This window comes from Lontra canadensis, unplaced genomic scaffold, assembly GCF_010015895.1.
Source record: "Lontra canadensis isolate GAN:19392208 unplaced genomic scaffold, GSC_riverotter_1.0 scaffold144, whole genome shotgun sequence".
In the NCBI taxonomy this organism is placed as follows: domain Eukaryota; kingdom Metazoa; phylum Chordata; class Mammalia; order Carnivora; family Mustelidae; genus Lontra; species Lontra canadensis.
In genome coordinates, this window is record NW_022631138.1 from 3,413,847 (window position 1) to 3,477,126 (window position 63,280).

The 63,280-nt window shown below is 43.6% G+C and overlaps 1 protein-coding gene and 2 gene segments (V, D, J or C); 2 read left to right on the forward strand and 1 right to left on the reverse strand.

Annotated features, from left to right (window-relative positions):
- Positions 1-13,790: 13,790 nt before the first annotated feature.
- LOC116858955 lies at positions 13,791-37,058 on the reverse strand. The gene is made up of 7 exons (XM_032843916.1): positions 36,924-37,058; positions 36,375-36,717; positions 33,033-33,075; positions 28,595-28,690; positions 21,218-21,308; positions 14,323-14,403; positions 13,791-14,117 (listed from the first exon to the last, which is right to left on the reverse strand). The coding sequence occupies exons 1-7, from the start codon at positions 36,970-36,972 to the stop codon at positions 13,795-13,797; spliced, it is 1,026 nt and encodes a 341-aa protein (XP_032699807.1). The 5' UTR covers positions 36,973-37,058; the 3' UTR covers positions 13,791-13,794.
- A 5,645-nt stretch (positions 37,059-42,703) lies between these two features.
- Positions 42,704-43,818, forward strand: LOC116858956 (the record flags this gene model as incomplete). The annotated part of the segment is given in 3 exon segments: positions 42,704-42,719; positions 42,920-43,231; positions 43,771-43,818. Coding segments are annotated over 3 exon segments (376 nt in total), but the record flags the coding sequence as incomplete, so codon positions are not given.
- A 16,151-nt stretch (positions 43,819-59,969) lies between these two features.
- On the forward strand, positions 59,970-60,733 carry LOC116858957 (the record flags this gene model as incomplete). The annotated part of the segment is given in 2 exon segments: positions 59,970-60,031; positions 60,404-60,733. Coding segments are annotated over 2 exon segments (346 nt in total), but the record flags the coding sequence as incomplete, so codon positions are not given.
- Positions 60,734-63,280: the final 2,547 nt, after the last annotated feature.

Below are 63,280 nucleotides of genomic sequence, written 5' to 3' on the forward strand. Positions count from 1 at the left end.
CCACTCTGTAGAGCCACAGGCAGCTGCTCTGGAGGATGAACTGTGGACACGAAGCCACTGAGAGCAGACCCAGAGCCAGGAGGCTGTGCTCCTGAGGAAACTCCATCTTGAAAGTGCTTGGTGTCCTCCACACAGCTGGTCAGGGACCACCACCTGCCAAAGATATTCAGATCAAGCATTTTGTGAACCATGCTTAAAATTGCATATATTCAGGGTTTTTTTTTTTTAATTCTGTGTGATATCTGTTTTAAATTACCTAAGATCTAATGGAACTACAAACTATATTCGTTCAGTTTCTCCAGGGTTTTGATTGCCCGACAGTGACTTGAGTTGTGAGGTAATTTGAGTAGACACAATTCTCACTATCAACTGACTAACACCTACATCAGGCTGACACAGGCAGAATCATCAGGTTATGTCCCAGCTTTAATGAAGGTTGGTTGGTAAACTGATGCCCCATGCAGCTCTGACCCCGCACCCTGTTCCACAGTAACTGTGGTTCACTGAAGACCCCAGAAAATGTCCGTTATAGATATGGGTGACAACAAATTATTGGAATTTTTATCCCAGTCCTTGCTATTCTCACCTACAGAATCTCTATGTGAGAGACACAGCTTCTCACATAGAGCTAACTAACAAGGAACCAGACCCCCTAACAGAAATTGGTTACAAATGATGAGGAAGCCTCTGTGTGGGAAGGGAAGACATTGTTTTCTGGGAAATGGAAATATTATTCATTCCGCCATCCCCTTAGACAATAATGACTTGAGAAATCTCTTTGTTTGATATGCGGTATTTGTGTGTGTGTACCTTATCTAATATGCACCAAATGGTAATGTATGTGTGTATCATCTGTCTGCTTTGCCTACTATTCACCTACCCATCTAATAGTCTCTCTGAGGAGAAAGACAGAAGTATGACAGGATACACACCACATTGTAACAATTGGTTGCCACAAAATTCATACTCACTGTCTGAAGTATACAATCCTGTCTTCTCTCCTATTCTCTTCTGCAGGACTATGAGTTCTCTTGCATAAGAGAGATTCTTTTCTACCTGTCAAGTTCCTCTCACTTCCATCTTCTCAAAGAGTAGATAATTCATGAGGTGCTAGCATGAGTTTAATTGATTTTAAATCATTATTAAATTGTCTAAAACCATTAACCTGGAAACAGCAGATCCCAGAGACTCTAGTTCATCCTGGGATCTGGAGGTCGCCGGAGAATCAGCTAAAGTGGAAGTGGGACCTGTTACCTCCTGGACATTAGCTGACTGGAATCCAAACAGGATGGCCATACACCTGCCAGAAATGGGCTCTGAACACTCACGCCTGTATCATCAGGGTCTCTGGAGTTTTCTCAAAAGGCAGAGCTATGAGCACTGTGTCCTGCCAGAGATCCTGATTATCACAGGGAGATCATGCTTCCTGTGCAGGCAGTAGGGAATTTATCTCTGTTAGGTTTCCTCCAAACACAGAAGACATTTTAAGTTACTGCTCTCCCGGAAGAGAGACCTGCACCCTGCCTTTGGCTCTTACCATTCTGCCACACTCACCACGGGATTTGCATAATGTCCCCTGGAGAGGACCTTGCCTAGGAAGTCTGACATAAAGGTCAGGTCCTAGCTTGTTTACTTACCAGGACTCATCAGCTCAGCTTCTCAAAATGAGGTTCCCTCCTCAGATCCTGGTGCTGCTGATGCTCTGGGTCCCAGGTAAGAGCAGAAGGAGAATGAGATGGGAGATTGGGGTGGGGAGGGTGAGCTGTCTGGGTGCTATTACTCCCTGTGTGTGCTCTGTCCAGTGTTGAGATTGCCCTCCAACAAGTGGTATTAAATACTGAGATCTGTTAAAATTATGAAGATGCTACAGGAACAAAGAACAGTGTTTTAGTGAGATGCTGAAGGAAAAAAATGTGGCCACTCTGTGCCCTGCAATTCCTGGGTTATCCATGGAAATTAGCCGTAGACTAGGAATCCAATCACAAAATATGATTTAGCCTAATATAAATGATATTTAAAATCATAAAAATGGCTTATAATGTGTCTCCATAATCTGTACTTATTTCTCATTATTGTAGGATCCAGTGGGGAGGTTGTGATGACACAGACCCCACTCTCACTGCCTGTCACACCCGGAGAGCCAGCCTCCATCTCCTTCAGGGTCAGTCAGAGCCTTGTACACAGTGATGGAAACACCTATTTGCACTGGTACCTGCAGAAGCCAGGCCAGTCCCCACAGCTCCTGATCTACCATTTCACTGGGGTCCCAGACAGGTTCAGTGGCAGCGGGTCAGGGACAGATTTCACCCTGGCAATCAACAGGGCAGAGGCTGATGATGTGGGAGTTTACTGTCAGCAAAGTATACAGTATCCTTTCACAGTGGTTCAGGCCCGAACACAAACCTCTCTGTTTGGCGGTCCCCACTGGGCACGTGTGATGCCTGAGCAGGGAGCCGGCACAGCAGAGGCTCTGAGCTTGCATCAGAGGCAGGTGCTGGGGAACTCAGGGCAGCAACGTGCAGCTGAGTGCTCTGAACAGAATCCTGACCCCTTGGCGCCAACAGGCTCAGCGGGGCACAACCAGCTCCAGAAGGGACATGATCATCCTGTAGGCTGAGCCGTGAGCTGGCAGGCACAGCCGCCCTGAACCTCACCCTGACCCTCCTGGCTTGTGTGCGTGGGTCAGGGACAATTACTCAGCCTGAGCGTCAGAAACATGAGGCATATTTGTGGCAACACAATTACATACATTTTTGAGCTAAGAAATTCTGTGATATTTTCAGTAGGATAATATTTGAAATCGTTCATAATTTATTATTGCTTATTTTCCCACTCTCTGAATTTCTTCTTTCCCAGTTATACTAACTGTTTTTGTGCTATATTCTCTAAATAACATTCTATACACACTACCCCCACAGGAAATATGGCTGAGAACGATTAGTAAACCTTTTTTTTTCAAGCTCCCCAAAAGACTTGTAAACCCATAGTAGATATAAGCTCCTAATCCTGTAAAGACAATGTCCATATATGCAATGAAATTTTACTCAGCCATAAGAAGAATGAAATCTAGCCATTTGGGACAACATGGATGAACCTGTAGGGTATTATGTAAGGTGAAGTTAAGTCGAGAGAAAGGCAAACATCATATGATTTCATTTATATGTAGAATCTAAAACAGAAAGCAAAACAAACAAAAAAAGCAGAAAGACCCGTGAATACAGAGACCAAACTGGTGCTTGCATGAGGGGAAGGGAACAGGCAGGAGGGGAAGAATGTGTGAAGGAGATTGGGACGAACGGGCTTCCAGTTATGGAATGAGTGGGTCACAGGGATGAAAGGTACAAGGAAGGAATACAGTTTATGATATTGGAACAGTGTTGTGCGGAGAGAGACGGTAGCTACACTTGCAATAAGTAGAGCATAGCATACCGATATGTCAAAAAAGGATTAGGAGAATGCTTCAGGGAATTTAGGATCTCGGTTTTGAAAACTGCTACGGCAACGTAAACTAAGTAGCCACAGTCCTAGAAGTAAATGTTAAATTTAAATATTGTCACATTTGATGAAGAGCACTATTTTATATGAAGTTTCATACTGAACAATCTTTAATAGAACAATTTTAGGATTAGTTGTAATTGAAGAGATAGAGGTGGAATGTAAAAAACAGGTGTTTTGAATTGCATGCAAATTATGGAGCTACTTTCAGTTTCATGTTTTATATCTACATATTGCAAGAAATGTCAGAAGAAACATTAGGATATCATTGTATTCATTTGTATCTAATATTAAATCAGATTTACACAAAACTAATTTGTGTGAAGAGTTGTCATTTTTTTAGAAATGATTCATCATGTCTAGACATATTAAAATTTATACTTCAAATAATTAATTAGAAAGGCATCATAATGTCACCACAGGCTATAAAATATTCCAAACAACTCAGGGTTTTTTTTTTCTTTTACATCAGAAAAAAACTTTTCAAAATTAAAAATTATTGAAAAATATTTCAGGTCTTGTATTTGACAAAAGACAGTGTTATTTGCAATTATATATGGAAAGAGAGTTTGCTAAAAGTACAAATTTTGATGCCATAATAAATGAAATTGCAGGAAAGCAATCCAGAAAGGTCTTATACTCAGTTAAAATATCAAATTAATGAAGTCTTACCATCTATTATACATATTTGTTGTATTATTTAAAATTATAATACACAAATATTATTCTTGCAAGTTCATCTGTCTGGAACTTTATCACAAGCTTATGGTAATAATTGCAAGTTTATTGCCAGTATTATTTGCAATTCTAACACGCAAGTATTATTTCTGCAAATATTGATTTGTCTCTATTTGCTCTAGCCCTGTGGGTCCGAGAACTTCAGCCCTGCTGGCCAACAGAGCCAGGTGGTCAAGGGGTGCTGGGGCACCAGACAAGTGCACAAGCTCTTTCCAGAGAGACACCAGGGACCTGGAGCTGGGCAGAGAGAGAATGCAGAGTGCAAACACAGGTTTCCCCAATTTCGAGGAAGGAATGCAGTCAGCCCATAGATGTGTTCTGAATTGGAAGCCTGTCAGGCAGCAGCCTTTAAGATCTGAAAATAGGCTTCTTTGAGGGAAAGACTGGGAGGTGGGTGGTTCCGTCTGCTCCCTGTTTCTTTGTTTACTGTTGTCTTGGGGGGTCTCCATGCACCACCCCGCTGGCTTCCAGATCGAAGTGTTTTGGGGCCGGTTCCTCAGGTGGAATTTTTGCAAGTTGGGGCACTAGACGTTGGGGCCAAACCCTTTGCTCTTCAGGGAGAAGCTGGGAGTTACAAGATCTCTTCCAATGGTATACTGTTCTGTTGGTGGTGGAGTTCATGGCAAGAATGTGTCCCAGCTTTGTGTACGTGTTTCAATGTGGGTATGACCTCTTTAACCCAATGTGTAGGAGTCCCTCGGCTAGTTTCTGGATGTCTCACAGTGGGAGTTGTCCCATGTGTAGCTGTAGGTTCCACGTGTCCATGGGAGGAGGTGAATTCAGAAGCCTCCTGGAACACCGACCCTGAACAAGAACTTCTTTTTCTTTGGACTCCTATGGAAGATATTTGACAATAGATTTTAAATATTTCCTCTTTTTTTGTTTTAGCATCATTGACACATAGGGCTATCATATTTCAGCTGTACAACATAGTGATTCAACAAGTTTATACATTATTCTATGGCCACATCTGTCACCATACAGTACTATTACAATACCATTGACTCGATTCCTTATGCTGTTAAAATATTAAATAAATAAATAAATAAATAAATATTTCTTCTTTCTGAACTTTCATTTTCTGGAGAGCTGGTAGTCCGACAATGACAATACAATAATGGTGCAATGTAGGCTATCGCTGTTTTGTCATGGTTCCCTTTTTTCTATTTCTACCACTACTTTATTTCTACCAAAAAGATTTTTCATCCCAATGAAGTCCCAATAGTTCATTTTTTGCCTTTGTTTCCCTGGCCTTTGGAGAAACATTCAGCAAGAAGTTGCTGTGGCCGAGGTCACAGAGGTTGCTGCCTGTGTTCTCCTCTAGGATTTTGATGGATTCCTGTCTCACACTGAGGTCTTTCATCCATTTTGAATGTATTTTTGTGTACTGTCTAAGAAACTGGTCCAGTTTCATTCTTCTGCAAGAAGATGTCCAATTTTCCCAACATCTTTCATTAAAGAGATTTTCATTTTTTCCAATGGGTATTCTTTCATGCTTTGTCGAAGATTACTTGACCATAAAGTAAAGGGTCCATTTCTGTTTTCTCTATTCTGTTCCATGGATCTATATGTCTGTTTTTGTGCCAGTAACATATTGTCTTGATGATGACAGCTTTGTAATAGAGCTTAGAGTCTGGAATTGTGATGCCGCCAGCGTTGCTTTTCTTTTACAACATTCCTTTGGCTATTGGGGGTCTTTTCTGGTTCCATATAAATTTTTGGATTATTTGTTCCAGAGGAAGATACAAATCAGCAGGGTGTGAGTGAGGAGATCCTGGCTTATAAGTCTCTGCGGTCCTTCCATTTGTGTAAGTTAGGTGGGCATAGTAGAGGGAAGGTTCTCAGCGCTTTTGTGAGGCGTGTGTACATCTGGTCCAGGGCATTATTTATCGGTTCTTGTCCAAACAGGTTTAATTCAATTCCGTTAGCAAAGAAAGCCTTACGGGGCAGTGCAGAAAGTAACTTTGTTTTAAGAATGACCTAAGTGGGGGGTGGGCACCTGGGTGGTTCAGTCAGTTAAGTGTTCACTTTCAACTCAGGTCATGATCCCAGGGTCCTAGAATCGAGCCCCATGTCTGGCTCTCTGCTCAGTGGGGAGCCTGCTTCTCCCTCTGCCTGCCCCTCTGCCTACTTGTGCTCTCTCTCTCTGACAGATAAATAAAAATCTTAAACAAACAAACAAAAACAAAACAAGAGTAATGCTCTGGAGGAATGCCATCACACCTGCACCTTCCCCTTCACGACCCAGGCTGCCACCAAAACGGAGCCCATTGAGAACTGACTCATTCCCCAGACCCTGTTCCTCCTCCTCCCTCTGAAAGCCAAGCATCTCTACAGTCAATCAAGTCCAGGCACCACAGAGGGCCACGGTGAAGTCTCCCAGATTCAGAAGCAGAGCCCATGGCCTTCAGGGTATCTGAGGGAGCACAGCTGGGCTCACAGCTGGAGTTTTCCTTGTGGTCTCTAACACTGTGGGTGGGTGGCTGCCCCCTGCTGGCAACAGTAATGGGCTGCACCTTAGGCCTCCAGGGTCTCTGATGGTGAGACAGTTAAGAGCTCCCACCCAGATCCAATTCCGAGGGGTTTTGAGGTTGCAGAGGAAGAAGCAAATCAGCAGCACGTGGGTGAGGGAGTCCTGGCTTAGAAGTCCGTTTGGTTCTTCCACCTGTAGAAGCTAGGCAGGCAGAGGAAGGGGAATGTTCTCAGGGCTTTTGGGAGGTGTGTGGACCTCTGGACCATGGCATCACTTCCACGTACCTGTCCAGACAGCTTAATTCAACCCCATTACCAAAGAAAGAGGCAGTGTGGGAGATGAGTTTCCTCTGTGGTAAGAATCTGCTGTACATAATTTACATGGGCAAATCCCAAACCCCACAGGTGTGCCTCCTCTTTCCCTGGCCACTGCTGAACTGAGCGCTTGTCCATACATTAAGGTCTCTGTAAAGGCCTCTGACCCCAAAGCGTAGGGAAACTAGAACCCCAGTGTGTGATCTGGAGCCTAGATATATGCAAGGATGTTCAGCGAATGACAGACCCTGGCTCCCTCTACAGAAGAGAACCGGCCTCCACCCACTTATAAGGCGGAGCTAAAACATTTACCTCTCCCTCTGAACCTGAATGATACACAGCCCTTGGCTCATTAGCACGCCACACATTTAGCTCTCTACCCCATGCTGGTTTTAAAAGGAGCCTAAGTTTTGAGGGGCTAGAATATATATTCCATTGATTTCCACTTTAATTTTTATATTTCCTTCATTCTACCTGTTTGGATTTTGTTTGCTCTTTATTTTCCAGGTTCTTAGGGTAGGAGCTTAGGCCATTCCTATGAGATGGTTCTTTCTTTCCTAATTTAGGCATTTTTCAAATTACATGTCTAATATTATTTATCAATTTATTACAAATTTCACACAAAGCCGAGGGAAACATTGACTATTTCTTCAGTTGGGAAGCAACAGGAGAAATATGAGAAGCTAGAAGGGAAACATGGTCCTGAGGTGTGGGTCTGATGCTATTCATGATCCATTACCTGGGGAGATTTGTATATGATGTCCTAGGCACCAGAGACTCTTGGGAGAAAGAGAATGGAAATAAGCAAACAAAAAATCTTATGTAAGTGGGACAGTTGTAGCAGACAGTCATTTGTGGGGGGGCCCATGACACCTATAGCCCAGGGTTCATGCCCTCCCATTCAGTGTGGGCAGAGCCTGTGACCTCCTTCGAGCCCATACAATATTGCAGAGGGGAAGGGATTGGCAGATGTAACTACCATCCCAAATCAGCTGATTCTGAGTTAATTAAAATGGAGATTATGCTGGTGGGAACTCACTAAATCAGAATGAAGCCCTTAAGGGAGGAAGAAAGCTCTCTCTCTTCTGGATGGTTTTCCCATTGCTGGCATGATTAGTTATTAGCTCACATGTCAGGAACTTTGAGTGGCCTCTAGGACATTGATGTGATCTCCGGCCTGCAGCCACCAAAGGTCAGGACCTTTAGTCACATAGTCACAAAGAAAAGAATTCTTCCCACAACCTGAAATGACCTTGGAAACAGATTCTTCAAGCCTCTGGATGAGAAGGCAGTCTGGCCAACACCTTGGTTTCATCCTAGAAGACCCCAAGAAGAGAACCCAGCTAAACCTTGCCCAGAAACCTGACTTGTAGAAACTATGTGATGATCAACATGTGGTTTAGCCACTAAGTTTGTGCTAACTTTTTGTGGGGCAATAAAAAACAATACGACAGTAAAATTCCTATGTGGTGACACACCGTTACAATCATAGAAACTAATGGGAATCTGAGGACACTGACATGTTACAGGGCACTATTTTTCAGTTTCCCAGCTCCCCTTGGGGAGGATACAGAAGCCCCAAGGGAGGCCAAGGTAGGGGTGGAGTCAGACGTGAAAACTGACCCTTTCATCCTTGTCACTGTGCACAATCAGGCTTCTGGAATTCACTCTACCTGTAATGTTCAAGAAAACAGAAAAAGAAGACAAGAGAAGACCTTGGCCAGATACATGATGGGTCTCATAGAAAAAGGACATGATAATCAGACAAGGCGAAAAGGACAAGTAAATATATCTAGGACAGAAGAAGTCATTTTTGAGAAAGACGCAGAGATGGAGAAACCTGAATCAAAGGAGCGCAGACAACTACATCCAGTTCTTAGTTTCTGAACAACATGGGGGGTGACTATGCGAGCCCCATAGTCATATGATTGTTAAATTATAAAACAGGTTATGTGGAAAACACACACAGAGATACATGTCAGTCGGAGATCCTCCTCTCTCATAGTCATACCCAAACCGCCCAGAGACCCTGGGTCATGAGGAGGAACCCCTGAGGGATGGAGCCTCACTGAGCAGCCACCTGGGGAGGCTTTTGTTTACACCCAGAGCACTGTGGGAGGAGTCTCCTTGCTCCACCAGCAGTAATAACTGGCAGCATCGCCATTCTCCACGGGATCAATCGTGAGACTGAATTCAGTCCCAGACCCACCACCACTGAACCGGGCCAGGACCCCAGACACTCGACTGGATGCTTTATATGTCAGGATTCTTGGACGCTGTCCTGATTTTTGTTGATACCATATAATAAAGTGGGTAATGCTCAAAATGTCACCGACTTTCTGACAGGTCTTGCAAGAGATGGCCATGTGCTCTGGAGACACAGTCAAAGAGGCTGGAGACTGGGTCAGCACAATGTCCCCAGTGCAGCCTAGAATGAGAAACACAACAAATATGGCAGAGGTACTTAGAGCATCCCAGTGGAGGCCCACAGCACTGATGACCTTGTAGTCAAAGTCATGGACAACACTCTGAGGAACCAGAAAACAGAAGGGAACTGGAACCCCACACCAACTGCTTGAATTCCAGCCACCAAGAACCCAGAGACACCGAAAGCATTGTGGCCACAGTGAGTTTTGCCCACCATTTCTCCCTATGTACCCCTCTCACCTGGAGCCCAGAGAAGCAGGATCCACAGCAGGGGAACCCCAGACCCCATCTCCAAAAGCTGGACCAGAGATTGTTCCACGGGGGCCCTGACCAGCTGCTTTTAAGGTTGTTGAAAGCAGCCTAAGGTTTTGTCCAATGACACAACATGCAAATCAGCTCAGAAGAGCTTGAGGTTGTGCCCAAAGGAGACACCTGCTCTCAGAACACCCTGTGGGACTTGGTGTCACCAGAAATTTCCAAGTATAGCTCAAGCATGTCCCAAGGGATTAGGGGACCAGTTTCTTAAATCTTGGACTTCTAGTTTGATGCCACATGGGGTGCCTTGGGCTCTCTTACTGTGAGGATATAGGTTATTTCAGGTTATTTCAGGAACACTTTTAGTCCCTAGAATTACCACAATAATGTATTTCAAGTTGTAATTATTGTCTGGAACAGAAAACCATGGGGTTATAAATGCGTGAACCAGAGTGGCCTGGTTCCAATGGGGAGAGGAAGTTGGCCTCACTGAGTAAAAAAGGTCTTTAAATGAAGTCCTGACATGTCCTCAGGACCTGGAAAGGGTGAGAGGGCTGAGCATGGAACCTTGGTGAAGGCTGGGAAGAGACACTAATCAAGGAACTTCCCTTGGTGTGGATAAGCCCAGGACTTTCCATTGGCTCAGTCCTGGAAACCAATGTCCTGTCTTCCTGAAGCCCTCCCAGGCAGAGCAGTCACTCCTGCTCAGAGTGGAGAACCCCCTGTGCCCAACTTCACGTTCACCCTGCCTCTAACATTGATGTGTCGTGTGCAGGCACTGTGACAAAGCCCAGAAGACAAAACCGTGTGAATCCCAGCTCGCAGGGCAAGAGCACATCTTCTATCACCTCAACACTTTCTCATGAACTAATTCTTCGTCTTCTACAAAATGCCCTCCCAAGTGGCTCCCAGTGACTTTTCCCAGACAAGAGCAAGCTGAGCCACGTGTGACATACCATTGCCTAATGGATCATTCTAGTTGTTTGTCATCTGTCAGGGGGAGGGCCAGGTAAGTGCAGGTGGCTCAGGGGAGTGGCTGGCAGGCAACATCACCAGGTACCACCACAACCTCAGACTCTGCCAGCTCTGCCAGCTGGGGATTTACATTAACCTCCCATCTCTATTGCCTCCACCACAGGCTTGATGCTGCTCACTGTGTCTTTTCCACAGAGAGGGTATGAGCATCCTTGGGAGGGCGAGAAGCAGCCTGATGGTGCCAGATCTTCAGGCTCCTGCTCATATGGTCCAGGTGAGAGAACCAAGTTGAGAGTTCCCTCAGGGGTGAACCTCCTGCTTCCTGAGAAGACTGGTAATGGAAGAGGACAGGAAATGAATGCCATCATCAGCACAGGCTTGCTTAGGGCCTGGCCTCACATTGGGAGGTCCACTCTGGCTCTAATAGAATCACAGCATCTCCGCATCTGCCCAGTGTGCCTCTGATAGCAGCTTCCAGTGGGCACATGACACTCTCCCAAGCTGCCAGGTCCCTGGCGGTTCCCCACGAGAGAGTCTCCATCGACTGCAGGACCAGTGAGAGCCCCCTCCACACAGCCAGGAAGCACTGCTTATCCTGAACCAGAATGGACTGAAGGCCCTCATTTACCTCCCTTCCACCTGAGTTAATGGGGTGCCCACCCGTTCAAAGGCAGCGACTCTAGGACAGACTTGACTCATACCATCCACAGCCTGCAAGCTAAAGACAATATGGCTGACTTCGGTTTTACAACATCAGGATGTACTGTCATAGTGACAGGACCCCACATCAGACTTCAGCCCTCTCTCTGGGTCTGCTGCTAGTCATGACAGCCCCAGTCTGACCCTCTCCACTCAGGTCCCTACCTTGCTTCCCATTGCCTCCTACTGCTGTCCCCATGCAGAACCTCCTCTCTGCTGGAAGTTTTTAGTCATCCTTTGCTGGCATTCCTATTTCCTGACTTTGCCTTTCAAATTTTAATCCAGAAAAAACATCTCAGGAAGGAGAAAACACTAGATCTCAGTCTATCCTTGTGCTGGAACCAATGCACATTATTCTTTTCCAACATATTTTTAACATTAAAAAAAAAAGTCTTCTAGTGCAAATGCAGGAGCGAATAGCAGGCTCTTTTTCTCACTAGAAAACGTTTTAAATTTGGAAAGAACAACAAAGCAGATTAAGGTGGCAAACAAAAAATATGGAACAAGGGACAGGTAAAGGACTCACCACCAGAACTTCTCCCCCGACGCTCCCCACTGAACCACTGACATGCGCAGTAGCCCACGTCTCTTCTAAAAGTGCTCTGAGTTTCTGTGTTTCCCAGGCAGCCTGCTCACCGAGCTTCTGTCGCCCCCTTCAGCCACTTCTAGAGACTTCTAGGCCTGCCTAGAAAGTGGAAGAACAATGTTTGTTTGAAATCAAGATAGGTAGACTACGCCACTCTAGGATCACTCCTTATTGCAGACTAACACCAGCCCCAAAGTCTCTCCTGGTTTCTGGAATATTTTAGTTCCCGCCTCCTAGAGCCCTTCACAGCCTGTCACAATTCCCGGTGGTTTCAGTGTACTCAATATATGACCTTCCATTACCTGATCTCTCAGTTGTTTGGCTGATCCTTCTCCAATCGTCTCTTCCCCACCAATCATGATCAGTCGCTCTCATGGCCATGCCTTAGGTGCGCCATCAGAAAATCATGACAAGTTCTCCACCATTACAATGCTGAGCATCTCAGGGGCACCTGGGTGGCTCAGTAGGTTGAACCTCTGCCTTCAACTCAGGCCATGGTCCTGGGGTCCTGGACCCGAATGCCCAAGGGATGACTTTAAAGAAAAAGGTGACAAGTGGTGAAAAAGGTGCTGAGGCACAGCATCCCATGTTCCTAAAATGACAGAGTTGAAGAGTGAGGGAATCAAAGCACCTGGGGGGCTCAGTCTGTTGATCGTCTGACTCTTGGTTTCAACTCAGGTCATGATCTTAGGCATGTGAGAAGGAGCAGGCATCAGGTTCCCACTCACAGAGTGTCTGCCTGAAAGTGACATGGTTAAAATGAGTGAGGGAATCAGAGTGGCTGCGTGGCTCAGACTTTTGAACTTCCAACTCTTGGTTTCGGCTCAGGCCATGATCTCAGGCATGTGAGATGGAGCGGGCATCAGGTCCCCACTCAACAGGGTGTCTGACTGAAAGTCTTGCCATCTCCCTCAGCCCCTCCTCACCAGCAATAAGTAGATAGATAAAATCAAAAAGAAAAAAATAATGAGAGAATTGCCTTTGTGAGAATGAGTACACCTGGGAGAAATGGAGAAGAGAGAGAAGGGAGGTAGGAAAGGAGCTGCAGCAGAAATGAATGTCCAGGACACTGCCCAGGAAGGCTGGGAAACAGGGCCCATGGAAGCAAAAAGCGAGAGGGACACTACCTTCCACATGGGAGATTCTGAATAGGAGCGCTCAAAGGTTTCATCCTTGGAAGGTTCAGAGTGGGAGGGTGATGGAGCTTTAAGCAAAGAGAATGAGGAAATAAAACAGAAATGTCCCAGAGTCCAAGAGGAGCAGGAAGGGAGAAATGACCCGCAGGGTGTAACATTCACGGCCCTTTGTCAGAGGCTAAAGACAGACCTTCCTGGCTCACTCCTGCCATGGGATCCTGGGAAACACACAGCTTCCTGGGGCACAAAAACTCCTGGCAGCATCCCTAAGACATCTTCACAGCATTTGTCTTCACTAACCTCCCACAAAAACGGATGCAGGAGGGATGCCTGGGTGGCTCAGTTGGTTAAGTGGCTGCCTTCAACTCAGGTCATGATCCCAGCATCCTGGGATGGAGTCTCGCATTGGGCTCCCTGCTCAGAAGGGAGCCTGATTCTCCCTCTGCCTCCTGCTCCCCCTGCTTGTGTTCGCTCTCTCTCTGACAAATTAATAAAATCTTTTCTTAAAAAGGGAGTGGGGGATGCAGGAAAAGTCTGATCTCTTCTTTTTCTGCTGGGCCTTACAAGTGCTCCAAGGAGTAAGTTAGGAGACGTGACTTCTCAGGCAGATAGGGGAATGCATATGTTCAGGGCTGAGCAGGGAGGAAACAGCTGGTGCAGCAAAGCCTCCCTGACCCTCGGCCCCGGGGAGCAGGTTTATGCTCGAGGCTGAAGCACTGTGGGCGGAAAGCTATTACCCTGCTGGCAGTAATAGATTCCCACATCTTCGGCCTGGAGGTTGCTGATGGTGAGGGTGAAGTCTGTCCCAGACCCACTGCCGCTGAACCGGTCTGGGATGCCCGTGGCCCTGCTGGATGCACGATAGATAAGGAGCCTGGTAGCCTGCCCAGGTTTCTTCTGGTACCAGGCTACATAGTTGCTAACACTCTGACTGGCTCTGCAGTTCATGGTGACCTGTTGACCTGGAGACACAGCCAACGAGCCTGGAGATTGAGTCATCGTGATGTCCCCATGAGCACCTGCAATCAGAAAAATGGTGATACAGACACAATTTATCCCAGTCACACTGAAATATGTCATTGCAAACGTGCTTCCTAATGGTACCACATGGCAGTACATCATTGGGTCTATTTTGGAAATATCAGTGTTTCTCATTATATATCTTAAACAGTTGTTGAAAATGACACTACTCTGGAAGGATTATGGCACTTTTCAGCTTCTCACCTGAGACCCACAGCAACAAGCAGAGCAGGACCTGCCTCTGTGACGCCATCTTGCTGCCCCTGCCTGCCCGACGCAGTTCAGCTCATGTAGCAAAGGCCCCTTTTATACAACCTGAGCTGCTGGTCTGGGCCTGGAGGGGCTTATGCAAAGCAGTCAGGGAGAACAAAAGCAAATCTCATAAGCAGTGGGTTGTGAAAGTACCAGTGGAAATATAAGGAGCCAAAAAAAACTCCAAAATAGAGTTTACAACAGGAACACACAAAAATCAACTTAGAAGCTCTGAGAACAACTTACAAGTTCTAAAATGACAAACTGCTACAAGGTCGAATGAAGAGCTTCTATTTTCAATTTAAAAATGTCTTTAAACGGGTTCAGTTTCCAGAAAAGATGAACTTGGCTCTTCATATCAACAACCCTGGTAAAATAACAAAATACGCTGGGAAACAAATAATGGGAGGCAGGGAAGGGCAAAAGAATTGGAAGGTACAAAAAGAAAGTGGAGAACTTGGGCCCAACTTTTTATAAAACCTCTGACTGGAAAATATTGAGTTCTGGGCCATTTTTCTCCTGCAGATGGGTAAGGATGCGGCAAACACTTGATCTCGGGTCCTGGAGCTGTGCAATGTCCAGAGAGATGAGAGATAGAAGACAGGCCCAGAATTTCCTTCCTCAGGGAGATATGTGGGACCCTCATTGGACCTAGGGGAAGACTGAATCCTGAATTTTAGTTATTCTATCTTTTCAGTTCAATATTTCAGTTCAATATTTCTGTTCTGTGTTGAATTAAACAATAAATGAAATCTAGGTGCCTTCAAGAAAATTCAGTTCCCTCCAGTGGTTTGAGAAGTCAGGGCAGGGTTGCTTGGGCACCATATAAACTTCCTGCACCTGTTCCTCCTCCTATTGTTCCATCTTAAGCAGAGGGAAAGAGGAAGGGGTGGGATTCCCTTAAGACGCCAGACACGTAGTCTCAGTGAGAAGGGCAGAGGCTGTGGAGGCTTCAGGCGCACTGCAAGTCCAACCACAACTCTTCTGCCATCTTTCCTCTGAGTGGGACAGATGCCTGAGGCTTCCTCTATCAGGTGGCACCCTGGCTGTTCTGTGGGTCCCCGTGGCTGGTGCACCACTTTGCGACATGAGCCTTTTCCTAAACCCAGGTAGAGCCTATATCAAGTAAACCCTACCTAGGGATACACACCTCACCCTCACAAAGAATCGGTTTGCCCATCGCTCAGCCCCTCAATTTGCCTCTGATGATGGTTAGTTTTATGTGTCAACTTAAGTAAGCTAGGGTGCCAAGTGGAGTGGTCAATGCCCGTTTAGATGTTCCTGCCAAGGTATTTTTTAGTGTGATGAACATCTACATCAGTAGCCCTTGTGATAACACAGAGTCTCCTCTTGTGCTGCACAAAAGATTCACCACAGCCCTGTTTCAACTTCAAAAAGGAAAGAAAACTTTATTATTAATATAGAATAACCAATAGAAACAGAAGAGGAAAGGAATCTACACATACAGGAAGGGAATAGTATGCAACAAATGAGTATAAGGCCACTTTACCTCATAGCGAGTACTTACAACACCCCACCTCAGCAGCTGGGTAAGCCCCGTGGAGACAGACAGGCTAGAGTCCTGACTGAGAGGACTGGGCAGAGTGTCCTCCTCTCAGGGAACACTTCCAGTGGACCATCCCCACAAAGGCCATATTTATAGGGCAAATAATAGGGTTTGAAATTAAACATTTATTAGCCTAGGTATAGTTTGGAGCAAGCTATATGTCCACATTGTCATGTTTCTGTATTTTCAAGGAGCCCGAGCTAAGTGCATCTGCCTCCCCTCCCGGATCCCATTCTGGGGGCCAGCACAGCCTGGAGAAGAAGGGGATGGGAGACAAGGCTGTTGCTCTTGGCATCCAGAACAGAAGGGCCATATCCCTGATGAGCATAGATGCAAAAATCCTCTACAAAATATTAGCAAACCAATTTCAACAATACATTAAAAGGATCATACACCATGATCAAGAAGGATTTATTCCAGAGATGCAAGGACCGTTTAGTATTCATGAATCAATCAGCATGATATATCACATGAACAAAATTAAGGGTAAAAATCATAAGATTGTCTCAACAGATGCAGAAAAAGTATTTGATAAAATTCAGTACCTATTAACCCCCCCACAAAAAAAAAGGAAAAAGAAACCCAAGAAATACCAAGGGTTATAGAGGATATGGAGAAAGAGGCTATGGAGTGGATAAGGAGAAATGCACTCACGTGTTGGGGATGTAAATTGGTGCAGCCACTATGGAAAACAATATGGAGTTTTCTCAAAAACTTAACGATAGAACTACCCTATGATCCAGCTATTCCACTACTGGGTATTTTAAAATATATATGCACCACTGAGTCCATTGCAGCATTATTTAAAACAGCCACGATATGGAAACAACCAAAGTGTCCATTGATGGATAAATGGATAAAGAAGATGTGCTATACATGTGTACGCACACAATGGAATACTACTCAGCCGTGAAAGGGAAGGGAATCTTGCCATTTGAGACAACATGGAGAAACGTGAAAGTAATGTGCTAAGTGAAATAAGAAAGACAGAGAAAGATATTATGCATAATATCACTTCCATGTGGAATCTAAAAAAGCCAAATACATAGAAACAGAGAATAGATTGGTGATTGCCAGGGGCTGGGTGGTGAGATAGGTAGGGGAGATTTGATCACAGGGTACAAACTTTTGCATATGAAATAATTTCTGCTGGTTTCATGTACAGCATGGTGACTGTAGTTAACAGTATTGTATTGTACTGGATGGTTACTAAGAGACTAGACTGTCAATGTTCTCACCACAAAAAAGTAAATAAGAAAAACAAAAAGCATAATTATGTGAAGTGACGGTTGTATTAACTCTCCTTATGTTGGTAACCATTTCACAATATAAACGTAGATCAAATTATCACATTGTGTAAAACTTAAAACTTACACAATGTTATCTTTCAATTCTATCTAGAAAAAAAAAATGTTGCCATCATTTCCTTCTGGCCCCATGGTTTCTGAATAGAAATCCTCTCGGGTCGCCTGGGTGGCTCAGTTGGTTGGACGACTGCCTTCGGCTCAGGTCATGATCCTGGAGTCCTGGGATCGAGTCCCGCATCGGGCTCCCAGCTCCACGTGGAGTCTGCTTCTCTCTCTGACCTTCTCCTTGCTCATGCTTTCTCTCACTGTCTCTCTCTCAAAAAATAAATAAAATCTTTAAAAAAATCATAAGAAAAATTTTAAAAAAATAGAAATCCTCTGTCATTCGAGGTATTTTCCTCTCTGAGTAGGTGTGATTTTTCTTTCATCCTATGATATTCTTCCTTTTTCTTTAGTGCTCAGAAATGATAATTCGATGTGTCTTGACATATATTTCTTCAGGTTTATGCTGTTGGGGGTCTGCTAAATGTGAAAATTTTCAGCAATTACTTGTTCAAAATATTTTTCATCTCCAGCCTCTCTCCCCACTCTTTCTAGGATTCCAGTGGCACAAATGTTAGATCTTTTGTTTGGTCCCATGTATCCCAGATACTGTGGGGTTTTGTTATTGTTGCTTTTGAATTGGGGGTTTTGTTTTGTTTTGTTTTTAGCTTAGTTTCTCCTTTTGGTTTAGACTGGGTAATTTCTTGCGTTTGATCTTTCCTCCTTTATCCTTCCACTCTCCTCCTTCCAGATCCTTCTTAGCCAGCAACCCCATAGGGCATCCATATTATTACTTCAGGCCACTTCCCCAGCCACATTAAGTCAACGACCATTTGTGCTCTTTGAGCATCTACCTAAAAAACATCTTATTTCATTGTGGGATGGTATAGGAGCTGTCCAGTTTACCTTACATCAACATATGATGCCAATCTGGGCGGAACCTGGAGTCCTTTCTCTGCTATTAGCTGGTTGGCAGGCCCTATGTCCTTAATCAGATGTCTTAAGAAACAAAGACAAGAAAGCTATTACGATGCCGTTAAAAGTTTTTGTTATATGCATATTCTCCTGGAAACAGAACACACAACATGCCACCCGGCGATGCAGGTAGTACTGAGGTGAAAAGAGCAGAGAGAAGTAATGCTGGCCTGTATTTTTTACTGCATATTTCATGAGAAGTAATGGAGAAGCAAAGTCAACAAGCTACTTAGACATAAGATTGGAGAGTTTGGAAATTTCAGCAGGCTACAGACTCTAAGTGTGCCCCTTGTCCTCTGGTACCCAGGGGGGATTTGGGTAGAGGGAAATGTCACAGTTGCTGGTCTCATTGAAAGGAAGAGAGTAAGGATTGGGGCTCAGGATTGTCTGGCTTGCATATCAAACATATGCCCTTGGGCCAGTCTTTTACTGCCTCTAGGAATTAGCTAATTTTGGAAGAGGCAGTCCCTTCCTGGCTGGAGCAACAAGAATGCAGAAATAAGAAAATAAGAAATAAGAAAATGCATTAGATATAAAATCTCATGAGGCTGAAAATAGGAGCTTGTGCATGGGCGTTTGGACAAAAGTGGTGAGTATGGTGGTGATCTGAAACTTTTGTCCCATAAATTAAGTGTGCCTGCTGAATCTGCTTGGGTCCAATACTAAAGAAAATACTTTCTCCTTTCTGAGGTTGACTGCTGCTGGGCTCCACCCAATCTTACAATCTGGTGTGACCCTTCTTGTTTAGGATGAACAGCTCTGTCACACAGTTAATTGATGTGCTGTGGACAGGTCTACTGGGGCCTAAGCTATGCTGGGAACTACTTGTTGAACAGTGAATAGGTTGTTTTTGAGAAGGGCCAAGTCTTGCCAAAGAACCCGGAAGGCTAGCTACGAGTCTTCATCTGGGCTTGCCAGAGTGTCCACAATGTCCTTCCCGGACACAGATGCACATAAAGCCAACAATAGGAGAGGTCATAGGGCCCACATGATAGGGTGACTTCTATCGTGATCTAAACCCGATACAGAGTCCCCCCTGACCCTGCACCCACTCTATACTAGTGACTTCAAAACTAGCTGAAAAACAGAATGGTGTAGCTTATCCAAGTTTGGATTGTGTTGTCTCAACACTCATCAAGTTGCTGTGTTTCGACCTCAGTGGTCAGAGGTACAAGATACATGTGCTTTACCAATAAGGTGCTGTGTTTTAACCTCAGTGGTCAGAGATACAAGTTACAAGTACTTGTCCTTTACCTCGGAGAGGATGTGCCCACATTCCTCAGATATCTGGCCCCCTGACATAGCCACCAGGGAAGGGGGCCAGATGAATTTTTGTAGGGTTTGCATCCCACTGTTGGAGCACATGTATTTTTGCAAGTTAGGGAAGTCCTCACCATTTCTCACTCATGGTGTACAATTAACAGGATGTAATTGATAGAGGATGGCCTGGTCGCTTGCTCTGGGGGATGTTGATACAACACACTGTAGCAGAGAGCAGGGAGTTAACATAGCCCTGGGCCAAGACTGAGGATGTGACCCCTCTTCACTGCCTGTGAAAGGTAATTCCACCAGAGGACTGCATTACATCATATGCCATGCCCCCTGCTGGTAGACCTTGTATTTGGCCCAGCATGGGGTAACTGCTTTCAAAACCTCCACTTGGCCAGAAGAGGGAGACTTAACACACCCAGAGAAGAATGGGGCCCAGTGGGGAGATTCTTTTGACAAACTTAATTTTTGAGTACTTAAGCAATACGAATGCCCCATAATTTGCATATCTTCATCCTCTTAGATCTGAAGTGTTTTTGCCTCTCAGAGTCTTATACCAGAGTCTCTGGGTGTGTGGCATGAACACACTGGACCCATCAAAAGCAGCAAGATGGTAACTCCTACACAATTCTTGGCCTTCTGCTCCTCTGGGTTCCAGTGAGAATATTTGGGCAAAGGAGGTTAAAGTGGGGGTACAATTTTCCATCCCCAATTTTCTTTCTTCATTGGGAATCCTTCCACAGATGAATTTGGCTTTTTTTTTTTTTTTAAATTAGTATTCTCTGTCCTACCTAACTAGATACTGGTGACTTCCATATATCTATCCTGAGATGCTGTTGATGTTTCCTGTGTGGTTTCAGCCTCTCATGGTGAGATTGTGCTGACCCAGTCTCCTGCTGTCCTGTCCATGGCTCCAAAAGAAGGAGTCACCATCACCTGCTGGGCCAGTCAGAACATTAACAAGTGGTTAGCCTGGTATCAGCAGAAGCCAGGGAGAGCTCCTAAGCTCCTGATCTACGCAGCATCCAAGTTGGAAACTGGGGTCCCATCGTGGTTCAGCAGCAGTGGGTCTGGGACAGACATCACTCTCACCAACAGTAGCCTGGAGCCTGAAGATGCTGGGACCTACTACTGCCTGCAGTCTAATAGCTACCCACCCACAGTGTTACAGGTCAGAGCATAAACCGCCAGGGAAGCAGATGTGAGGGGCTGGACTGCCCCCACTGCTCCTCTGATGCCTGCACCTGCTCAGTTTCTCAGAGGCAGCCCCACTTTGGAGGTCACTGGGGGCTTTTGGAGAAGGGCAAGGAGGCTCCTTGACCTCCTGACTGACTCCCGTTCCCCCGGATCATTACACCCAAGGAGTGTGGGTCAAGGCTTCTGTTGTGGTTTATGCAGCAAAAGAGAAGCCACTCTAGATATTCCAAGCAGGAATTGCTTCCTATAAGGACGTAATGTTAAAAGATCACTCTTTCAAAGGCCTGGGGATATAATAAGAAAGATAGACACTAGAAACATTGATTCCTCAGTGATCCCCCATAAGTCAGAGAATTTATACCATTGGAGATGCAGGCTGCCTAACCACGTGGTCCTCAGGCCTGTCTAGGAGGGCCGGGGATGGAGGCCCTGATGCTCTAGCCACTGCGGACCCTCCCAAGGTGTCTCTGGTCCCTCAATTATCACTCACCTGCCTGCAGGTGCTGATGGAAGGCATTGAATCCTCCTCTTCTGACCTCCAGATCTAGGGTAAGGTGCCTTGTGAGCAACTCCCTAGGGAACTATAGAGGAAAGGGGGTTCTGGGAATCGTGCTTCCAGAAAAGATGGTGGTGATGGGGAGTTGACAGAAGACTGCCTGGGATGGTCACTATATTTACATCTCTCAGAAGTTGGCTAGTTAGGGGAAGGCCGCAAAATATGTTTGAATGTGCTTCTAGCTACCACCATTAGTCTGAATTCATAACAAGGAGATTTTGTGAATTGACTGAGGGCATAAAAGAATGAGGAAATTGTGTCATGTATATAGAAATAACTTGACAATGAAGGACTTCCGTGATTAAAAAAAACTAAATGTGGATGAAGCATTGTTTTTTCTTAGTATAAGAATACCTTGTTGCTTAAAATTCTCTATTAACAAGAGCATCATCAACAACCCTGAAAGCTTGTGACAATTGCAAAATAGCTGTCTCCACCTGACACCTACTCACATGGCTCTCCATTTTCACAAGATGGCAGGAGAGCTGTGGGAGCTTTAAGATGTTCTGTTGTACAGCATTTTTATTTATCCTAAAGTAGTCTCTTTAGTTTTCTATTTTCGTTAAAGACATTTCTATTGAAAGCCACCTGTTCAATTAAAGCCATAGGTCGAAAATCCCCCCAATTTAACTTTCTAATTCATACAAAATTAAATTACAAACTTCTTTGTAGACTGAAAATATTGAAAAATATAACTATTTGGAAACAACATGACCATGTTTCTGAAAAATTAAATAGAATAGTGATTTGTAGAAATTCAAGAATTACAAAGACCACAGTAAGAATAAATCAAAATTATATGCAGATCTGTCAGGATAACTGGACTTAGATTTGCTTGTTTTCTGGCTTCTGTATCCTCCTACAGCTTGCCATGAGAATGATGTGCCATGGGTAGTCACCACACTCTGTCTTGGACCCAGATCAACCACAATCCATAGGCTGAAGAACCATTCTTCTCCCTGCACAAGAACCTCACAGCTGAGCCCTCTGTGCATTATCCAAATTATTGTCAACATGAACATCCATGTCTATAGAAACAAATGCTTAGTATGACAAGCCACTGAGTTTTTTACTGGTTTGTTAAAATAGTGTGTAAAATCACACTAGTACAATTTTTATACATCTTCACATAGAAATTGAGAGCTTTTATTAAACACAATGGCATAAAAAGGAATACTTGGAAAGCCATTCATAAGAAGGTACAAAACAACGAAATGTTTCTAAAAATATTTGAATTAAAGGTGTAAAATACACCCCATTGGAGAAACATCTAACTGAGATTACTTTGAGTATGAGTGACAAATTGTGTAGATCATACAGACTTATTAAATGTGATTAAATCTAAAGTTCATTCATATATATTCATTCATATATATGTGAATGTATGTCCATATGTACAATATACATGTAGATACAATCCTCACAATCAACTAACACCTCCATCAGGCTGACACACGCAGAATCGTCAGGTTATGTCCCTGCACTTTGTAAATTGATGCCCCAAGCAGCTCTGACCCTGTACCCTACTCCACAGTGACTGTGATTCCCCAAAGACCCCAGAAAATGTCTGTCATAGGTATAGGTGACCTCTAGACATTCAAACGGTTACCCATTTCTTGCTAGTCTCACCTACACAATCTCTTCTTGAACTGCAGAGTCATGGATGTGAATGCCAAGCATAAAACCCAAGGGAGAGACACAACTTCTCACAGAGCTAACAAGGAACCAGAACCCCTGATAGCAACTGTTTACACAACATGAGGAAGCCTCTGTATGGGAAGGGGTCTTCTGCGCATCATAGGAAAAAGATAATTGAGAGGAAACATTACACAATGAAACATTATTCTTCTGTCCCATCCTCTTAGAAGTGCTTCTCTAAGAAATTTCTTTATTGTTATGGAGTATGTGTGTGTATCTATTCGTCTGAATGTCTGTCTGTGTGTCTTTCTGGAGAGAGAGAGAGAAGTATGACCGATACTCACCAGATTGTAACAAATGGTGAGCACAAACGACATCCTCACTGGCAGAAGCATAAATTCTGTCTTTGTCCCTATTCTCTTCCCCAGGACTATGAGTTCTCTACTTGCAACTGAGAGATTCCTTCCAACCCCTGTAGGTTTTTTACATTCATCTTCACATAGAGTATAATTCAGGAGGTCCAGGATGAGTTTAATTCATTTTAAATCATTATTGAATTGTTTTAAACCATTAACCTGAAAGCACCAAATCCCAAATGGAGACTCATGAACCATCTCCAAATCATCCTGGGATCTGGAGATTGCCGGTCAATCAGCTGGAGAGGGACTGGGACCTGTTTCCTCCTGGTCATTAGCTGACAGGAATCCAAGCAGGATGGCCATTCACCTCCCAGAATGGACTCTGGACACACCTGCCTGTATCGTCAGGGTCTCTGGAGCTTTCTCAGAAGGAAGGGGTATGAGCACTGTGTCCTGCCACAGATCCCGATTATCTCAGGGAGATCCTGCTTCCCACGAAGGCAGTAGGGAATTTTTCTCTGTTATGTTTCCTCCAAACACAGAAGTTACTGCTCTCCCAGGAGAGGGACCTGCACCCTGCCTTTGGCCCTTTCCACTCTGCCACACCCACCACGGGATTTGCATATTATCCCCTGGGGAGGACCTTGCCTTGGAAGTCTGACATAAAAGTCAGCTCTGAGCTTGTGTTTACTTACTAGGACTTGTCAGTTCAGCTTCTCAAAATGAGGTTCCCATCTCAGCTCCTGGGGCTGCTGATGCTCTGAGTCCCAGGTAAGAGCAGAAGGAGGATGAGGAAGGAGATTGGGGTGGGGAGGGTGAGCTGTCTGGGTGCTGTTAGTCCCTATGTGTGTTCTGTCCAGGGATGAGATTGCCCTCAAATAGGGGAATTTAGTTTTGAGATAGTGAAAGCTATGAGGAAACTACAGGAAATGAAGAACAGTGCTTTAGTGAGATGCTGAAAGAAAAAAATGTGGCCACTGTGTGCCTTGCAATTCTTGGGTTATCCATGGAATTTGGACATATTTAGAGTATGAATCAAATCACAAAATATGATTTAGCCTAATATAAATGAAATTTAAATTCTTAATAATGGCTCATAATGTTTCTCCATAACCTGTACTTATTTCTCATTATTTTAGGATCCAGCGGGGAGGTCGTGCTGACACAGACCCCGCTCTCACTGCCTGTCACCCCCGGGGAGCTGGCCTCCATCTCCTGCAGGGCCAGTCAGAGCCTCATACACAGTAATGGAAACACATATTTGAGTTGGTACCTGCAAAAGCCAGACCCGTCGCCACAGCTCCTCATCTATAAGGTTTCCAACAGTTTCACTGGGGTCCCAGACAGGTTCAGTGGCAGCAGGTCAGGGACAGATTTCATGCTGACAATCAGCAGGGTAGAAGCTGATGATGTAGGGGTTTATTACTGCGGGCAACTTACACATGATCCTCCCGCAGTGGTTCAGCCCGCAGCACAAACCTCTCTGTTTGGTGGTCCCCACTGGGCACGTGTGTTGCCTGAGCAGGGAGCCAGCACAGCAGAGGCTCTGAGCTGGTGTCAGAGGCAGGTGCTGGGGAACGCAGGGCAGTAATATGCAGCTGAGTGCTCTGGACCGAGTCCTGGCCCCTGGGTGCCAACAGCCTCAGCGGGGCACAACCAGCTCTGGAAGGGACATGATCATTCTGCGGTCTGAGTGGTGAGCTGCCAGGGAGAGCTGCCCTGAACCTCACCCTGCCCCTCCCGGCCTGTGTGCGTGGGTCAGGGACAGTTAACCAGTGTGAGCATCAGAAACCTGAGCCTTTCATGGCACAATGAGAAGTTCCATACATTTTTGTGCTAACAAATTTTGTGATATTTTCAACAGGATAATATTTGGTATCATTCAGAAATTAGTATGTTTTCCATTTCCACTCTCTCACCTTCTTCCTTTCCCAGTTACACTAACTGCTCATGTACAATGTTGTCCATGGAAAAAGGATATCCATTTTCATACAACATACATAAAAAACATCATTCAAATAGGCTCCACTTTTAAACATAAAACAGCAAATCTTTAACCCTGTACAAGAAAATACATTGCAGAATATATTGAGAGAGGAGTACAGAGTAGGAAGATCAGGTCCAGGAAAGCATATCTGGTTTCCATTCCTAATTCTTCTGATTCGGAAAGGGTCCTGAAAGCAGTAACTTCCAATCACATCAATTATAGAGCTATTCGGGCACCATAAAATGAAACCAAAACCCACAGTCTTGAGCCCCCACACTAGGACCTTAGTAGTACCTTACTAGAGTAACCCCGGGGAAGGAGGTTCCACAGCACCGGGTGCATGCCAACCCCATACACAGCACCTTGGCCTCTCAAAGCTGACCCCAGTGTTCTTGTCTCAACACAAGGAGGGGCTTGATGCTCATGATAACCTCTTTGTCCTTTAAGGTAGGTCAACTGTACAAATATTGTAGCATTCAAACCAAAGTGACAAGATATTCTGTGGCCTTGGGGTGGGAGGGGGTAAGAAAGAAATAAATCTCAAGCACAGATAATTCCTTTTAAAAATGGAGGGGAATTTGGGGATTGAGAAACAGTACTTAACTACAGTACTTCAGTTACTTAAAGTTGCTGTCCCTGGAAATTCTTCCCATTGGGGGCTCAAAGGGATCCTAAAATCTACCAAACTCCTTCTCACCATTTCTCAGGATCCTCCCAGTCCTCGCCCTGTGTATCCCTTCATCTAGCTCTTTGACTGGATCCTTTCTCATATCCCTTAGTAAACTGGTAAACATAAGTAGGTTAGTCTCTGAGTTCTGTGAGCTGCTTTAGGAACCTAATCACACCTGAGGAGGGAATCATGGAACCCTGTGTCTGCAGCTGGTCGAGGACAGGGGCTCCTTCTCTGTACCCTCCCTCCCATTAGATGATGACACTCTTGATGGGCTAGTCCTTCTCAAGCTAGGGTCTCCATGCCGCCCTGTAGAGCCACAGGCAGCGGCTCTGGAGGATGAAGTGTGGACACAAGCCACTGAGAGCAGACCCAGAGACAGTAGGCTGTGCCCCTGAGGAAACTCCCTCTTGAAAGTGCTTGGTGTCCTCCATACAGCTTGTCAGCGACCGCCACTTGGCTACAGTGCACTGGAGCTTCTCCATCCCCGGGTGGTTCCTTGTGCCCAGTGTTTGGGACAGTAGGGACACCCCCTCCACAATGTGCAAGGACAGCAGTCTCCTCCCTAAGCATACATATGGGATGGATATAGACCCAGATTGGAGGTCTTTCCTTAACAAAGCTAAAGTCATTTTTCTTTCCTGTCAGAAACTTTAAAAATTCCTTCAATAAAAATCCCAAGTCCCAGAGTGATGACAAAAATAATGTGATAGACACTCTATACATTCCATGAAGAATGCATGTGAAAATAAAAATAAAAATGAAAGTGAGGGAATCTGAGGAGAAAGGAGGAACCACTATGAAAAGGCCTGCGCCTCTGGCAGGTGCATCACGTGTGCATGATGGTACAGCAGGAGAGGAAGCGATGATATCCTCAGGAAGGATCTAACCCGTGTGTCCCCAGGCAGGTCCGCTCTGGAGGGCAACTGCAGGGCTGCATCCCACAGGGAGCTAGCTTAGTCTTTTGTTCTAATGCATCCAAGTTCCACTCTGCCTCGGCATTCTCTTTCCGGAGGTGGTGATGTCAAGAACATTCCACAGCCAGTGCTGCACATGCTTTATTCGATGTGAGTCTGCTTTCCAGGGAACAATGAGTGTGACCAGTGACGTCAGAGAGTAGCACAGACCACATGGTCAGAATAACCTGCACAGGCAGAAGCTGTCCATTTTCCAAAATGCACAGGGACAGAATGATGTCAGAAAGAGAGAATGTGGCAGTAGATAATTGAGCATATCTTATTAGAAATTAAGTCAATATGCTGACCCTCAGAGTATTTTGTCTCTCTAATTGGCAAACTCTAGTTCAGGGTTGCTGAAACCTAAAGTCACAGCTTCGGACTCAGTTCCTGGACCTAAGTCAGTTCCTACTCTCAAGCACATTGACTCAGGGGAAGGCCAGTTCTCAAAGGAAAGACCTTAAGGTTTCGCTATAGATGTATTGAGAAAATCTTGCTTCCTTATTTTCCCTAAGGAACTCGGGACTCAGAATGTGTCCTCTCTGCCCTGATAAGAGAGCTCTCTGTTAGAAGGACACATGGGGGAAAGCAGTGCTCTGGCGTAGGAGACAAGGGAGCAAACTTTCTGCAGAGAAAAAGCAAATACACAAACAAAGAAACAGTCCATCTCAAATTAAAGCAGTGGAAGAGTATTTCTTAACTGACAAGAAAGCAGTAGGAGTCCATGAGAACTCCTCAGGACAGAAGTTCCATCCCTCACAGGAGACACTTTGGGGTTGGGGATGCAAATTGCTACACAGAGTTAAACGTCTATTAAATACAGGGATTATGAAGTGGCCTGTGCTCAAAGGGAACTTCTGTCTCACTTTCCCCGGTTAGAGTGTGGTGATTAGGGGCCCTGACCAAGGATTAGCATCGATACAAGAATAACCGTCACATCCGACATAAGACATTGCTCCCATTTCTTCAAAGGACTCACAGGAATTTCAGTCCTACAAAAGTCATTTAGTTATTTACTTCTTCCAAAAGAACAAAGAAGAGAAATGACAATATTGGGAAGGAATTCAGATGACGTATATGGAGACCAGACCTTTGAAATATCTTGATCATTGAATCTCATAAATGACCTGCTTCACTTGGTTCAGAAATAATTTATAAAGTCAGAAGATCAACACATTCACATATATATGTGAGCTGCCTGGAGCCAAAATTACTCTCCGTGCGTTCATCCTCTAGTGGATATTTGCAGTTATATAGAAAAGGTGACCCATTTCAGTCACAGGTCTCAATAATCTACCCAACAGACCTCCTGTTGGAGACCCTCCCTCTGCTGGGAGGCAGAGAGAACTTCCATTTGGGCTCAATCAGGACACAGGTCTGTTGTCTCTCAACTTCAACAAAGCATTTTAAGTTTGTGCTGTTTGGCTGAGAAAATGTATAGATCGAGTTCTACAGAATGTTTAAGAGCATCACACTCCCCACCCACACACCCTGACCCCAGAATAATGGACTCACAAAAACAAAGTCGCAAGAGAATCGTCCCAAGGGACACAAATGACACATTGGCTTCCAGTTTTATGAATTCCAAAGGGACATCCCCTGGCAAAGAGACAAAAGTGCAACGAAACCCCCCTGTGTAAGTCCTTGCTCCTTGAGGTGACAGTGGTCAAGATTAGAGACTCCTAGAGTCCTGTTCCCCACCTGGACCTCATGGAGGTTCTTCTTACATCCCTTACAGATGCCGATGATTTCTGTGTGGTGTGCAGTGACCAACGTTGATGAACTCACTTTCATTGTCTAGGGTACAAAAAAGTTCCTACATACACAGGAGATAAAGACTCCTCTTAGGAATTAGGAACAGTCTTTCATCAGTCCACAGGTAGCAGAGGAAAATTTCAAAGTCTTCTGTGTCAAGAAAGAAGCTGTAGAAGGTTTTTGCATTTTTTAGGTATTTCAGGGCAAGAAATTATGAGATAAGCAACCAAACACAGAAGGAGACTTTTAAAGCTTTTATGTTAAGTTTTGTAGGAAATATTTTTGAAGTTCAATGTTTGTAGGAATACGTTGTACAAAAAATAGTTTCAAAACTGATACACAGTAAATAAACATGGTGGATGAATAATTTTCAGCCAAATTTCCACACATCGAGGTTTCACATATGGTGATGGGTAATGTGATTCTGATTTCCTTAGTATATTTAACACAGTGTTAGATATTGTGATTCTTAATTTAACATGTGTAATGAATAGTTTCCAAACTCATCTTAAGATTTATGATATTATCTTATATTGTCCTTTTTGTTTTTTTCCTGATTTTATTCATTTCCACTGGTTTAACTTTCTGAATCATTCACCAGCAGGAATCATTAGGTGGGCCGGCATGTTCAAGAATAAGATTCAGGATTGCTTGGCTAGCACTCTAAGAAAAGATTAAGGGAGAAAACACATGAAAGAGTAAACAAAATAACAACTAGTAACATACAGGACATGGACTATTAGTCCTAATTCTATCACAACTTGTCATCAGCACCCAAGTCCCTCCATAGAGTTCAGGGTTTACTTACAGTACAATTGTTACATAATATTCTTCTAACTCTGGTACAAAATCGCACTCTAGGCGGAGTTCCAAGAAGATATTCAGACCGAGATTTGTTGTGTATCTTGCCTGGACTTGCATGTATTCGGTAACTCTTCAATTCAGTATGACCTTGGATTTGAATTCCCTGAGATCTAACAGAACTACAAATTCTATTCCTTCAGTTTCTCCAGGACTTTGTTTGCCCGACAGTGACTTGAGTTGTGAGGTAATTTAAGGCTGACACAAATCGCACCAACAACTGACTAACACCTACATCAGGCTGACACAGGCAGAATCATCAGGTTATGTCCCAACTTTAATGAAGGATGGTTGGTAAACTGATGTCCCAAGCAGCTCTGACCCTGCACCCTATTCCACAGCGACTGTGGTTCACCAAAGACCTCAGAAAATGTCCGTCAAAGGTAAGGGTGATGCCAAATTATTAGAAGTTTTATCCCAGTCCTTGCTATTCTCACCTACAGAATCTTATTTTCAACTATAGACTCAGAGCTGCGGATGCTGAACATAAAATCAAGTGAGAGACAACAACTTCTCACGCAGAAACTAACAAGGAACCAGACCCCCTAACAGAAATTGGTTACACATGATGAGGAAGCCTCTGTATGGGAAGGGGAAACATTATTTTCTGGGAAATGGGAAACATTGTTCATTCTGTCTAACCACTTAGACAATGTTGACTTAAGAAATCACTTTGTTTGATATGCTGTGTGTGTGAGTGTGTCTACCTTATCTAATATGTACCATATGGTACGTATGTTCTATCATCTGTCTGTCTTGCCTACTATCCACCTATCCATCTATCAGTCTCTCTGGGGAGGGAGACAGAATTATGACAGGATACACACCAAATTGTAACGATCGGTTACCACAAACTTCATACACTGCCTAAAGCATATAATTCTGTCTTCTTTCCTATTCTCTTCTGCAGGACTATGAGTTCTCCTTGTGTAAGTGAGAGATTCTTTTCTACCTGTCAAGTTCCTCTCACTTTCATCTTCTCAAAGAGTAGATAATTCACAAGGTCCCAGGGTGAGTTTTATTCATTAATAACTCATTAATAAATTGCCTAAACCATTAACCTGGAAACAGCAGATCCCAGAGACTCCTGAACTCTCTCCAGTTTATCCTGGGATCTGGAGATGCTGGCTAATCAGCTGGAGTGGGACCTGCTTCCTCCTGGACATTAGCTGACAGGAAACCAGGCAGGAAGGCCATTCACCTGCCAGAAATGGGCTCTGGACACGCGTACCTATATAGTCAGGGCCTCTGGAGTTTCTCAAAAGGCAAGTCTCTGAGCACTGTGTCCTGCCACAGATCTGATTATCGCAGGGAGATCCTGCTTCCCACACAGGCAGAAAGGAATTTGTCTCTGTTAGTTTCCCTGCAAGCACAGAAGCCATTTTAAGTTACTGCTCTCCCAGGAGAGGGACATGAGCCCTGCCTTTGGCTCTTTCCTCTCTGCCACACCCACTGCGGGATTTGCATATTGTCCCCTGGGGAGGACCTTGCCTTGGAAGTCTGACATAAAGGTCAGCTCTGAGCTTGTGTTTACTTACTAGGACTTGTCAGTTCAGCTTCTCAAAATGAGGTTCCCATCTCAGCTCCTGGGGCTGCTGATGCTCTGGGTCCCAGATAAGAGCAGAGGGGGAGGAGATCGGAGATTGGGGTGGAGAGGGTAAACTGTCTGGGTGCTGTTAGTCCCTATGTGTGCTCTGTCCAGGGGTGAGATTGCCCTCCAAGAGGGGAATTTAATTTTGAAATCTGTGAAAATTATGAGAAACTAAAGGGAACAAAGAACAATGTTTTAGTCAGATGCTGAAAAAAAAAAAAAATGTGGCCACTCTGTGCCTTGCAATTCTTGGGTTATCCATGGAAACTGGATATATTTACAGTAGGAATCCAATCACTAAATATGATTTAGCCTAATATAAGTGAAATTTAAATTCATAATAATGGCTCATAATGTTTCTCCATAACCTGTACTTATCTCTCATTGTTGTAGGATCCAGTGGGGAGGTCATGCTGACACAGACTCCACTGTCCCTGTCTGTAAGCCCCGGAGAGCCGGCCTCCATCTCCTGCAAGGCCAGTCAGAGCCTCGTACACAGTAATGGAAACACCTATTTGATTTGGTACCTGCAGAAACCAGGCCAGTCCCCACAGCTTCTCATCTATAAGGTTTCCAACCATTTCACTGGGGTCCCAGACAGGTTCAGTGGCAGCAGATCAGGGACAGATTTCACTCTGACCATCAGCAGGGTGGAGGCTGACGTGGGAATTTATTACTGTGGGCAAGGTACACATTTTCCTCCTACAGTGGTTCAGCCCCAAACACAAACCTCTCTGTTTGGCGGTCCCCACTGGGTTCGTGTGTTGCCTGAGCAAAGAGCGGGCACAGCAGAGGATCTGAGCTGGCATCAGACGCAGGTGCTGGGGAACTCAGGGCAGTAACATGCAGCTGAGTGCTCTGGACCGAGTCCTGGCCCCTTGGCAGCAATAGTCTCAGTGGGGCACAACGAGCTATGGAAGGGACATGACCAGCCTGTGGGCTGAGCAGTGAGTTGGCAGGCAGAGTTGCCATGAACCTCAACCTGACACTCCTGGCTTGTGTGTAGGAGTCAGGAACAGGTACGTACTCAGCCTGAGCGTCAGAAACCTGAGGCATATTTGTGGCAACACAATTATATACATTTTTGAGCTAAGAAATTTTGTGATATTTTCAGTAGGATAATATTTGATATTGTTCATAACTTATTATTGCTTATTTTCCTACTCTCTGAATTTCTTCTATCCCAGTTACACTAACTGTTTTTGTGCTATATTCTCTAGATAAGATTCTATACACACTAACCTCACAGGAAATATGGCTCAGAAGGATTAGAAAAACTTTTTCTTCAAGCTCCCAAACAGATTTGTAAACCCATAGCAGATATAAGCTCCTAATCCTGAAAAGACGATGTCCACATATACAATGAAATATTACTTTGCCATAAAAAGAATGAAAACTAGCCATTTGGCACAACATGGATGGACCAATAGGGTATTGTGAGGTGAAGTAAATCCAGAGAAAGGCAAACATCATAGGATTTCATTTATATGTAGAAAGATGTAGAAATAAGTAGAAATCTGGATGCCTGATCAAGGTCCTGACTTTGCCATTCAAATTTTAATCCAGAGAAAAAAATCTCACGAAGGAGAAAACACTAGATCTCGGTCTATCCTTGTGCTGGAACCAATACACATCATTTTTTCCCCAATATATTTTTAACATTTAAAAAAAAAAAAAAAGACTTCTAGTGCAAAACCAGGAGCAAAGAGTGGGCTGCTTTAGTCACTAGAAAATATTTTAAGTTTGGAAAGAACAGCAAAACATTATAAGAGGGAGGCAAACAAAAAATATGGAAGATGGGAGAGATAAAGGACTCACAACCTGGACACCTTCTCCCTCAACACTCATCCTCTAAACCACTGAGATGCGCAGTAGCCCACGTCTCTTCTAAAAGTGCCCTGAGCTTCTTTGTTTCCTGGGCAGCCTGCTCACCGAGCTTCTGTAGCCACCTTCAGCCTCTTCTAGACTTCTAGGCCTGCCCATAAAGTGGAAGAACAGCGTTTGAAATCAAGATACATAGGCTATGCCACTCTAGGATCACTCCTATGGCAGACAAACACCAGCCCCAAAGTCTCTCCTGGTTTCTGGAATATTTTAGCTCCCGCCTCCTAGAGCCTCTCACAGCCTGTCACAATTCCCGGTGGTTTCAGTGTACTCAGTATATGACCTTCCATTACCTGCTCTCTCAGGTGTTTGGCTGATCCTCCTCCAATTGTCTCTTCCCCACCCAGTCTTGATCAGTCACTCTCGTGGCCATGCCTTAGGTGCGCCATCAGAAAATCATGACGAGTTCTCCACCATTACAATGCTGAGCATCTCAGGGGTGCCTAGGTGGCTCAGTCAGTTGAGCCTCTGCCTTCAGCTCAGGCCATGATCCCGGGGTCCTGGGATGGAGCCCTGCTCAGCGGGGAGTCTGCTTCTCTCTCTCCCTTTGCCACTCCCCCTGCTCATGAGCGCAGGTATGCTTGCTCTCTCTCTCTCTCTCTCTCTCTCAAATAAATAAATAAATAAATAAAGGTTTTTTAAAAATGTTGAGTATCTCAGCCTTGACCCATTCTAAGAACTCTGCAGCTCAATCCACTGGGTATGCCACCGCCAATAATTTCTGGCTTTCATTACAGTAAGACCTGAAATCTATAGGAAAAATATTTGTTGTGTTTCCATGGAAAATTTGGCATCTCTGTAGCGTACCTTTCCAGGTTATCAGGGTCCAACCCAGTCATTTTCTTTGATCTATCTTGCAACTTTATAAACTGTTGGATGATTCTGTACTGTCTGGTAATGACTTAGTCGACACCTTACCTCACCTTGGAGAACCAGCTTGCCTTTCTCTGCACTTCATTCCTTTACTCCATATATATCTGTGTGTTTTGACTTTTCCTTTGAACCAGTTACATCTTCTTAGTTCCCTCATAGCATATGAGTAAAATAATTCAACACGTGTTCATCATTACTATCTCTCAATGAGAGTCATAATTTTACTGTTTTCTGAAAATTAGCTTTTAATGAATCAATTCACCTTCCTATATTTTCTCATCTTTAAGCCTTTCATAGTCTCATTTCCCTCCTTCCTCAGCTGAATTCTATGATCCTTCTTTATAACAACTCCCTATACGCAAGATCTTCCTCAACCTTCCATTGTTTCATTTCATGTAACAAAGTCCCAAACCTCCACATGCCTCCTGGAGAAAAACACACAGCAATCCCGACGGCTCCAACTTTGATTCATGACCACTCACCTCCTGAGGCCCTTCATCCTGCCCCACAATCATACTTCACTTCCCTGGTCTTGTCAATCTTCACTTTAACTCTTTCCTTCTTCAGGTTCTAACAGCTTCTCCCCCATCCTCACTTAAAGCCAAGTATGCCATTTCCTATTTCCTAGGTCAAGATGGTCAGCACCCTCCCCCAACTAGAATTGTGAAAGAGAGGAAAGAAATGTGAGCCTTTCTACATCAAGAGCATCCGTTGACCTTCCTGGTTCAACCAACTTTAAGCATACGAGCAACCCAGGCAAGATCAATCAAGATCCATCAAGCCTGGGCCCATATTAGCAGAACTGCGCAGCCAACCAATAAACATGACAACAACAAACATGCTACCATTTTAAGCCACTGTATTTTGTGGGTGATTTATCAAATGATGTTAGCTAACTAATACATCATCTGATTCTAAGTTTCTGCTCACTCTTACTCGGCAAGCTTTTATTCCCTTTCTTCCTTCACTTTTCTTTATAGCCCCTCCAACAGAACACAGTAAATGTTTACTGATGTCGTTGATTATCGCCTGGCTCTCCCAGCTGGGGCAAAAGCAGATGTCTTTGCTCTGGACTCAGAGGAAGCCCTCAAAAAACATACCTTGAATGAGAGAAATGGATCCCTTAATAGCGATCCTTGAAGTAGATTTCTAATTATTAAGAGAAGCTGTTTTGTAGGTAAAGGCATTTGGAGCACACTGACCAAGTTTGCTGCTGTCTTTCCTGAAGCTAAAGTGCATCAACCCATATATTTCAGAAGGAGGTGAGGAAATAATACTAAGATGCTCAGAATTTCTCCGTTTTCACACAGAATTGGACATGCTCATGAAATGTTTTCCAAGCGACTCAAGTTATGGCACACTTCGAGCCCTGATTTCCTTCAGTCACAAGATTAGTCATGAATGCCCAAGGGAATACTTTAAAGATAAATGTGACAAGTGGTATAAAAAGGTGCTGAGGTACAGCATCCTGTGTTCCAAAAGTGACAGGGTTGAAGAGTGAGGGCATCAGAGTGCCTGGGTGGTTCAGTCTGTTGATCGTCCAACTCTTGATTTCAACTCAGGTCATGACCTCAGGCATGTGAGATGGAGCAGGCATCAGGTCCCCACTCAACAGGGTGTCTGACTGAGATTCTCTCCATCTCCCTCAGCCCCTCCACCCAGCAATAAATAGATAAAATCTTTAAAAAAAATGAATGAAAGAATTGCCTTTGTGAGAATGAGTACACCTGGGAGAAATGGAGAAGAGAGAGAAGGGAGGTAGGAAAGGAGCTGGAGCAGAAATGAATGTGCAGGAAACAGGGCCCATGGAAGGAAAAAGCGAGAGGGACACTACCTTCCATGTGTGAGATTCTGAATACGAAAGCTCAAAGATTTCACCCTGAGAAGGTTCAGAGTGGGAGGGTGATGGAGGGTGAGGAAAAGAGAATGAGGAAATAAAAGAGAAATGTCCCAGAGTCCAAGAGGAGCAGGAATGGAGAACTGATCTACCAGGTGGAAAGTTCACAGCCCTTTGTCAGAGGCTAAAGACAGACCTTCCTGACTCACTCCTGCCATGGGTTCCTGGGAAACACACAGCTTCCTGGGGCACAAAAACTCCCAACAGCATGAAGACATCTTCACAACATTTGTCTTCATTAACTTCCCACAAAAAGGGATGCAGGAGGGATGCCTGGGTGGCTCAGTGGGTTAAGTGGCTGCCTTCAGCTCAGGTCATGATCCCAGCATCCTGGGATGGAGTCCTGCACTGGGCTCCCTCCTCAGTGGTGAGCCTGCTTCTCCTCTGCTTCCTGCTCCCCCTAATTCAGCTCTCTCTCTCTCGGACAAAAGAAAAAATAAAATATTATTTTTTAAAGGGTCTGAGAATGCAGGAAAAGTCCACTCCCTTCATTTTCTGCAGGGCCTTACAAGCCCTCTAAGGAGTAAGTCAGGAGAAGTGACTTCTCAGGCAGATAGGGGAACAGAGAGTTTCAGGGCTAAGCGGGAAAGAAGCATCTGGTGCAGCAGAGCCTCACTGACCTGCGGCCCCGGGGAGCAGTTTGTGTTCGAGGCTGAAGCACTGTGGGCGGAGAGCTATAATGATGCTGGCAGTAATAGTTTCCCACATCTTCAGCCTGGAGGTTGCTGATGGTGAGGGTGAAGTCTGTCCCAGACCCACTGCCACTGAACCGGTCTGGGATGCCCGGGGCCCTGCTGGATGCATAATAGATGAGGAGCCTGGGAGCCTGCCCAGGTTTCTGCTGGTACCAGGCTACATAGTTGCTAACACTCTGACTGGCTCTGCAGTTGATGGTGACCCGTTGACCTGGAGACACAGCCAGGGAGCCTGGAGACTGAGTCATCGTGATGGCCCCATGGGCACCTGCAATCAGAAAAATGGTGATACAGACACACTTTATCCCAGTCACACTGAAATATGTCATTGCAAACATGCTTCCTAATGGTACCACATGGCAGTACATCATTGGGTCTATTTTGGAAATAACCAGTGATTCTCATTATATATCTTAAAAAGTTGATTAAAATGACACTACTCCAGAAGGATTTTGGCACTTTTCAGCTTCTCACCTGAGACCCACAGCAACAAGCAGAGGAGGACCTGCCTCTGTGACACCATCTTGCTGCCCCTGCCTGCCCGACACAGCTCAGCTCACATAGCAAAGGCCCCTTTTATACAGCCTGAGCCACTGGTCTGGGCCTGGAGGAGCTTATGCAAAGCAGTCAGGGAGAACAGAAGCAAATCTCATAAGCAGTGGGTTGTGAAAGTACCCAGTGGAAATGTAAGGAACCAAAAATAACTCCAAAATAGAGTTGTATAACAGGAATACACAAAAGTCAACTTAGAAGCTCTGAGAAAAACTTAGTTCTAAAATGACAAACTGCTACAAGATCGAATGAAAAGCTTCCATTATCAATTTAAAAATGTCTTTAAATGGGTTCAGTTTCCAGAAATGATGACATTGGCTCTTCATATCAAAAACTGTGGTAAGGAGCGCCTGGGTCGCCAGCGGGTTAAAGCTCTGCCTTTGGCTCAGATCATGATCTCAGGGTCCTGGGATGGATCCCCGCATCAGGCTCTCTGCTCAGTGAGGAGCCTGCTTCCCCCGCTCTCGCTGCCTGCCTCTCTGCCTACTTGTGATCTCTGTCAAATAAATAAATTAATTAAAAAAAAAACCATAGTAAAATAACAAAATATGCTGGGAAACAAATAATGGGAGGCACGGAGGGGCAAAAGAATTGGAAGGCACAAAAAGAAAGTAGAGAACTTTGGGTCCAACTTTTTATAAAACCTCTGACTGGAAAACATCGAATTCTGAAGCCATTTTTCTCCTGCAGATGAGTAAGGATGAGGTAAAAACTTGAGTTCGGGTCCCGGAGCTGTGCAAGGCCAGAGAGATGGAATAGATGGAAGACAGGCCCAGAATTTCCTCACTCGGGTAGACATGTGGGACCCTCATTGGACCTAGGGGAACTCTGAACCCTCATTTTCAGTTATTTTATCTTTTCAGTTCAATATTTCTGTTTTGTGTTGAATTAACTAATGAATGAAATCTAGTTGCCTTCAAGAAATTTCAGTTCCCTCCAGTGGTTTGAGAAGTCAGTGCAGGGTTGCTTGGGCACCATAAAAACTTCCTGCACCTGTTCCTCGTCCTGCTGTTTCTTCTTAAACAGAGGGAAGGGGGCAGGGTTGCGATTCCCTTAAGACGCAGAGCATGTAGTCCCCATGAGGAGGGCAGAGGCTGTGGAGGCTTCGGGCACACTGCAAGTCCAGCTACAAAATTTCCGCCATCTTTCCTCTGAGGCCTCCTCTGTCAGGTGGCACCCTGGCTGCTCCGTGTGTCGCTGTGGCTGCTGCACCGCTTCATGACATGAGCCATTTCCTAAGACCCAGGTAGAGCCTGTATCATGTAGACCCTACCTGGGGAGCCACACCTCACCCTCACGAAGGGTCGATTCTCCAAAAACTCCGCCCCTCAATTTGCCCCTGTTGAAGGTTAATTTTATGTGTCAACAAGTAGGCTAGGGCGCCTACTGTCCATTTAGATGTTGCTGCCAAGGTATTTTTTAGTGTGATGAACATCTACATCAGTAGCCCTTATCACAACACAGAGTCCCCACCTGTGCTGCACAAAAGATTGAGCCACAGGTCAGTTTTGGCTTCAAAAAGGAAAGAAAACTTTATTATTATTATAGAAAAAACAATAGAAACAGAAGAGGAATGGAATCTACACGTGTAGGAAGGGAATAGTAGGCAACAAATGAGAATAAGGGCACTTTACTTCATATCAGGTACTTACAACACCCCACCTCACCAGATGGGGATGCCCAGTGGAGACACACAGGCCGAAGTCCCGACTGAGAGGCCTGGGCGGAGTGTCCTTGCCCTGGGGACACTTCCAGTGGGCCATCCCCACAAGGGCCATAAATTTATAGGGCAAATAATAGGGTTTGAAATTAAAAATTTGTTCACCTATGTGCAGTTTGGAGCAAGCTGCATGTCCACATTATCATGTTTCTGTATTTTCAGGGAGCCTAAGCTATGTGCACCTGCCTCCCCTCCTGGATCCCATTCTGGGCACTGGAGCAGGAGGGGATTGGAGACAAGGCTGTAGCTCTTGGCATCCAGAACAGAAGGTCTGTACCTAGAGGCTGATATCCCTTATGAATACAGAGGCAAAAATCCTCCACAAAATATTAGCAAACCAAATTCAACAATACATTAAAAGGATCATATACCATGATCAAGAAGGATTTAGTCTAGAGATACAAGGATGGTTCAATATCCATAAATCAATCAGCATAATATGTCACATTAACAAAATTAAGGGTAAAAATCTTGAGATTGTCTCAACAGATGCAGAAAAAGTATTTGATAAAATTCAGTATCTATTTATTTAAAAAAAAAAAAGAAATACCAAAGGTTATAGAGGATATGGAGAAAGAAGATATGGAGAGGATAAGGAGAAACACCCTCAGGTGTTGTTGGGGATGTAAACTGGTGCAGCCACTATGGAAAACAATATGGAGTTTCCTCAGAAATTTAAAAATAAAATTACCCTATGATCCAGCTATTCCACTTCTGGGTCTTTGAAAAAATATATGCACCACTGCGTCCATTGCAGCATTATTTAAAACAGCCACAATATGGAAACAACCTAAGTGTCCATTGATGGGTAAATGGATAAAGAAGCTGTGTTATACATGTATACGCACACAATGAAATACTACTCAGCCATGAAAGGGAAAGGAATCTTGTCATTTGGGACAACATGGATGAAACTGGAAAGTAATATGCTAAGTGAAATAAGGAAGACAGAGAAAGATATTATGTATAATATCACTTCCATGTGGAATCTAAAAAAGCCAAATACATAGAAACAGAGAATAGATTGGTGGTTGCCAGGGTTGGGTGGTGAGATAAATAGGGGAGATGTTGATCACAGGGTACAAACTTTCATATATAAAATAATTTCTGATGGTCTCATGTACAGCATGGAGACTGTAGTTAACAGGATTATATTGTACTGGAAGGTTACTAAGAGACTAGACTTTCAATATTCTCACCACAAAAAGTAAATAAGTAAAACAAGAAGGAAAATTATGTGAAGCGAAGGTGGCATTAACTATCTTAATGTTGGTAACCATTTCACAATATAAACATAGATCAACTTATCACATTGTGTAAAACTTAAACTTGTACAATGTTATATGTCAATTATATCTAGAAAAAAAAAATGGTGACATCATTGCCTTCTGGCCCCCATGGTTTCTGAATAGAAATCCTCTGTCATTCAAGGTGTTTTCCTCTCTGGGTAAGTGTGGTTTTTCTCTTTCAGCCTATGATATTTTTTCCTTTTTCCTTAGTGCTCAGAAATTTTCAGATGCTGTGTCTTGACATGTATTTCTTCAGTTTTATGCTGTTGGGGGTCTGCTAAATGTGAAAATTCTTCAGCAATTACTTATTCAAAATATTTTTCATCTCCATCCTCTCTCTGCACTCTTTCTAGGATTCCAATGGCACAAATGTTAGATCTTTTGTTTGGTCCCATGTATCCCAGATACTGTAGGGTTTTGTTGTTGTTGGTTTTGATTTGGCGGTTTTCTTATGTTTTGTTTTTAGCTTAGTTTCTCTTTTTGGTTTGGACTGGGTAATTTCTTGCCTCTGATCTTTCCTCCTTTATCCTTTCACTCTCCTCCTTCAGACCTTTCCTAGCCAGCCCCCCATACGGCATCGGTGCCCCTCTGTCAGGCCACTTCCCCAGCCACATTAAGTCAATGACCACTTGTGCTCCTTGAGTGTCTACCAAATAAACATCTTATTTCATTAAGGTATGGTATGGGAGCTGTCCAGTTTAACTTACATCAACATATCATGCGAACCTGGGTAGAACCTGGAGTTCTTTCTCTATTAGTGGTTGGCAGAACCTGTGTCTTTAATCAGATGTGGTAAGAAACAAAGACAGGAAAGCTATTACAATGCAGTAAGAAGTTTTTATTATGCGCATAGTCCCCTGGAAACAGAACACACAGAATGCCACATGGCGACACAGGCAGTACCAAGGTGAGAAGAGCAGACAGAGAGAAGTACTGCTGGCCTGTATTTTTTACTGTGTATTTCATGAGAAGTATGGAGAAGCAAAGTAAACAAACTACTTAGACATAAGATTGGAGAGTTTGAAAATTTCAGCAGGCTGCACACTACAGGTGTGCCCCTTGTCCTCTGGTACCCAGGAGGATCTGGATAGAGAGAATTGTCACAAATTGTGCCTCTCATTGAAAGGAAGAGAGTAGGATTGGGGCTCAGGATTGTCTGGCTTGCATATCAAACGTATGCTCTTGGGCAAGTCTTTAACTGCCTCTGGGAATTAGCTAATTTGGGGAGAGGTAGATCCTTTTTCGCTGGAGCAGGAAGAATGCAGAAATAAGAAAATGCATTAAATATAAAGCCTCATGAGGCTGAAAATAGGAGCTCGTGCAGGGGTGTCTGGGCAAGAGTGGTGAGTATTGTCGAGATCTGAAACTCTTGTCTCATAAATTAAGTGTGCCTGCTGAATCTGCTTGGTTCCAATGCTAAAGAAAATACTTTCTCCTTCCTGAGTTGACTGATGCTGGGCTCCACCCAATCTTACAATCTGGTGTGTCTGACATGCCTGGTTTAGGACGAACAGTTCTGCACACAGTTAATTGATATGGGATACACAAGTCTATCGGGGTCTGTGCTACACTAGAAACTACTTGCTGAACATTGAATAGGTTGTATTTGAGAAGGGCCAAGTCTTGCCAAAGAACCCGGAAGTTTATGCTGTGAGTCTTCACCTGGGCTTGCCATAGTGTCCACACCCTCCTTCCTGGACACAGATGCACATACCACCCAATGACACAGGAGGTCATAGGGCCCACGTGATAGGGCCACTTGCATTGTGACCTAAACCTGATACAGAGTCCCTCCTGGCTCTGCACCCGCTCTAAACTAGGGACTTCAAAATTAGCTGATAAACTAATTTATCAGGAATGGTGTAGCTTATCCAAGTGTGGAATGTGTTGTCTCAACATTCAACACTCAAAAAGATACTGGCTTCAACCTCAGTGTTCAGAGGTACAAGATGCAAGTACTTGTCCTTTACCAACAAGGTGCTGTGTTTCAACCTCAGTGGTCAGAGGTACAAGTTACAAATACTTCTCCTTTACCTCGGAGAGGATGTGCCTGCATTCCTCAGATGTCTGGACCCCTGAAATAGCCACCAGGAAGGGGGGCCGCAGGAATTTTTGTAGGGTTTGCATCCCACCGTTGGAGCCATGTGTTTTTGCAAGTTAGCGAAGTCCTCACCATTTCTCACTCATTGTTTGCATTTAACAGGATTTAATTGATAGAGTATGGCCTGTCGGGATGCTCAGGGGGATGTTTATCCAATGCACTGTAGCTGAGAGCAGGGAGTTAACATAGCCCAGGGCTGAGACTGAGGATGTGACCCACTCTTCACTGCCTGTGAAAGCAAAGTCCACCAGAGGACTGCATTACATCATATGCCATGCCCCCTGCTGGTAGACCTTGTAGTTGGCCCAGCATGGGGCAAGCACTTTCAAAACCTCCACGTGGCCAGAAGAGGGAGACTTAACACACCCAGAGAAGTATGGGGCCCAGTGAGAGATTCTTCTGACAAACTTAATTTTTAAGTACTTAAGCAATACAAATGCTTCATAATTTGCATATCGTCATCCTCTTAGATCTGAAGTGTTTCTGTCTCCCAGAGTCTTATAACAGAGTCTCTGGGTGTGTGGCATGAACACACTGGACCCACCAAAAGCAGCAAGATGGTGACTCCATCACAGCTTCTTGACCCTCTCTGCTCCTCTGGGTTCCAGTTGAGAATATTTGGACAAAGGAGGTTAAAGTGGGGGTATGGTTTTCCTTCCCTGATTTTCTTTCTTCATTGGGAATCCTTCCACAGATGAATTTGGCTTTTTTAAAAAATAAGTAGTATTCTCTACCCTACCTAACTAGATACTGGTAACTTCCATGTACATATCCTGAGATGCTGCTAATGTTTGCTGTGTGGTTTCAGCCTCCCATGGTGAGATTGTGCTGACCCAGTCTCCTGCCATCCTGGTCCATGGCTCCAAAAGAAGGAGTCACCATCACCTGCCGGGCCAGTCAGAACATTAACAAGTGGTTAGCCTGCTATCAGCAGGAGCCAGGGAGAGCTCCTAAGCTCCTGATCTATGCAGCATCCAAGTTGGAAACTGGGGTCCCTTCGTGGTTCAGCAGCAGTGGGTCTCGGACAGACATCACTCTCACCGTCAGCAGCCTGGAGCCTGAAGATGCTGGGACCTACTACTGCCTGCAGTCTAATAGCTACCCACCCACAGTGTTACAGGTCAGAGCATAAACCACCAGGGAAGCAGATGTGAGGGGTTGGGCTGCCCGCCCCCCGCGCCGCTCCTCTGATGCCTGCAACTGCTCAGACAGTTTCTCAGAGGCAGCCCCTCTAATGAGGTCAGTGGGGGCTTTGAAAGAAGGGCAAGGAGGCTCCTCAGCCCCCTGAATGACTCCCTTTCCCCCAGATCATTACACCTTAGGACTGTGGGTGATGGCATCCGCCGGGGTTTGTACAGCAAAAGAGAAGCCACTCTAGGTATTCAAAGCAGGAATTGCTTCCTATAAGGAAGTAATGTCTAAATGTCACTCTTTCAAAGGCCTTGGGATATAATAAGGGAAATAGACACTAGAAACAGTGATTCCTCAGTGATCCCCCATAAGTCAGAAAATTTATACCATTGAAGATACAGGCTGCCTAACCATGTGGTCCTCAGGCCTGTCTAGGAGGGCCAGGGATGGAGGCGCTGATACTCTAGCCCCTGCAGACCCTCCCCAGGTGATTCTCTGGTCCCTCACTTATCACTCACTTGCTTGCAGTTGCTGATGGAAGGCATTGAATCCTCCTCTTCTGACCTCCAGATCTAGGGTAAGGTGCCTCGTAAGCAATTCCCTAGGGAACCATAGAGGAAAGGGGGCTCTGGGAAATGTGCTTCAAGAAGTGACGGTGGTGATGGGGAGTTGAGAGAAGACAGCCTGGGATGGTCACTGTTTTTACATCGCTCAGAAGTTGGCCAGTTAGGGGAAGGCCCCAGAATATGTTTGAATATGCTTCTAGCTACCATCATTAGGTCATAACAAGAAGATTTTGTTAAGTGACTGAGGGAATGGAAGAATGAGGACATTGTGTCATGTATATAGAAATAACTTGACAATGAAGGACTTTTGTGATTTAAAAAAAAACTAAATGTAGATGAAGCATTGCTTTTTATTAATATAAGAATACCTTGTTGTTGGGTTGCCTGGGTGGCTCAGTGGGTTAAAGCCTCTGCCTTCTGCTCAGGTCATGATCTCAGGGTCCTGGGATTGAGCCCCGCATCAGGCTCTCTGCTTGGCGGGGAGCCTGCTTCCTCCTCTTTCTGGGTCTGCCTCTCTGACTACTTGTAATCTCTGCCTATCAAATAAATAAATAAAATCTTTAAAAAAAAAAAAGAATACCCTGTTGTTTTAAATTCTTTATAAACGAGAGCATCATCAACAACCCTGAAAGCATGTGACACATGTGAAATAGCTGTTTGCAACCGATACCTACTCCCATGGCTCTCCATTTTAACAAGATGGCAGGAGAGCTGTGTAAGGTTTAAGATGCTCTGTTGTACAGCATTTTTACTTCCCCTAAACTAGTATTTCTTTAATTTTCTATTTTCATTTAAGACATTTCTATTGAAAGCCACCTGTTCAATTAAAGCCACAAGTCAAAAAGCACTCCAAATTTACTTTCTAATTCATACAAATATGATTACAAACTTCTTTTTAGACTGTAAATATTGAAAAATATAATTATTTGGAATCAACATGACCACATAACCTAAAAAACAAATAGAATAATGATTTGTACAAATTTAAAGAATTCCAAAGGCCACAGTAAGAATAAATCAAAATTATATGCAATTCTGTCAGAATAACTGGACTTGGATTTGTTTGTTTCGTGGCTTCTATCACCCTGCTACAGCTTGCCATAAGAATGATGTGCTATGGGTAGTCTCCACACTCTCACTGGCCCCAGATCAACCACAGTCCATAGACTGGAGAATCATTCATCTCCCTGCAGAAGAATCACACAGATGAGCCCTGTGTGCATTATCCAAATTATTGTCAACATGAACATCCATGACTATAGGAACAAATGCTTAGTATGGCAAGCCACTGAGTTCTTGACTGGTTTGTTAAAACAGTGTGTAAAATCTGACTAATGCAGTTTTTACACATCCTTGCATAGAAGTTGATAGGTTTTATTAAACACAATGGCATAAAAAGGAATACTTGGAAATCCATTCATAAGAAGATACAAAACAAAGAAATGTTTAAAAAATATTTGAATTAAAAGTGTAAAATTCACGCCATTGTAGAAACATCTAACTAAGATTACTTAGAGTAATGGTGACAAATTCTGTAGATAATTCACACTTATTAAATGTCATTAAATCTAAAGTAAATAAATAAAATTATATATGTGAATGTATATCCATATGCATATATATGTATATATATATAATATGCATACATGTAGATACATTTTTGATGTGTTTATACAATTATCTTATGAATTAAATGGATTAATATGACTCCAGTAACTCCGCATAAAAAACTAGTGTCCAGGACCAGATACAGTACTAACCTGGCCTGGGCAATTTTCCTTACAATCTTTGTTTCTATATCATACACCAATTGGTATACTTACCTGAATATATGTTTTCTCACTCAGTGGAGGTTTAAATGGAGTTATTTTTTCCTACAAGCCATTACATCCCACGAAAGCCCCATTATCTCTATGTCCACATTCATGTCATGAATTCCAGGTATAAGACATTATCCAATCTTTTTTTTAAATTTTATGGTGAAATCTATTAATACTCTCATGATATAGGTCACAGCTCTTGTAATTTACAGAGAAAATAACAACTAAATGAAACTACCAATCAACAAACATAAAACAGACTGACTGAAAAATGAATTCATGGGTAATACCACTTGTCTTCAAGTGAGACATAAAGGACAATACTCAGCCTTCTGAGAGGAAACGTATCATTTCAGCCCTATTAATTTCATTACCTGGGCACATTTGTGCAGTGCACAAACCCAGCTACTGTACATAGCAGTCCTGAGTCCCCAGCCTCTGCTTCTTAACACATATCTCTTGATTTCATCCCTATTGCTCAGAGCCCTCAAATAGGAACTCTGATCATGACCTTCATTGAAGAATCGCTTCAAACAAAAAAAGGGAGGGAGAAATATGATATCTCCTAATCATGACAAAGATGATATTCTATACTCAGGTTTCCATGGGACTCTGTAAAGAAGTGACATGGCAACAAGCACAGGGCAATAAGAATGGTAATGCCCTGCTGCCATGGAGAAGAACACAGCTATTATGTGTTTGTTAACAGAAGGGTGCTACCAATGGTAGTCATAGACGCACCTGCCCTGTCGTTATTATCCTTGACAAACAATATTGACTTTGTTGGATAAAAAAGAGTAAAGGAAACCTCATATAAGCTGGGAAGTTCTCCTACACATACCATTCCATGGTTAGAGTCTGCATAACCAATGGGAAGAAGAAATGTAAGAATTATCTCGACAAGGGAGGACATTTTTCACATAGGAATTCACTTCCTGTTTTTAAGAAAAAGAAGGATGATCTCTCCCCTCAAGCAACAACCACTGCTTGCAGCCAATGAGAAACTACCACAACCTCAAACTGTTTTTATCCAGTGAGCATTTTTTCAAAACAATCCTCCCCAATCTTCTATTAATGCATAATAAAAGCGGACCTTCCTTTTGCCTCTTCAGACTAGGCGGCAGTTTGCCATAGTTTGCTTTGTCCAGAATTGCAATTCTTCTCCTTTTCTCAAGTAAGCTTATTTTGCTAGTGAAATAACTGGTTATTCTTTGTTTAAGGTTGACAAGTGCACTAATAGAATTATTAATTCAGGTTAATGATAAAATTAAAAATTCTGGTGGGGGCCAGGGAGAAGGGCAGAGGGAGTGAAGGAGAGAGAATCTTAAGCAGTCTCCACACTCCATGCAGAGCCCAATGCAGAGCTTGATGTCACATCCCTGAGATCATGACCTGAGCTGAAATCAAGAGTCTGACACTTAACTGACCGAGTCACTGAGGTACACCATCACTGCTGATTTTTAATGTCAACACGTCAATAAAGCAACCTCCCCAGGGCCCTGATCAGGGATATGAATCTAGCATTGTATGATATCTATAAGGAAGGGGCCCTGATTTAGTTCCTTGTTTCCTAAAGCCCTGTACAATTCCATAGGTTTTCAGTATCAGAGAAAGCAAAGAGAAAGACAAAATACTGTCTTTGATGGAGACATAATTTGGTCATTCATTTTTTTAATTTTCTTAACCTATTAGGAACAAGTTCATTTTAAAGCTTTTATGGAAGCTTAATGGACAAATAAAAGTAAAAGCAACATTTAAGAACAAAGTTGTAGAACTTCAACAGCCACAGAAAGAACAGAAATCGATTACCTATTTCATATATTTATTATTTATTTATGGTTAACATACAACACTAGTTTCAGGTATACAATGTAGCGATTGGATATTTCTATACCTTATGCAATGCTCACCATGTTAAGAATTACCATTTGTCACCATACAAAGTTATTAAATATCATTGGCTATATTCTCTATGCTGTACCTTACATCCCTATGACTTAGACTTATTTATTTTAGAACTGGAAGTATTACCTATTCTTTGATACAGTTTTTTCCCCTCAAGTGCATCACAGGATGAATAAGAATGGTTCTGTATGGTATACATTGGCTTTACAAATATGTTTGAATCCCATGAACTATTTCTTTTAGATTAGATCATATGGAGAATAACCTTTCAACATTTTTTATAAAGAGTTAATGTTGATATGAAGATATGAAAAGATAACATGAAAAAGAATAAATAGATCAATGTCACTTATAAACATAAATGCATAAATGTAGATAACATTTTAATATTTTCTTCCCCTTATATTATAAGAATATGGTGACAAGATATAGTAAATTTCAAGAATATTAGGAATTACCAAGAAGGTAAAAATACTTCAACATTAGGTAGTTTATATGAATGAAATGGTGGTTTTCTTTTTGCCTGATTTTAAATCACGTGGAGATAATTAAGAGAGCTTGGCATTTGTGCAGGGAATTCTTGGGAAGGTTGAGCACGATACAGCCTCTGACTCGTGTGCGAAAGGCACTCTCAGAACACAGAGCACTGGTCCTCTTGGCCCCAGAACCAGTGAGAGGGAGATTTCCCCGACGTTCTGAGGTCTGGAGTGTAAAGGTTCATCCCCCAGTGCTGGTTGTGTGCTATGATGGGAATTCACCTTCAGGGCTGTGTCTGGACACAGGGACATGGACAGCTACCATCTGAGCAACTGTACGGGAGCAACTGTGGGTCCTGAGAGGCTGCCAGTGGGAGAGGAGACCTCTGAGGTGCTGTGGATCTTGACCTAAGAAAAAAACGGACAAACAGACCACTCTCACTCCAAGGAATCCCACAGGCTTACAATGTAAAGCTCAAATAAAAAATCACAAGGTACTCGGGATTAAAGGTGATTCACAATAACCTGCTTCCCACCTGGGCAACTCTGTACATGTCTTCTGGGAAGAGCAGTTCTGGGGCATTTTATGTTGAACCAAGTGGGTGATGATCCTGGGAGCCCCTGGGAGCCCAGATGGTCTACTGATGTAATCGTAATACAATGGGTTCTGAATAAAACCTTTTCAATCACAAAGGTAGATGAGATAAAGATATGTACTACACTTTTACACACATTTCTAATTTTCAAGTAAGAACAGTTCATAGACTAAGACTGGAGTCAGAATATAGGCTCCACCACATACATTTCACACAACTTAGGGTCATTTATGAGAATAAAAAAGTAATAGCATTAAGGATAACACTGGATCTGTATGGGGGTGGGAGGTTTGCTTCCCAGACATCAGATCTTTTGCTCTTCTCCCCCGGGGCTCACAGCATCTATCCGAGGTAAGATATGAAGATGGAGCCTTCCAGGCCTTTCTACAGCATGATGTCCTGGGTAACCCACAGTCAAAAATGTGTACTCATAGGAAAGGTTAGGTCTTAGAGAATCATCGTCTTTTCTTTCCTCATTCTTAGGAGGAAGACCCCCTGTTATAATCACAAACTCTTAGACTCTGAGGACAAACAAGGATCATAAAATACAGAGACGATTTTTTTCTGACAAAGAGCGTGGAGAAGCTCCTCTGGGACAAGACGTGAACCCTGCGTCTGTGTGATCCCCCAAGAGGCACTGGTTCTGCACCTGCTGCGGACCTGCCCAACCCCTCAGTGATTTGCATGTTTCCCCCAGAGCCCATCTCTGCTCTTCAGCATCTTCATGAAGAGGCTGCTCAGAAATTTGGGGCAAAAAAGAGCCTCAGGTTGGGCTTCGGATCAAACATGGGAGTCCTGACCCAAGTCCTCTGCCTTCTGCTGGCCTGCCTCCCAGGTGAGGAGTGGAGTACAGCGGACATCCCCAAGATGGTGGGAGTCCTGCCCTCCTGACTGTGGGATCTTCCCAGGGATCCTCCCTGTGGATCCCTGACCCGGGGTCTCCCCTCCCCTCAGAATCCCAGGAGTTCTCAGATTAGGGGACCAGGGCTGCCAGAATCTTCTGGGAGGAACATGTAGTGGGACCTGATAAACAATGGTGACTTTGTGTTTTGCTTCCAACCCAGCTGTCTGAGGGCACATGGGGCTGACCCAGTCTCCGGCCTTCCTCTCTGTGTGCCTGAGACAGGACGTGTCCATCACCTGCAGGGCCAATGAGAGCGTCAGCAATTATCTGAGCTGGTATCAGCAGAAACCAGACCAGGCTCCTAAGCATCTCATCTATGATGCTGATAACCTCAAGTCTGGTGTCCCAGACCGGTTCTCTGCGATTCAGTCGGACAGAGAATTCATCCTCAAAATCAGCGCAGTAGAGGCTGAGGACGCTGCCAGTTATTACTGCCAGCAGGATCATATCCTTCCTCCCACCATGTTACAGCACAGAGCAGAAACTGTCCCCGGGCTGGGTGGGGACAGTGAGGGGAGCAGTGGACAGTGCTCCCCGTAGTTACAGCAGCTGCGTTCTGCTCTGGGTCTGATCATCCTGGCAGGAGCTGCTTTGGGGAAGGGCTTGCAGGGCTCAAGGATCAAGGGACTTTGTCCTCCGAAAGCTTCCTTTCTTGATGACACAAATCCCAAACCTCAGGAATTCTAAAATGAAATCACTCTTGCAGGCCTGCAACGGAATTCATCCACAGAATAGACCTTGATCCTATCTCTGAAAAACACTCTGAGAAGTAGGCAAAAAAAGGGAATCCACATCCAAGCAAACACTACTACTACTACTACTACTACTACTACTACTACTACTGCTATGACTAATACTAGTATTGCAAATACTAGTACTACAAACGTTAGTACTAATACTTGGGACACTACTACTATAATGCTGCTACTAATAATAAAACTAATCAACATCAAGAACTACACTGTCAACTGCCATTGAGTGAAATCTTGAGGACTTACTGTGTATCGAATACTGTACGAAGGACTCATTCATCTAGCGCAATTCATCTCACAATAATCCTCTAGAGATGAGAGATCAGGAGTTCTCAGAGTTTATGTTATTTAACATGCTAGTGGTTATAAAGGAAGAAGATGGAAAAAGAATCTGTTATTTTGACTCCATAATTTCTACTCAATATTTAACAATATTCATTAAAAAAAATTAGTACAACTAAAAGCAGATCAAGACAGAAGCTGTCTCTAGCATCCCAAAAGCTCCCTCAGTCACCTTCCCTGTCAATTCCATGCCCACTCCCCACACACATACCACGAGAGGCCACCCGTCTTCTGTTTTCTATCCACATTGAGCAGATATTTTCTGTTTTTGAACTTCATATAAGTGGAATTATACAGGATATACTTTTTTGATGTCTTGCTTCTTTGGATCAACGTGTTCTTCGAACTTCATCTCTGTTGTTGGTGTAGCCATAATTCATTCTTTTCCTGCTGAATAGTTCACTATTACATAAATACATCACAATTAATTTTTTCACTCATAGGAATAGTACGGAAGTCTTGTGACATAATAGGAAAAGTGGGCAAGGCTCCGTGTATTTCAGGCATTTCTTAAGACAGTGTCCCTTTTATTTTTGGATCATCTTTGCACACATTACACAGCATGTGTCTAATAGAGAAAATATCCATGAAGCTATTCTTATCATCAATGGATGCAACATACTTTTGTTTTCTATTTTATTATAATATACTCTGTTTTAATCTATTAGTCAAGCTTTTATTATTTAAACATACGATCATGACACTCATTCCTTAGCCCATGAACAGATAAAATCCTTCATTTTATAAAATACTGCCCTGGGGGATACTTCTCCGTGTGACATTTTATAGAGGCCTGAGGCCCAAAAACCTGAAAGTATCTTACAGCAGGTCCCCCAAATTGATGGGGGTAATTTTCCTTCCTGTGAGTCATGGGTCAAGTATTAAAGAACTAGAGAAAAGAAGAAAAAGACTATATAAGGATTGTGTAAGAAAGAAGAACAACCCATGATGTTTTAACCTTTTTTGGGTGAGGTTTTGATACTGGGTGGTAAAAAGAAACACAATGAATAGGTCTGGTACGCTCGATGGAACCCCTGAGCAATTAGTATAGATCAAGTCAAAATAATTCTATGTTTAGGAATTGTGAGTTGGTTGCTGAAAAACAGCCCTAGATCTTCATGTGGTTGTCGATGAGACATACTTGGATTAGTTCTAAGTTTGTCGTCCACGTGTCCCTTTATTAGGTTCCTCAGTACACCTATGGTGACCATGATTATGGGAACACTGAACACAGTAGTGATAATAATAAAATAAAAACTAATATATGTTATATGTTTGGTACAGTGCCAAATACCTTACTTTTGTTTCAACTGCAAACAGAACCATTGTTGTCACAGTTTCAAAGGCACGGAAACTGAGACAAAGGGAAGTTAAGTGAACAGGATCAATTTCACACTTCCATAGGCAATGTAGCTTTGTCCCCAGCCCTAATGGGGTGACTTCAGGGACTTCTCTGATAATATCAGGACCTTTGGGTGGATAATGTCTGACTGTCAGTAAGCTCTAACTCCTGATGTGATGACAGTTTATGTGGAAGTTGGAGTAGCAATGATAAAACTGCTTCCTTGAAATGTACATAAAGGTTGGGAAAGCGAGAGTTGAATGGCTTTGTTTTCTTCTCAATGGGCTTGTGCCAAACACCATCTGGAGGAGTTTAAGTGATAGGTAAGGCAGGAGGACACAGGAGAGAAATCCTTCCCTCAGGCTGAGCCTTCGGCATCCTCTGACATCACCACCTGGGAATGGGTTTTAGAAGAGGAAGTGAATGGTCTCTGGAGCTGGAAGCCCAGATGGCCCTTTGCAGCCCACCCTGCTGTCCAGAGCCCATGTCAGTGACTGGGTCAGTGCTCTGGGGGGAGATCTGCCTCAGTTAGGACACAGATCAAACCAGGGAAGCCCCAGATATCTGCAACATATATAATCATCAAATAGCTTCTAATAAGCCTAGAGAAATGACTAGTACAAGTAAGGGGGTTGGGGGAAGAGCCACAATATGGAATTATTTGTGCAAAGATGGTAAGTAATTGCATACAAAGGGGGTAAATTTGATCAGTAATGCAGGAACTGCCCATGAAAATCTCACTGTGTTGTTGCTATGGCACAACCACATGGGCTAATGTTGAGCTAACTGCCAAGGTTAAGTTGTGGTGAGGCTGAAGAGCTAGTGGACATTTCACGTGCTGCTGCTGAAATGTGTATTGGCACATTCATGTCAGAAAGTTGTTTGTGATCATCTACAAATGAGAAATATATGCACACCCTGGGACTCAGTACTTTTTAACTCTGGTATAACCAACAGAATTGAGAGTGTACCTGCTCAAGGAATGTCATGACAGCGTTGCTTATGACAACCCCAAACGGGAAACAACCAGTTACTGATCTAGATTGGAATGGATGCTTCAATTATGGTATTTGCAAGCATCTTTATCCTCTCTCTGCTTTATCTGAGTGGTAGTTTTGAAACCTGTGATAATTTCGATGCTGCCCAAATTACCAATCTTTCATACGGAGTACCTTCATGCCTTATCTGAAAAGCCATTTCATACCTCAAATCGATGAATGTATTACTACTTACTATTTTTCTAAGCTTTATCACTGTACTTTATTTCTATAATCTAGCTGGATTGGGTTCTTGGACATGATACAGAGTAGGGGATCAGATTTCATTTCTCTTTCAGTATGAATGTCCACTTGAACCATCCCACTATATTAGAAAAAACAATCCTTTGTTAATTGCCCTATGAGTCACATGTCACAAATTAAGCATCCCCATAGATATATGTCTGTTCGTGGACTATGTTTCATTCCCCCGGTCTCATATCTTTGTTGCATGCTACAGTGCCCTAATTACTGTGACTATAAATACGTCTTTTCAAAAAGAGATTTCATTTATTTATTTGAGAGTGAGTGAACATGAGCTGGCGGGGGAGGGGCAGAGGGAGAAGTAGGCTCCCCACTAAGCAGGGAGCCAGACCCAGTTCTCCTTCCCAGGACCTGAGCAAAAAGGCAGATGCATAACCAACTGAGCCACCCAGGAGCCCCATGTGTATTTAAATAAGTGTTATTAGTCAATAGGGTATTCTCTCAACATTGTTCTTTTTCAGAATTGTCTTGGTTCTTTTTAGCTCAGAATTCCCTATACATTTTATAATGTGCAAAAAAAGTAACTGGGTGTTTACTGGAAGTACATTGAAACTAAGGATCAATTTCTTGAGACAGACATACTGAGTCTTTGGATGAATGAAAGCATAATATTTCTCCATTTATTTGGGTCTCCTTTGTTTTCTCTTAGCAAAGTTTTACTATCATTGGGTCTGTATGGTACGTGGACCCTAGTAGGTAACAATACATGTCCTCTCATATGCACGTTCAGCTTACCATTTATTTCTAATTGCCAACACAATAATTTTTCCTTTAAAAATGTTTGCTCTATGTCTGTCTCCATTACTAAAATTCAATTTCCCATTTGGACAATCTGCGATTTCATTAGCTACGCAAAAGTCAACACAAATACAGGACTTAATATAATCCACACGAATGTGTGTATGTATTTGGATTTTCAGGGGAGGTACTTTGGGATGAAGGATCAGTTTCTTGGAGAAAGATTCTCTCAGGCACATGTCTAACGTCATGAGACCCTCTGTGAATCCCAATCACAGCATCCATGGCAAGGACACTTGGAGAATCATTTCCCTTCCACCTTCCTCTTCTCAGGTGGAGCACAGAGCAGCAGAAAGCACAACAGCAGAGATAGAGATCCCAACTTGCTCTGAGACCCAACCTGCCCCACCTCACCAGTCCGCTCTGGACGGGATGCATGAAGAGCTGCTTAGCAAGGTGAGGAACAAAGCAGATTCACTTAGAGCAAAAACTGCATGGTCCGGACACAGACGTGTTCTTCCTCCTTCTTCCGTATCAGCCACAGGATTGGATATGCTTGAAGACACATGTAGTCATTTCCTGTACAGGGAAACCTCGGCCAAGATGACCGGAACACAGACAGGATAGTCCCTTCCCCGCACCATTCTAGCGGCTGCGAATGAAGCTGGAAGCAAGGCTGGGAAAATCCTAGAGACACAAGAACATTTCTGCAAACCAGAAATGTATTTAAAGAGTTGCCCAAATATAAGATTTGAATCTCCTGCCGTTATTCCTTATCGGAAAGAAATTAGAGTGTAAAGCCTGAATGACGAAGTGTGAAGGTCATTATTTGAACATAAACAAAGCCTACTTCTTTCTTTGGCACAGCCTCCATAAGATCTAAATAGAGCAGGGTTCAGAGAGCTCCCGGGTTGGTGAACACATCGACAAACAGAGGGTGATACATCCCAGTGCCATGGGGACAGAAGCTGCTACACTCAGGATCCTCCCAGTCCCTGCTGTGTATCTCTCCATCTAGCTCTTCATCTGAGTCTTTATCATATTTTTTAATAACCTGGGAAACATAAGTAGATGTATCTCTAAGTGATGTGAGCTGCTCTAGCAAACTAATCACACCTGAGGAGGGAATCATGGAACCCCGTGTCTACAGCTGGTCAGAGACAGAGGTCCTTCTTCACTCCCATTAGACGATGACACTCCCGATGGGCTAGTCCTTATCAAGCAGGGGTCTCCATGCCACCCTGCAGAGCCACAGGCAGCTGCTCTGGACGATGAAGTGTGGACGCGAAGCCACTGAGAGCAGACCAAGAGCCAGGAGGCGGTGCACCTGAGGAAACTCCATCTTGAAAGTGCTTGGTGTTCTCCACACAGCTGGACAGGGACCGCCACCTGGCTTCTGTGCACTGGAGCTTCTCCACCCCCAGGTGGTTCCTTGTGCTCAGGGTCTGCGACAGTGGGGACACCTTCTCCACAATGTGCGGGGACATCAGTCTCCTCCCGAAATATACACATGGGATGGATATAGACCCAGATGTGAGGTCTTCCCTGAACAAAGCTAAAGTCCTTTTTCATTCCTGTCACAAACTTAAAAAACTCCTCTAATAAAAAACCAAAGTCCCAGAGTGATGACAAAAATAGTCTTATAGACTCTCCATACATTCCATAAAGAACAAAAATAAAGGTGAAAGTGAGGGAATCTGAGGAGAAAGGAGGAACCACGATGAAAAGGCCTGCTCCTCTGTAGGTGCATCACACCTGCTTGAAGGTACAGCAGGAGAGGAAGCAATGATATCCCGGGTAAGGATCTGACCCGTGTGTCCCCAGTCAGGTCCACTCTGGAGGGCGACCACAGGGCTTCACCCCCTGGGGGACTGGCTTAGTCTTTTGTCCTACTGCATCCGAGCTCCACTCCCCCTCTGCACAATCCTGCATTTTCCTTCCGCAGATGGTGATGTCGAGAACATTCCCCAGCCAGTGTCACACATGCTATACTCGATGTGAGTCTGCTTTCCGGGGAACAATGCCTGTGACCAGTGACGTTAGAGAATAGCACATACCACATGGCCAGAATAACCTGCATAGGCAGAAGCTGTCCATTTTCCAAAATGCACAGGGACAGGATGATGTCAGAAAGAGAGATTGTGGCAGTAGATAATTGAGCACATGTTATGAGAAATTAAATCAATGTGCTGACCCTCAGATATTTTGTCTCTCTAACTGGAAAACTCTTGCTCAGGGTTGCTGAAGCCTAAAGTCACAGCTTCTGACTCCGTTCCTAGACCTAAGTCAGTTCCTACTCTCAAGCACATTGACTCAGCGAAGGCCAGATCTCAAAGGAAATACCTTAAGGTTTTCCCATGGATGTATGGAGAAAATCTTGCTTTTTATTTTCCCTAAGGAACTCGAGGCTTAAGGCTTGAGCTCTGAATGTGTCCTCTCTGCCCTGATGAGAGAGCTTTCTGTTAGAAGGACACAGGGGAAGGCAGTGCTCTGGTGGAGGAGACAAGGGAACAAGTTGTCCACAGAGAAAAAGAAAACACACAAACAAACAATCCATCCCCAATTAAAGCAGTGGAAGAATATTTTTTAACTAACAAGAAAGCTGTAGGACTCCTTGAGAATCCTCAGTTCAGAAGTTTCATCCCTCACAGGAGACACTTTGAGTTGGCGATGCAAACTGCTAACACAGAGTTAAGAGTTTATTAAAATGAGGGATTATGAGGTGGCCTGTGGTCAAAGGGAACTTCTGTCTCACTTCCCTGATTAGAGTGAGGTGACTGGGCCCTGCCCAAGGATTAGCATCAATATAGGAATAATCTTCACAGCTGACAAAGGACATTGCTCCCATTTCTTCACAGGACTGACATGAATCTCAGCTCTAGAAAATTTATTTCTCTATTAGTTATTCCAAAAAGTGCAAAGAAAAGAAATGACAATATTGGGAAGGAATTCAGATTACGTATACAGAGATCAGAGTTTTCAAATAATTTATAAGTCAGAAGATCAACACATTCACATATATATGGGAGTCGCCTGGAGCCAAAACTATTCTCTGTGAGTTCATCCTCTAGTGGGTGAATATTTGCAGTTATTTAGAAAAGGTGACCCATTTCAGTCACAGGTCCCAAAAATCTACCCAACACCTCCTGTTGGCGACACTCCCTCTGCTATGGCACTGAGAACTTGCGTTTTGTCTCTCAAATTCACCAAAGCATTGTAAGTTTGTGCTGTCTGGCTTGAGAAAATGTATAGATCAATTTCTACAGAATGGATAACAGCATCACACTCCCCACCCACACATCCTGACCCCAGAATAAATGGACTCACATAAACAAAGCAGCAAGAGAACTGACCCAAGGGACACAAATGACACATTGGCTTCCACTTTTATGGATTCCAAAGGGACATCCCCTGGCCAAGAGACAAAAGTGCAATAAAATCCACCTGCATAAGTCCTTGCTCATTGAGGTGATGGTGGTCAGGATTAGAGACTCCCAGAGTCCTGTTCCCCACCTGGACCTCATGGGGGTTCTTCTTACATCCCTTACAGATGCCAGTGATTTCTGTGTGGTGTGCAGTGACCAACACTGATGAAGTCATTTTATTGTCCAGGGTACAACAAAGTTCCTACAGACACAGGAGATATAGACTCCTCTTAGGAAATACGAACAGTCTTTCTTCAGTCTACAGGTAGCAGAGGAAAATTTCAAAGCCTTCTCTGTCAAAAAAGAACTTTTAGAAGGTTTTGAATTTTTTCAGTATTTCGGGGCAAGAAATTAGGAGATAAACAACCAAACACAAAAGGAGACTTTTAAAGTTTTCATGTTAAGTTTTGTAGGAAATAGTAATGTTTTTGAAGTTCAAGCACTCTTAGGAATACATTGTACAAAAAATAGTTTCAAAACTGATACACAGTAAACAAACATGATGGATGAATAATTTTCAGCCAAATTTCCACACATTGAGGTTTCACACATGATAATGGCTAATGTGATTCTGACCTTTTGTATTATATTTGACACATAGTGTTAGATATTGTGATTCTTAATTTAACATGTGTAATTAATGGTTTTCAAACTCATCTTAAGATTTATAATATTATCTTACATTTTCCTTTATGTTTTTTCCTGATTTTTCTCATATCAGTGGGTAAGCTTTCTGAATCACTCACCAGCAGGATTCATTAGGTGGGCCGGCATGTTCAAGAGTAAGATTCAGGATTGCATTGGCTAGCACTCTAAGAAAAGATCAAGGGAGAAAACACATGGAAGAGTAAATAAAATGACAGCTAGTAGCATAGGGGACATGGGCTATTAGTCCTAGTTCTATCACAACTTGTCATCAGCACCCAAGTCCCTCCATAGAGTTTAGGGTTTACTTTCAGTACCATTATTACATAATAGTTCTTCCAACTATGGTACAAAATCGCACTCTAGGGGGATTTCCTAGAAGATACTCAGACCGAGATTTGTTGTGTCACCTTGCCTGGACTTGCATATATTCAGTAACTCTTCAATTCAGTATGACCTTGGATTTGAATTCCCTGAGATCTAACAGAACTACAAATTCTATTCCTTCAGTTTTTCCAGGATTTTTTTTCCTGACAGTGACTTGAGTTTTGAAGTACTTTGAGGTTGACACATTTCTCACCAACGATTGACTAACACCTACATCAGGCTGACACAGGCAGAATCATCAGGTTATGTCCCCACTTTAATGAAGGAAGGTTGGTAAACTGATGCCCCGGGCAGCTCTGACCCCGCACTGTGTTTCACAGCGACTGTGGTTCACCGAAGACCTCAGAAAATATCCATCATAGGTATGGGTGATGCCCAATTATTAGAAGTTCTATCCCAGTCCTTGTTATTCTCACCTACAGAATCTCATTTTCAACTATAGATTCAGAGCTGTGGGTGCTGAACATAAAAGCCAAGTGAGAGACAACAACTTCTCACATAGAGCTAACAAGGAACCAGACCCCCTGACAGACACTGAATACACATGATGAGGAAGCCTCTGTGTGGGAAGGGAAAACATTGTTTTCTGGGAAAGGGGAAACATTACTCATTCTGTCCATCCTCTTAGGCAATGTTGACTTAAGAAATCTCTTTGTTTGATATGGTATGTGTGTGAGTGTGTCTACCTTATCTAATATGCATCATGTGGTGAGTATGTGTCTATCATCTGTCTGTCTTGCCTACTATCCACCTATCCATCTATCAGTCTTTCTGGGGAGGGAGACAGAAGTATGACAGGATACACACCACATTGTAACAAATGGTTACCACAAATTTCATACTCACTGCCTGAAGCATAAAATTCTGTCTTCTCTCCTATTCTCTTCTGCAGGACTATGAGCTCTCCTCCTATAAGTGAGAGATTCCTTTCTACCTGTCAAGTCCCTCTCACTTTCATCTTCTCAAAGAGTAGATAATTCAGCTGGTCCTGGGTTACTTTAATTCACTTAAAATCATTATTAAGTTGTCTAAAGCCATTAACCTGGAAACAGCACATCCCAGAGACGATAGTTCATCCTGGGGTCTGGAGATCACCAGCCAGTCAGCTGGAGTGGGAGTGGGACCTGTTTCCTTCTGGACATTAGCTGACAGGAATCCAAGCAGGATGGCCCTTCACCTGCCAGACATGGACTCTGAAACACATGCCTGTATTGTCAGGGTCTCTGGAGCTTTCTCAGAAGGCAGGGCTATGAGCACGGTGTCCTGCCACAGATCCTGATTATTGCAGGGAGAAGCTGCTTCCCACACAAGCAGTACAGAATTTGTCTCTGTTAGGTTTCCTCCAAACACAGAAGACATTTTAAGTTACTGCTCTCCCAGGAGAGGGACCAGTACCCTGACTTTGGCTCTTTCCACTCTGCCACACCCACCACAGGATTTGCATATTGTCCCCTGGGGAGGACCTTGCCTTGGAAGTCTGACATAAAGGTCAGCTCTGAGCTTGTGTTTATTACTAGGACTTATCAGTTCAGCTTCTCAAAACGAGATTCCCTTCTCAGCTCCTGGGGCTGCTGATGCTCTGGGTCCCAGGTAAGAGCACAGGGGGGATGAGGAAGGAGACTGGGGTGGGGAGGGTGAGCTGTCTGGGTGCTGTTAGTCCCTATGTGTGCTCTGTCTAGAGGTGAGATTGCCCTCCAGCCAGGAGTATTTAATTATGAAATCCGTGAAAAAATGATAAATTAAAGGGAACATAGAACAGTGCTTTAGTGAGATGCTGAAAAAAAAAAAAACTTGTGGCCACTCCCGGCCCTGAAATTCTTCGGTTATCCAGGGAGATTGGATATATTTAGAGTAGGAATCAAATTACAAAATATGATTTAACCTCATATAAATGAAATTTAAAATCATAAAAATGGCTTATAATGTTGCTCCATAATCTGTACTTCTCTCTCATTATTTTAGGATCTAGTGGGGAGGTCGTGCTGGCTCAGACCCCACTCTTGCTGCCTGTCACCCCTGGAGAGGCAGCCTCCATCTCCTGCAGGGCCAGTCAGAGCCTTGTACACAGTAATGGAAACACCTATTTGCACTGGTACGTGCAGAAGTCAGGCCAGTCCCCACAGAGCCTGATCTACAGGGTTTCTAACCGTTTCCCTGGGGTCCCAGACAGGTTCAGTGGCAGCGGATCAGGGACAGATTTCACCCTGACAATTAGCAGGGTGGAAGCTGATGATGTGGGAGTTTATTACCGTTATCAAGGGACACACGCTCCTCCCACAATGGTTCAGGCCCGTACACAAACCTCTCTGTCTGGCAGCCCCCACTGGGCACGTGTGTTTTTTATTTTTATTTTTCAATATCCATATAGAGTTAAAACTTCAAGGTAATCCCCTTTCCCAATCAATGCCACCCCTATAGGTAAACCAATTTCTAATCCCCCTTTATCTTAGGAAAGTTGAGTCCTTTAACAAAGATATCAAGATACATCTGGGAAGAATCAAAATAACCTTCCTTGCCCACACTGAGAATTTATAACCACTCTCCCATCTTTTTCTTCCACCAGTGTTTCTCTGTATTTGTGTTTGTCCTGGTAGTATATAAATCTTATACTTGGAGTTCTTTTTGACGAGGTTCTTTTTTTGTTATATATATATATATATATATATATATATATATATATATATATACACACACACATATATATTCTCTCTTGTCATCTACTTTCATCAGTCTTTTTGTTTGCCTGTTTTTGTTTGTATACTTCATAAATCTTACCTTGGGGCCCATTTGGGCTGGGCCTTCTCTTTTATTTTATCTTTCTTTTTCTTCCTGTCTCTCTCTCTCTCTCTTTCTTTTTTCTCTCTTTCTTTTTTCTTTCATTTGTGGGAGGACTCTTGATTGCTCAGAAGTGTTCCAGGGTGTACCATGACTTCACCACAGTTGATACATTCAGCTACATCCATTCAGCCATATCGCACCAAAAAGACTAGGAGGAGGAATGCCCAACAGAAGAAAAATTCAGAGGCTGGGCCTTCTGCAACAGAGCTAATGGCTACCGACATAGACAATATGTTGGAAAGGGAATTCAGACTAAAAATTATTCAGGCAATAGCTAAGTTGGAGAAAGCCATGGATGACAAAATGTAATTAATTAGGGCAGAACTGAAAGCCACCAGGGATGAGGTTCACAATGTTCTCAATGAGTTCCAATCTAATCTAAATTCTCTAAAAGCTAGGGTAACTGAGACAGAAGACAGAATTAGTGATCTGGAGGACAAACAGATAGAGAGAAAGGATCAGGAGGAAGCCTGGAACAAACAGCTTAGAAGCCATGAAAACAGAATTACGGAAATAAATGACGCCATGAAATGTTCCAACGTCAGAATTATTGGACTCCCTGAAGGGGAGGAGAAGGAAAGAAGTCTAGAAGATATAGTGGAAGAAATTCTCCATGAAAATTTTCCCAATCTCACGAATGGAACTAGTGTTCATGTACTAGAGGCAGAACGGTCTCCCTCCAAAATTATAGAATCTCAAAAGTCCTCAAGACACCTGATAGTAAGAATGAGGAATCATAATTGTAGACAAGATCTCTTGAAAGCAGCAAGCCCATCAGAATAATGTCAGACCTGTCCACAGAAACCTGGCAAGCCAGAAAGGGCTGGCAAGATGTGTTCAGGGCACTAGATGAGAAGAACATGCAGCCAAGAATACTTTATCCAGCAAGACTGACATTCAAAATAGATGGAGAGATAAAGAGTTCCCAAGACCAACAAGGTTTAAAAGAGTATGGGACCACCAAGCCGACACAGCAGGAAATATTAAGGGGGGTTCTATAAAAGAGAAAAATCCTAAGCATATCATTGAACAGAAATATGGAGGCAATCTACAGAAAGAAAGACTTCAAAGGTAACACGATGTCAATAAAAACGTATCTATCAATAATCACTCTCAGTGTAAATGGCCTAAATGTGCCCATAAAATGACACAGGGTTGCAGATTGGATAAAACCACAGGACCCATCCATATGTTGTCTACAAGAGACCCATTTCGAACCTAAGGATACACCCAGACTGAAAGTAAAGGGATGGAGAAGCATCTTCCATGCCAATGGGCCTCAAAAGAAGGCCGGGGTAGCAATTCTCATATCAGATAAACTAGATTTTAAACTAAAGACTGTAGTCAAAGATAAAGAAGGACACTACATAATTCTTAAAGGGACTATCCACCAAGATGATCTAACAATTGTAAATATCTATGCCCCCAATACGGGAGCAGCCAATTACATAAGAAAACTATTAATCAAGACAGTCATACTGATATGAATACATTAATAATAGGAGACCTTAACAAGCCTCTCTCAGTAATAGATCATCCAAGAGGAAAATCAATAAAGAAACAAGAGCATTGAATGACACATTGGACCAGACGGACCTCATAGATACATACAGAACATTCCACCCTAAAACAACAGAATACTCATTCTTCTCAAGTGCTCATGGAACCTTCTCCAGAATAGACCACATACTGGGTCACAAATCAGGGCTCAGCTGATACCAAAAGACTGAGATAATTCCCTGGATATTCTCAGATCACAATGCTTTGAAACTGGAACTCAATCACAAGGAAAAGTTTGGAAGGAACTCAAACACCTGGAAGCTAAAGACCACCTTGCTTAAGAATGCTTGGATCAACCAGGAGATCAAAGAAGAACTTAAACAATTCATGGAAAACAATGAGAATGAAGACCGTTTGGTCCAAAACCTATGGGATACAGCAAAGGCAGTCCTAAGGGGGAAATACATAGCCATCCAAGCCTCCCTCAAAAAAATTGAAAAA

Coding starts and splice junctions, on each gene's coding strand:
- LOC116858955 (XM_032843916.1), bottom strand. CDS start 36,972: ATGGTGTCACAGAGGCAGGTCCTCCTCTGCTTGTTGCTGTGGGTCTCA. Junction 33,076..36,374: donor ACTGCTCCCCGGGGCCGCAG/GTCAGTGAGGCT, acceptor CTTTATGGGCAG/GCCTAGAAGTCTAGAAGAGG. Junction 14,404..21,217: donor CCATCAGCACCTGCAGGCAG/GTGAGTGATAAT, acceptor TTGCTACATGAG/CTGAACTGCGTCGGGCAGGC.